The 68728-nt window shown below is 35.0% G+C and overlaps 6 protein-coding genes across 8 annotated transcripts in view; 3 read left to right on the forward strand and 3 right to left on the reverse strand.

The window, feature by feature from the left end:
* LOC100259825 (uncharacterized) overlaps positions 1-839 on the forward strand; it is a 10387-nt gene extending 9548 nt beyond the window's left edge. Inside the window, exon 10 of the mRNA XM_010650922.3 lies at positions 494-839. The gene's annotated coding sequence lies outside the window, so the exon portion shown is untranslated. The remainder of the gene's footprint in view (positions 1-493) is intronic.
* Positions 840-965: 126 nt separating this feature from the next.
* Positions 966-7986, reverse strand: LOC100265011 (calreticulin-3). Of its 2 annotated transcripts, XM_059736380.1 has the most exons (15): positions 7854-7986; positions 6512-6619; positions 5378-5570; positions 4481-4739; positions 4231-4287; positions 4080-4127; positions 3137-3223; positions 2984-3041; positions 2836-2903; positions 2627-2719; positions 2488-2544; positions 2301-2402; positions 1841-1873; positions 1245-1293; positions 966-1214 (listed from the first exon to the last, which is right to left on the reverse strand). In XM_059736380.1, exons 1-14 carry the CDS (start codon positions 7978-7980, stop codon positions 1282-1284), a joined length of 1302 nt encoding a protein of 433 aa, XP_059592363.1. In that variant the 5' UTR covers positions 7981-7986; the 3' UTR covers positions 966-1214; positions 1245-1281. The 2 variants fall into 2 exon arrangements, with proteins under 2 accessions (XP_059592363.1, XP_002276433.2); XM_002276397.4 differs by having other exon boundaries at positions 966-1293.
* A 5584-nt stretch (positions 7987-13570) lies between these two features.
* LOC100854213 (acyl carrier protein 2, mitochondrial) lies at positions 13571-22359 on the reverse strand. Its single transcript, XM_003631834.4, has 2 exons — positions 22047-22359; positions 13571-14028 (listed from the first exon to the last, which is right to left on the reverse strand). Exons 1-2 carry the CDS (start codon positions 22251-22253, stop codon positions 13852-13854), a joined length of 384 nt encoding a protein of 127 aa, XP_003631882.1. The 5' UTR covers positions 22254-22359; the 3' UTR covers positions 13571-13851.
* A 2119-nt stretch (positions 22360-24478) lies between these two features.
* LOC100242725 (uncharacterized) lies at positions 24479-29104 on the forward strand. Of its 2 annotated transcripts, none has more exons than XM_010650920.2 (4): positions 24479-24759; positions 26119-26556; positions 26653-26782; positions 28488-29104. In XM_010650920.2, the coding sequence occupies exons 2-4, from the start codon at positions 26131-26133 to the stop codon at positions 28706-28708; spliced, it is 777 nt and encodes a 258-aa protein (XP_010649222.1). In that variant the 5' UTR covers positions 24479-24759; positions 26119-26130; the 3' UTR covers positions 28709-29104. The 2 variants fall into 2 exon arrangements, with proteins under 2 accessions (XP_010649222.1, XP_002276349.2); XM_002276313.5 differs by having other exon boundaries at positions 26131-26556.
* Positions 29105-34995: 5891 nt separating this feature from the next.
* On the forward strand, positions 34996-47005 carry LOC100247868 (uncharacterized). Its single transcript, XM_002276237.5, has 11 exons — positions 34996-35322; positions 35424-35513; positions 35638-35736; positions 35965-36113; positions 37180-37218; positions 37460-37552; positions 37792-37890; positions 40386-40466; positions 43028-43111; positions 46110-46175; positions 46711-47005. Exons 1-11 carry the CDS (start codon positions 35253-35255, stop codon positions 46795-46797), a joined length of 957 nt encoding a protein of 318 aa, XP_002276273.1. The 5' UTR covers positions 34996-35252; the 3' UTR covers positions 46798-47005.
* A 1364-nt stretch (positions 47006-48369) lies between these two features.
* LOC100265078 (peptide chain release factor PrfB1, chloroplastic) lies at positions 48370-60333 on the reverse strand. Its single transcript, XM_002276001.5, has 7 exons — positions 60085-60333; positions 59327-59401; positions 58096-58316; positions 50959-51162; positions 49748-49963; positions 49013-49199; positions 48370-48833 (listed from the first exon to the last, which is right to left on the reverse strand). The coding sequence occupies exons 1-7, from the start codon at positions 60245-60247 to the stop codon at positions 48535-48537; spliced, it is 1365 nt and encodes a 454-aa protein (XP_002276037.1). The 5' UTR covers positions 60248-60333; the 3' UTR covers positions 48370-48534.
* Between the last annotated feature and the right edge of the window lie 8395 nt (positions 60334-68728).

The following is a 68728-nucleotide window of genomic DNA, read 5'->3' on the forward strand; positions in this document are numbered from 1 at the left end:
ACGGATTATAGGAGTGTTTGATAATGTTTCTATTTAAAACATTTTTAGTGGAAGTATTTTTTAAAGAATCACTTATCAAATGTTTTTTTTAAGAAAAACTATAAATGGTTTTTTTTTTAACTTCCTAAAAGTTTTTTCTAAATTCAGGCAAATGCATTCATGTTAGAAGTGCTTTCCAAAAGCACTACAAGTTAAAAAATCACTTGTATTATTTCTTGAAGAAATATATCAATGGTTTTCCTAAAAACACTTCTAGAGAATATGATTTCACTAAAAACATTATTAAAAGAACTCATGTTGCTTTGAAAAATATTACAAGTGATTTTTCATTTGTTTAAAAAATATTTTTTGAATTTTATCCAATATCTGATTTTTCTCCAAAAACATTTTTTTATGCTAAAAGCATTTAAAAATGAACTCTTATAGTTATGAGTAGGAACTTGTAATCGTCTTTTCAACACAAACATTTATTATCTGATAACGGAATGAACAGGTCATTTTTCATGGACGATGGAACCAAGCGCCATCAGCACTTTCAAATGCGACTGTGAGACTATTGGGGCCACGAGACAGACCTAAATTCAAACTGTTGGGAATGGTTATAGGACTCTTTAAGATTCCTTTCACCGAACGTGGAGTGGAGTGGGGGCTCATGGGAGAATGTAGCTTTAAAGGAATACTTTCATTAGACTAATAACAGAGTTGAGGTAGACTGGAGTGGCCCGTCGGGATATTCTGTTACTATATTTATTAATTTCATATTTCACTCCTTCACTTTCTTGGACCAGAGGTTTCATTTAGAGGTGGTTAAGACCACCAAACTGATCAACTTGAAATTCTGTGTGTGTTTCTTTTTTCTGTTTTTTGATATTTATTATTAGTTCAGTTTGGTAAAAATTGAAATTATGAGCTTGGTTTGTCGGTAAAGAAAATTTTAATCCATTTGATTCAGACTACATAAACCATTGTACTTAACTTGGATAATTTTTGTTTCTTGTTTTGGATAAGTATATTGGGGAAATAACATTATTTGTAGAGCAGTAGTTACATAGAAAGTTAAATGCATAGAACAACAGATTGACATCCAAGAAATACTTCCAGGAATGATATAATGATACCAACAATGGTGTCAAAACATACTGCCAACTGGTAAAATGATGCTGATTTGGCATCGTTATTCTGACCTTGAGGCTGGAAGGGGAAGATTGTGGGGGAGAGAGTACCGCAAACGTTCATCGAGGGGCAGCAAATCTCAAAAAGGCTCGTGTTTGGGCATGATCATCAGAGTTCATCCTGCAAACCCAAATAAGATTTATGTTAAAAAGTGTACAAGCTTGATGTTACAATTCTGCTATTTCTTTGAGCAATAGGTTCTGTGTTGTGTTCTTTGAAATGAAAGAGGCCAGCTAGGATTTGAGAATCATTCGGGATGGGACGAAATGCAGATGGGGATGAATACCCCAGGAGATGAAATGTTAGAAAAGTGTTTCGTTTTATAAAGATTTAAAATAATCTGGGACATGTTTGGAATGCGACTAAGTTTGAATTGTGTTTTAGAATGAGAATAGAAATCACAAGTTCATTTTTATGGAAACCTAATTCCACTCTTGTCAAGATTTTTATTCCACTCTTCCATATGGAATATATTTTCATTAAGGATCTACAAAGAGTTGAGAATTAGTTTCATGAAGAGCCGGGAATCATTTTGGGAGAGACTTGTGTTATAACATAAGGTGTGATTCAGACATTGTATAATTCAAGGGCATTTTCACAAAAGGGACTATATTCCTACTGCTAGGGTTTTAGACAGAAATGAGTAAAAGCAGAGATGCATGCTTACATGGTAATCATCCAAGTAATCGCGGCGATGATGCTGCAAAAAGAAAAAGAACGACACATGCATCAATAAAATAAAACAAAATCAATGCATATTATATAAATAATAGTCTATCCAAACTACCAAAATAGCATCAGAATCATTATGACACACGTATTGGTTATTGCATAATTTAACCTAATTAACTGGTAACGCACTACCCAATAAGCTCAATGATACAAAGAGAGGTCAACCAATCCAAAAACATTTTTGATGAACAAACATAAAATCCAATAAACCTAGGTTTAGTAACTAGGTGGTGAAAGAAGTAAAGAAAGCTTTCTAGAACAAATATAGAGAACACAATCCAATCTAGCCCTCGTTGAGTCTTAATAGAAGGTAATCAGAGAATTGAATTAGCAAAACAGACAAAGCTAATAACTATGATGAATAGGTAATAAAATCAAGCATATGAGATACAAACCCTTCTATATCTGTCTCTGTATCGCTCCCTATCTCGATAACGTCGATCATGGCCCCGCTCCCTTCTCCTTCTTTCACCTTCCTCTCTTGCTCTTTGAGCTTCCTGCAAAAAGAGGGCAGACTTGTTTAGAAATCTTTAGCTCAGACAAGTTAAACCAAACTCAAGAAAATGTAGTCTGGCTGATAACCTCTTCCTCTCGTGCTTTTCTCACTTTTTCTGCTTCCTCAAATGCCTCTTTTTCAGACTGAAATTCAAAACAAAAAATTAAGTTAGGCACAGCTATGAGCTTGTAATCTGCCTGCAAAGGTTGGGGTTCAGGGGCACACCTCCCTATGGGCAAATACTTCCTCCACAACTTGTTTTGCATACTCTGGATCATCACAAATCAAAATGTTGTCATAAATTGCACCAGCCTTCACCTGCACTCCACCACACAATCAGGTTATATACCCATCTGGCAAATAACTAAATATGAAATGCTTGCAATATAAAACCAGACATTTCCAAACTCATCAAACTAATACGTTTGCCATACCTGCCACACTTCAATGCCCACATATTTAATTGGCTTTAGTACATAAAGATCAGGGTCATCTTCAAATTCTGGAGAGGAGAAAAACCCACTTATAAGCAAGCTGTTCCAGATCAACAGTCCAAATTTATTTTGCAAATCATTTCCATACCGGGATTGTCGATCCATTGATTCTTCCACTTCCCCTTGTAGTTAGGATTCTTAATTTTCTATTGCATTAAGAAATACATCATGGATGAGAAATTGCAACAAGAAACTAAGCTTCAAGCTTCATTTGTTAGTTATTAAAAGTTCGTTGGCCTACCTTCCGCCTCCATGGTCCTTTGAATGCTGGATTTGGTATTTTTGGTGGTTTCCATAAACCATCCTCTTCTTCATCCCAATTATCAGGCTAATCAGCAATAACAATGGGGTGTCATTTTGTAAGCACTTTTTCATTTTCTATGATTAGCATCAAATGGCAAACTAAGAGAATTATGAAACAGTCTTAATTTCCACTGCCCATTGCTAAAAAAATTTGCATGTGGCCATGTGCTTGTCAAAGGGAGAAAAAAATTAAAGAAGAGCAAGAAGCAAAAACACCAAAAAAGAAAAGGAAAACAAAAAGAAATTAATGAACTAGCCACTTTGGGTTTTTACCTAGTGCACCCATTCATACCTGAGACTGGAAAGGAAATGAAGCGAGATTAAAAGAAAGGAATTTCTCAAAAACCAAGGGTTTATTTGACAACATTTTCAAAATCAACTTTTGAGAAAAGTTCTTAAAAAACAATTCTTCTAAGTTGTTTTGGATGACAAAATTCTATTTATTTCAGTCTATTCTCTGTGAAAACACAATGCTCTTATGCAGAATGCAAAAGTTCCCCACCATTCTCCATGTTTTCAATTGTTTCTCATAACATTCTATAAAAACGTCCAAAATCACCTTAAATTTGTTCTAAAAAATCAGCATATTTTGAGAACAACTTCTCAAAACACTATTTTCATTCCAAAATTTGTTAAATGTGTTTTTAAGTTTGAAAACTGTTTTTTTGTTTTAAATTTGAGAAACTGTTATCTGTCCTAAACAATGGAAAACTGTTTCTAGGACCAGTTTCCAAGCAAGCCCTAAGTAGCCTCTTTCTAGCACAAGCAACTCCAGCTAAAGGAAGGACATTTATTGGGTCTAATATCAACAAGGCAGAAGGCATCTAAATTATGTGGCCTTGTCTGCAGAGCATATATATCTTGATAAGCAATCCACTAACCTCTTTAGCTTTTGGATCAGGAATTTCAGCTGGAATTGAATCGTAACCCTGTAATGGCCACCATAAATATATGTGAGCACGTCATTTATGGGCAACAATTAAGAAACATTATGGAAATCATTAGGATAGAAAAAGAATAGAAATATGATACCTCAGGTTTGACATCATTAGGATCTTCAATATATTCTCTGTCATCCCAGTCTGCAGGCTGTCAATGATGGTACACATCAGTACTAAAAGAATGACTTGAACAAAATTTTAAGGGGAAAATTTAGTCCAAAAGATGCAAATTTCAAATGGAGGATTGAGACAAAACATCAAGCAAGGTATCAAGATTCACTTTCAAGTAAATAAATAACTTTAGCTAGGTTATATTGAGATGCTAACTTCAAGAATGAAACCTTTTTTGCCTTGGTGTCTTTAATCTTTCGAGGGGGGAGGATATCCCAATCAGAATACATGCTTCCGGATTCTCTCTCTCGATTGTCAATCAGGACGCTATACGATGCATCAGGCCTAAGAATGAATGTGTAGAAATGTGTTAACTTATCCGTTTCACATTGCAGATCCTTCTTGATAGGGTAATTCTGGCCCTGGTAGGAGACTATAACATGGAGCTTCTTTGTTTGTGTACCACATAGATCTGGTCCAAACATTACACTACAAAGAATGAAAATTGGCAGTTAGCAGGATCTTTAATAATACCCAAACAAGGAACTTGTGAAGAAAGATAAAAGAATAAAGCAAGTAGATAGAAGGGCATAGTCCTGAATTTTAGAAATGGTTTGATGATTATCGTGTATGATTGCTCAACAAAGATTCTTTTTCACCATTGCAGCATGTCAAAACACAAAAGCCGTATTCTAGGTTGAGCCATGAGATACTATATCCCCAGAACATACCAAAATCTTGCTATATGCAAATTTTATGCATCATATTACATAGTAAGTAATTTTCTTCTTAGTGGAGGGTGTGAAATGGTGAAATCATCTTTGCTCTATGCCCAAATTTTGTGCATCATATAACACTCATTTTCTTCTTAGTGAAGGGTTTGAAATTGCTAAGTCATCCATAATCATATGACCAAGAAGGGGTTTCACAAGCTAAGCATGCAACTTAACCTACATCAGGCATGAGTGATGGCAATCCCAAAATAACCTAGTAAAAAACTCCAAATTGGCAGCTAAAAATGGTATTAACAGATTTTTAAACGTTAAGTCTGAAATGAATACAAATAAATGGAGGATAAACAGTAGTGGCACAAATCATATAAAAATACTGGGAAGTAAGGAAACGACCTGTAAGGAGTGTCACCCCCAAATTTCTTCTGATTGACAAATCCAGAAAGAAGTTTTATGTAACCACCACCACATTCAATTTCCTGTTCAAACCTTATAGAATACTGGAGTACCAATGTTCTGTTCTTGTTGCTGAACTCTGGAATCTTAGCAGATATGGCGAAGTGCCTTGCATCTGTAGATGTCTGGATACCTACAAGATTCCACACAAAATCAAATACCTGCTATTCAAACTACCCTCCACATTGAAAATTGCCAATCTCCAAGTGAATATCCCAATTGTATTAGACTGATTTATCAAAAATTTTGCTTAAACTTCAGGGGGGAAAAGAAAAAAAAAAAGATACTTTGATATTTAGAATTTACTTGGTCTAATTTCTCTAAATTTCAAAACTTAGAGATAGATCTTTTAAAGATGACAATATATCTAAAGAGATAGATTTCTCAAAGAATTTCCCAAATTACAAATGTTCAGGGAAAAATGACTGAAATATCTGTCCAACTTTCCCTTTAATTTAATCCAGACAACACACTAGATCAAATTTTGTGTAAACTGGTCATGACTCTCAGGACGATGATTTACAAGTTACCACTTCTATACATTAGAGTAATATTCAATAATGAACCTTATCAATAGACTAAGTAGTATTCAGCTTTTAACATAGATGAGATAAATAATGACGATTAAGCCACAACCTCAACATGCATTATTAATATTTCAGAATCTACAGAACAAATCCATGGAAAAATCAACTATCATCAGCAAGGTTTTTTATTCTAATCCTAAATTTTATATTGGAAAGCTTTGAGATAGAATAAACTGAGTTCTATTAAAATTATATCATGTCTATCACTTGTTAGTCAAGAAACAAAAAACAACCTTTTGAAAAGGTATATTTGGGGGAAAATTTGAGATGGCTTAGAACCCCTTATATTACAAGAGTAATAATAGTCAAATGCTTAGAAAATTCAATTATTTCAAAAGCCGGCAACCCGAGTAGGTAAATCGACTCAATTAAGTCAACTCACAAGTATATATAAAACAAAATGTCTCCACTATTAGTGAGCTCATGAATTCATCCAATATACATAATAGAAAACAAAATATCATCTGAAATTGAATGCCAAGGTTACCTTTATCATCTGGATCTCCAGCCCACTTGCCAGCCGTGTGCTTAAATGATCCTGCCTTCCCTTCACTTTTCTTCCAATCTGATTTAACCCACCGACTCTGCCACCCATCTTTTTCCAAACCATAATAATCAAAATTGTTAGTCAAGGAAAAAAAAAATCAAATTCTAATCAAGAAAGAACACAAAATAATCGCTCAGAAAGTAGCATAAAGTCACCAATTTAAGTCAATGGTCACCATTGACCAAAAAAAACGAGCTTCATTTCACCAATAGATGAACCAAAAAGTCACCCCGAAATTCGTTTGTTGCTTAGAATATGAACTATGAAGGAAGAGAAAAGAAAATGACATTTTAATAACATTTTGACTATCACAACTTTTTTGACTAACCTACATAGACAAATCCACTTTTAAAACCCGGAAAAAAAAAAGAGATTCAAAATTTTCTTTCCTTTTCAGCAACCAAACCTTAGAAAAGCAACAAGCAGACATCAAACATATCTTATAAAGCAGCTTTTCATCCATGAATCCATGAAAAAACCAAAGAAGAAAAACAGGTGGCGGATCAAATGAAGAAAAAGAAAAAGATAAATGTTCGGTTCTCAGATTTTCCACTACTTGAAAAACCTTCACTAACTAAAGCCATAAAAACACATTTTTTGAATATTAAACACACGCCAACACCTGCTTGATTCTCGAGAAAACACCGTAAAACAAACAACTCGTAAACGGAAAGAAAGCGTATAAGCTGTCAGTTGAGTAACTTCCTTCTATGTTCAAAATTTTCTAGGATTTTCTTAGCAACCAAGCAGACTAAACAAAAAACAAACACCTATAAAATAAATCTCGTAAACTAGCTTCTCGTTCATCTAGCCCACAGCTCGCGAACGAAAAAAATAGCTTAAATCTATAATTTTCCACCACTCGAGATCCTAATAAACAACTTAACAACAGAGAGAAAGTGTACTACGTGTCAGCTCAGTCAACGAAAGAGACCGAATCAGAAAACATGGATATCAAACAAATCTCTCGCACTAGCTCCTCTGTTTTATTTATTTTTTTAACCCCGAAGAGAAAAGGAAAAAAAAAAAAGCCGACCGGAAACGAAGGAATGAAAAGAAGCGAACAGAAACGACCGAATCTCCGATTTTCCACAAATAGCAACCCTTTAACCCTGTTTGGATCCCGAGAAAACACCGGAGGAGAAACAAGGTTCGTAGCTAACGGCGAGAAAAAAGAGCATGGAGTGTCAGTTGACTGACTGTCCTCCACCATAAAACAAAAACATTCCAAAATCTTCCATATTTTCTCAGCAACCAAACCGAATCAAAGAGAAAAGCTCACCTTCGAATCTCTCTTCAAAAATGACCTCAGATAGTGAGAAAGTGAGGAGAAAGGAAAGGAGCAGTGGCAGTAGCAAAAGCTTCTTGAGCATATCACTAAACCCACTACTATTGCTAAGGAACCCCATTTGGTGGAGAATGCTTTGATTTTAGATTTTTGGTTACTTATAGAATTCTGGAAATTCAAACGCCCTCCGTTTTTTCTCTAATTACGGAAAATACCATTGGGGAGACCACGTTGCAACGCCCAATGGCGGAGTTTCCTTTTGATGTTGTGGGGCCCTTTGTGGTCATTTTCCCTGTCTTTCTTCTTTCACCCTTCCTTGAAATTTCCTTTGTTAAAAGAAAAAGTTTAGATTTTTAAAATTAAAAAGTATTTTGAAAAGAAGAAAGGAAAGGAAAATTTTTTTTATATATATATATATTTTCTACAGCTTTTCCCTAAATTAGGCTTATCAAATTATTTATATATTTATAATATCAAGTGAATAAAAGAAAACACTTTATTAATTAAAATATAACTTTCAAACAAATTTTTTATTTTACTTATTCTAATTTTTTTTTTATTAACTCAATAAAACATATTTTTTTTAGAACAAAAATTGTTTTCCAAAATAGTTTATAAAAATAGCAACCAAACAAGGTCTAAGGGTTTGTTTGGTTCTTGTTTTTAAGAACTGTTTTTTGTTCTTGAAAACAAAAAACACAAAAAAGTTATTTGGGGAAGGGAGTGTGTTTTTATTTTTTGTGTTTTTTGTATTCTCGAAAACCATTTTTTTATAATAATAAAAAGATGTTTTCATTGTTTTTCCACTGTTTAAATAATATATTATTTTTTGTGTTTTTTCTTCCTTCTTTTTATATTTTCTTAGATGCTTTGTGTTTCCATAAAGGTGAGTTCCACCCAACCATCACACCCCCACTCGCAAACTCTTTCTTTCTCCTTAAATTATTGAAATTAATATACTAACACATGGTTACAAAGTCATCAATTGTTTAAGAAAATTATAACTATTGTAAAAATTTTAAAATGGAATAATTTTTTTAAATTTAAATGAATTACGCATATGAAAATTATTTATATTATACGCATATGAAAATTATTTATATATTTATAATATCAAATTAATGGAAGAAAACACTTTATTAATTAAAAAAATAACTTTCAAACATGTTTTTTGTTTTATTTATTCTAAAAAAACTTTCTTATTAACTCAATCAAACATGTTTTTTTTTAAAAAAAACAAAATCTGTTTTCCAAAATTCAATTCCCAAACACAACTTTTTTTTAAAAAACACAAAAAAATTGTAATCAAAAACTGTTTTTCAGAACAGTTTTCAAAACACAACAACCAAACAAGCCCTAAATTATAAAGTGTTTTTGTTGAATACATTTTGTTAGTTAAATCTAAGATTGGTCATATCCATCAATTCCTTTTATACTTGAATATCGTGGGTGTTTAAATGAATGCACTATAAAACTAAGATATGTGTCTTTCTTGATAATAATTACTTTAAAAAGAGTTAATAATCTACTAGGTTTTTAAGTGGCATCAGAGTTGAGTTCATTAAACCTTTGGGTTATCATAGGAGGTTGGCCGGGTGCATTTAAAAATAAAAACATGAAATATATTCTTTACCGAGTCATCATGTTGACTTGGAGAAAAAGTTGATGGTAAATGGTTTACTAATGGTATGATAAAGGAAATGCCCTAACCCAACGGCTGGGCGATTGGTATTGTAGTAATTTTGTGGAAAGAGAAGGGCATTTTATAGGTGGGGATTTAGGAAGACTTCGAGTCTTCCCGTCGTGTGTTGACTTGTCAAAGTCTTCTCCCGGAGAAGACGAGGAAGAAGACAGCAAATGGGCGAGGAATTTTCATGATCAGTCTCTTGACTTCACCCATTTGAATTAACATACAAGGCGTTTGTTAGTGGTAAATTGGTAATTTAGTTAAAAATAAAGGGGTTATTTTGATAGTGTTTTTGCTAGTTTGAGAACGACTTTAAAATAGGTTAAAAATAAAAAATATTTATATATTCTTTTAATAAAAATTTGGGACCGGTTTAATGAGAATAGAAAAACTGTAGTTCAAAAAAAAAAAAAAAACATGTTTGAATTGTTTTTCAAAATATCATAAAACAGTTCTTAAAACTTATTTTTTAATTTTTAAAAACAGTTATTAAATAGGGTATCATTGTTTAATAATTTTTTATTTTTTAAATCACATTAAAATTTGAAGAATTGCTTTTTTCAAAACACCATTTAAAAAAAAATAAAATCTGAAGAATCTTCAAATTTCTAAACAATTACTCTCTTTAAAAGTGTTTCTAGCAAAAATGCTACTATATGCTAAATAGTAATTTTAGAGAACACTTTTAGCATAAGAAAACATTTTTAAAGAAAAATAAGAAGTGTAACCAAATTTTAAAAACACTTTTAAAAAGTTAAAAAATCACTTGAATCATTTCTTAGAGAAGCGCTTGATAAGAGATTCTCTTAAAAACAATTCTAGAAAAAATATTTTTATCAGAAGCACTTCAAATAAAAATATTGTCAAACACGCTTTAACAAAAGCTTACAAATAAAAGCACTTTAAATTAAAATCACTCCCAAAGAAGTTCTTAGTAAGTAGTTATTCCAAAAATCAAGTTAAGATGTCGGTTACACCAACCTAAGGTAAATCACCTTAGAGGAAAAGGTGAATAAGGTGATGGTCACTTTTAAAATTTTAAATTTAGAGAATATAAATGATAATGTAAATAATAATATAACAAAAATCAATATAAGAACAAATTATGAATAAATAAATAAAAAGTATGAAAAAGAGAAATGTAAACTCAAGATTTATAGTTCAACATAACTTGACATACATCCACTCTTTTGAAACTCCTAATAGAGTGAGAGTTCCATTAATCAACGATACAAATGACAATAGGGCAGGTTTGAGATGGGTCATCCTCATTCCAACCCCATCTCATTTATTTATATCTATTACATCCTTATTAAAAAAAAAAATTAAGACCAGATAGGTAAAGAAAATTCTCATACTTGCCTCGTCTTGCCCCACCCTGTTTATTTTATTTCAATTTTTTTGTACTTTTAAAATTTTAAATTGTATTAAAAATAAATATCATTTATAAATTAATAAATGTTTATAATTTTTTTAAAAGTAATATTTTATATATGTTAAAAAAATGAAAAGTGAAAAAAAAATAATTAAAATATATTTATTTAATATTATATATAATCGGGGAAGGGGAGAGAAGATATAAAGGCAAATCTACACTCGCCTCAAACCCATCTAGATTTTAAAAAATTCCCCAAACCTACCTCAAACCTCAAACCTATTTAGATTTATTCCAAATTTGTCCAATTAGGAGGGTACTTGAAAAAACCGGTCCATTACTATCCTTAATAAAGGCTTTGAACTCGAGCTTCCAAGATTTACAATTGGATTATGGTTCTAATTAACCCTCTTAGACTTATAACTCCAAACAACCTCTTGGATTAAGGTACCAAGTGCCTTTTACAATCACCTCAAGAGAACAACTCTTGAAACCCCTAAGTGTTACACTACACTTGGAAACCCTCATGTGTTACCTTACACTTAAGCCTACCTCACAAGGTATGCAAGAAAAAAATTGATAAGAATGTAATTTTTAGTTTACAATTTGACACAATATAATATAAAGAAACGGGTGGTGTTTATTTTTTGACTAAATAGAAAAATTCAAAATATTTGACTTTTTCTATTAAATTAAAATTAACATGTTGATATCAACCAATATAGGTAAAGTGAACTTGTTATCAATAAGTTCAATTTAATTATATTGGTTAATATCAACATGTTATTTTTAGCTAAATAAAAAAAAAAACCAAATATTTTGATTTTTTATATTCAGCCAAAAATCCAACATCCCCTAAAGTTTGATGACACATTAAGATGAAATGAAAATAAAAAAGCAAGTGCACTCAAAACACTCTTCCAAGGCTTAACAATATTCAAAAATGATTTAAAACTCTTTCATTATCAATACCAAAGAGTTTGAAGCCTTTAAATAAGAGTTAAAACTCCAAACTAGCCGTTAGACATAGTTTGGGTTCCACCAATCAATTGGCTACTAGTGGTTAAGGTTATCGTTGCCTAACAAGCTCAACCGATTCAGCTTTTGTCTTAACTAGTCAAGGCTTAGCCTAAATAAGTTGAAATACGATTCTACCAGTTTTCAATATTTTTGCTTCCCTCAATTGGTTTAGCCTAACTAGCTCAACTAGTCACACTAAAAACACATTTTTAAAATTGAATTAAGGCAAGGAAACCTTGGCTAATATCTCTTCAATCTTTGAAAAACCTTTAAAAAGATTTTAACCACATTAAACTTAGGTTTTCCCTCAATTCAATTTTTCATCCAATTCATAAAAGAATTGAAAACAATTTAATACATGGATAAATTTAAGTGCTTAGGTAAAAGTGAAATTCATGATCCTAATACATCAATAACCTTACAAAAAGATTATAGAGAAATGATCTTGATTGATATTCTCTTTGAAATTTTCTCTCTCTTGATTGTCCTTGGGTATGATTTATCTTTATGATTGTCACTTATTCATTTCATATAAATACATTTAAAATAAACTATTAGTTTCAAAACTTTGTTTTATTATCATCAAAACCAAGATTAACCAAATCTTGATTTCACAAATCACTTTTTTGGTTGTATAGCCCTTTATTAAAAAGCCATCAAAGAAACTTTTTAGTTTATATCCAGATGCTAAAGCCCTGTTTGGATTAATCTTTAAGAAGAAAAAAAGTCCTTTTAAAACTTTTAGTAAGAGTTTGTAGGCTTCTTTGGCTAATGAGGTTCAAAGAGATTATGACTTAAAAAAGAGATAAATATGGAAGTCATAAAAATATTGCTTCATGTAGAATTCCATTTTGGTTTATGCAAAAAGAATTTCATATATAATAAAACTTGTGGGATACCAATATTACCCATAAAAATTGTGAAGTTTACCTACTTCCAACTAAAACAAAAAACTGAAAGTTATATCAAACAAACCTTCCTTAATTCTCCTTAAAAATGTTTCTAATGGAGGCACTACTAAGTCGATAAAAATGTTTCAACCAAAATCATTTGCAAATGTTTTAACCAAGTTAAGTGTAACTATAACAAAGGATAGCGCCTTTTAGTAATGAATAAAAGATTTCAAGTTTGAACCAATATTTAAGTAGGAAATGATGGAAGAGACTAGAAATTGAATTAAAATTTTACTATAAGGTGAATTCCCATCATCGACAAGAAGAGGAATAAATAAGGTTTCATTTCAATATATTTTTTATTTTTTAAAAATAATTTTTTTTTTATATATTTTTTTTCATTTGCAATATTTGTTTTTCACCTTCTATATACATAAAAATAACAAAAACCCTAAAATTAAATGCAAAATCTTAAACCTAATCCCCTTCTAACCCTAGCCCTAATCTCTTGATCTCTAAAATCAGATTAGGGTTTTGAGAGGATTAGCTTGAAGAATTGGACATTAGGTTGAAATTTTGTTGCTGGAAAGAAAGGTGGAATAGAATTAGGTTAAAACTCGCATGCAAACACTTCTCATTTGAAAAAATGGCCTGCCCAAAAGCCACCATAAAAGGCGAATCTTCATGAAGCAAAAGCACATTGTATAAAATCATAACTCCCTAAGCCTAAAGGATATTTTCTTATAAGCAATGACCTACATGATGTTTTATTGAAATAGAATCTCACTAAAGCAATCAAACCAGTAATCTCAACCAGATGTTTAGCACATTAGGCCATCAAGTTTCCAGCAATTGCAAAAGTAGTACCATAGATGATGGAAAATATTCGAAACCATCTTCTACAGACAGAAAATTTGGGAAAAGCAAATGGGATAGTTTTCCGCATGTAACTTACTTCTCAGTCATTGTAGGAAAGGGGAGAGAAAATAAAGAGAACGATGGGTTCATATTCTTCCTTTATTTGGCCTGAGGGTGAGAAGAGATGAAGTCAACAGCGACGTTGATGGTGTTGATCTTGTCTGCTTCATTGTCAGGGATCTCAAACCCAAACTCTTCTTCAAGTGCCATCACAACCTCCACAGCGTCTAGGCTATCTAACCCAAGATCAGTCTGGAAATTAGCGGTTGGTGTAACCTGGAGACAAGAAAAAGCAGATATCAGGTAGGCTCAAGAAACAAATGGTGGTACTAGCTATTGACGCCCTTGAAAACAGAAACAGCTACAGTGGGAAACCATTCTACAAAATAAAACAAAACAAACAAGACAGCATTCTCTACTTTGTTATCAGCAATTGAACATCTTCCTGGTCCTTTGTTTTTACTTCTCAACCCAGTGGATATGCTAGAAAAAACCTCTCTCCATCAGTTGCTTTTGAATTCTTTATTTGGTCACAACTCAATTGCTTTGAGCAATTCCCTGGTATAATTTTATGTAAACTCTAATAATACCAAACATATCAAAGCACTGATTTCATCACCACAAACACCATTACACAGAGCATATTTGGTTTTTGGTTTTGAGATCAAAAGGGCATTAAGCCAGAGTAGCTGTCAATTCTCTGCTCTTTGGTTTTCAGATCTAAAAATGGATTGTTTCCATCCACTGAATTGACCTCAGAAACTGTCCCAGAATAGTTGTAACAAATGATAAACACACTTAAATTTTTCCAGTTTTACAGATTCTAATCCCAAATAGCAATCCTCAGATTTACTATAGCCACTGCTTCATTCATGGAATAGGGGTTGTGGGGGGTAACAGTGCGATTCCATTAAGCACACTAACTCTAGAGGGAAACCAAAACATATACTTTTTTGTTTGCATACAAATATGCATGAACAGATGAATGAAAAATCTTAAACATGGGATGGATTTTGTTAGTACAGATTTCAATTGAAAAAAAAAAAAATCAAAACGTTTTGAGGAATTTGAAGATCCTTTCGCTTCATCAATTTCAACCTACAACAACAAACACCAACAAATATTCAAGTTAAGAATGAAAAAAATATTAAAACTATGTTTAGTTCCCAGAAAATTTGAAGGAAAATGGAAGGAAAAGTAAATAGAAAGAAAAAGGTAAGAAAAATAAAAAATAGATTTAAAGTCAATAGATTATTTTTATATGTTGTTTCGAACTCATTTCACTTATTTTATCTCTTTTTTCTTTCATCATAAACGAAGTATATTATATTAATATAAATAAAGATTAAATAATTTGAAAATTCATAAATTTCTAACTAATTTTAATTATATTTGATTTTCTTTGATATTTCCATTGGTACAACCAAGCATGAAAAAATCATTTTCCTTAACATTTTTTTCCTTTCCTTAGTATATTCTGAGAACTAAAATATAACCTAAGAAAAAGTGAAGGAAAAATGACAAATAGATTTTAAATCCATAAATTATTTTTAATATAATACTTCAAACTTATTTCACTTATTTTAATTCTTCTATATAAAGATTAAAAAAAGTTGAAAATAGATATTTTTTTAATTAATTTTAATTATATTTGAATTTTCTTTCGTATTTTCCGTGGTAAAACCAACCATAAGAAAATCATTTTCCTTAACATCTTCTTCTTTCCTCCGTGCTTTTGAGGAATCGAGCATAGCTTAAGTGAAGGAAGGTCTTCACCTTAATGGCTCTCTACCCATGCATTAGCTTGTTCAAGCTTAGGCGACTGATGAAAGAGGGAGCAAAAGGTTTCCAGCTAGGGCACTAAAGAGTAAACCTTAGGACATAAACTTGAAAATGAAAATAAATGCTAGGGAGCCATTCATAGGTAGTTAGATAAATGATGCCAACAACACAAAAGCTAACAGCTAACATCCACCCCAATACATAATCAAAACATATCCTTCTATTATACAATTGAGAAACTGAAAAACAAACCAAGTACAACTCCATAAATCAATATCTGAAACAGATGCCAAAGTCCTGACCAAAGCCTTAAAAGTTAAATCTGAGCAAGCAGTTACAAGGACACTCAAAAAAAGCAGCTATGTCATTCTTGATTGATTGATGTTTTACATAAAAATAATGTGCTATAGCTAATTGTGCAAGCAGGTACAATTAATTCATTGATTTGTTTCTTGGTTTTCCTCCCTTAAACCTTGAAGGCCTTCTTACTCTTCCTCAATTGGGTTTTATTTTAATCTACTTCTTGTTTCTTATTTCTTATCCAAATAAATAAAATAAATGAATAAGATCCACCAAAGAAATTTAAGCTACTCCAACTTGAATTAAATCCACTTAAACTATAAAATCCTATTTCATTCCATAACTGGTGAGAGAGGTTGGGCTAGCTGTATATTCAAGAAACAAAACTTAAATGAGATAAAAACAAGGAAGAGAATCCTGCAATTAGAACTTAAAATAAAAATGGAAGGGGCAAAACAAAGGAATCTGCAGTTATTGGACATCCCCACATGTAAATGCACAGATCAATGATAAACATGAAAAAGCAGGGAGAAATAATATTCATAGAAGGACTTCAGGCCAATTAGCTTGGTAGGAGGCTTATATAAGCTTCTAGCTAAGGTCCTTTGCTATTCGCCTCAAGAAGGTGGTGGGTAACATAGTGTTGGATTTTCAGCATGGCAGGGAGACAAATTTTGGAAGTTGTTGTTTTGATTGCAAATGAAGCCATTGATTCTAGAGTTAAAGCCAACTTGAGAGGGGTCATTTGTAAGTTGGCTATTGAAAAGGCCTATGACCATGTAAATTGGAACTTTATTCTTCTAGTATTGGAAAAGATAAGTTTTGGCTCCAAATGGACCAATTGGATTAGATGGTGCATCTCTATAGTCCGTTTCTTAGTCTAGGTCAACATGTCCCCTTCAAGCTTCTTTCAAAGTTCTAGGGGTTTAAGGCAAGACAACCCTTTGTCTCCTTATTTATTCATCTTGGCAATGGAGGTTCTTTCTCTTATTCTTATGAAGGCAAAGGAGAGAGGGTTTATCAATGGATTTCTAGTAAGGGGAAGAGATGGAAAGGGGGTAGAGATTTCCTACTTCTTGTTTGCGAACGATACCCTCATTTTTTGTGATGCTAGGAAGGAAAACCTTGAGTACTTGGGCTAGATTCTTATGTGGTTTGAGGTTTTTTTTTTTTTTTTTGATGAATAAAGAGAAATATATTAAAAGAAAAGAGGCACTTCAAGGAAGCACCCCAGAGTATACAGGAGGTATACAAAAGGGAGAAAAAAAACCCCCTAACCAGGGCCTAACCAATCAACAAAATCTACAACGGAAGGAGAACCAAAACCAAAAAACCCTCTGGGCCACGCCCACAGATTACAAAGGAAAAACGATTTACACCCATGAATCGAATGCTCTTCATTTTCAAACACCCTACTGTTTTTTTCCTTCCAAACAATCCAAAAAAGGCACAAGGGAGCTGAAAACCACACTTTCTTCCTTTCCTTTCCCACACAAGGCCCAAACCGCCCCAATAACGCCTCTTTAACTAAAGAGGGGAGCACCCACGAAACCCCAAAGAGGGAAAAAAGTAAGCTCCATAAACTTTTGGCCAACCCACAATACAGGAGGATGTGATCAATAGACTCTTCCTCTGCCAGACACAAATAACATCTATTAGCCAAAGAAAACCCTCTTTTCTAAATACGATCCAAGGTTAAGGCCTTTTTCCACATAGCCTCCCAAGCAAAAAAACTCACCCTCGGAGGCACTAAAGAATTCCAAATAACTCTTGTAGGAAAATCTCCTAGTCTTTCTGACTCCAACGCCTTGTAAAGAGACTTAACGGAAAATCTTCCGTCCTTTGCCTTAGTCCAAATTACTTGATCTTCCACATCACTACAAACCCTCCTCCTTTGCAACCTTAAGAGAAGACGCTCCACATCGAACACTTCCCAATCATTAAGCCGCCTAAAGAACCTAAGAGCCCACACTCACCCTCCAAAATGGCTCCACACATCCGCCACCCAAGCCTCCTTATCCAAGGATATAGCAAATAAAGAGGGAAAAGAAGTACACAAAGGATCATCTCCACACCACTTGTCCTTCCAAAATCTAACCCTTCTACCATTTCCCACAGAATAAACCAAATTGTCGCCTAACACATCCCAACCTCTCCTAATCGCTTTCCACAAACCAACCCCAAAATTGTCTCTCACAACACGGGACCTCCAACCACCCTCTTCTTTCCCATACTTTGCACATATAACTTGCCTCCATAAAGCTTCCCTTTCCACCGCAAAACGCCAACTCCACTTACAAAGGAGTGCCTTATTTAGCAACGCCAAGTTCCTCACACCCAATCCACTCTTTCGTTTATCTAAGCAAACAATAGACCATTCCACTAAATGGGGCATCCTTTCCAGGGCCCCACCACCCCAAAGAAAATCCCTTTGGATCCGCTCCAATCTCAAGCTCACGCTTCTCGGCATATGAAACAGGGACATACAGTAGATAGGCATGCTGGACAGAGTGCTCCGGATCAAGGTCATTCTGCCCCCCTTGGAGATATACTGCCTTTTCCAAAATGAAAGCCTCTTCCTCAACCTTTCCTCAACCCTGTCCCAAGTTGCCACCTCCTTGAAACGAGCACCCAAAGGAAGACCCAAATAAGAAGAAGGGAGCTGGCTAACCTTGCAACCAAACTCAAGGGCCAACTCCTCTACATTCTCCACTCTTCCCACCACGATGATCTCACTTTTGTCCAAGTTCACCTTCAACCCTGACATGGCTTCGAACCACATAAGAAGCCAACTCAAGTAGGACACCTGATCAATGGAAGGCTCACAAAATACTAAAGTGTCATCCACGAACAGCAAATGAGTGATCTCCACCCCCACACCTCCTCTACCACTAAGCTGCCACCCCGGCAAAAACCCCCCTCCTTCGCTCTCTTCAACAAACAACTAAGAGCCTCCATGACAATCACAAATAGGTGGTTTGCAGTTATGTTAGGCTTAAAGATCAATTTGGAGAAAAGTGAGCTCATCCCTATTGGGAAAGTCTCAAACTTAGAGGATCTTGTTGGGCCTTTAGGTTGTAAGGTGGGTGCTCTCCCAACCATCTATTTAGGACTTCCGTTGGGAGCCCCTTTCAAGTGCTCTAGGGTTTGGGATGGGGTGGAAGAAATATTTTGAAAAAGATTAGCGTTGTGGAAGAGATAGCATCTTTCAAAAGGTGGAATGTTGACTTTGGTGAAGAGCACTTTGTCTAGTCTGTTGATTTACTTCATGTTTCTTTTTGTCATCCCAAAGAGAGCGACTGTTAGATTGGAAAAGATTCAAAGAGACCTTTTATGGGGAGGAGGAGCTTTGGAACAAAAGCCGCACTTGGTCTTGGTGAAATGGTTTATTGTTCGATTGGACAAACAGAAAGAGGGATTGGGTATTAGAGCTTTATCCATCCTCAATGAGGCTCTCCTAGGCAAGTGGTCTTGGAGATTTGTAAGTGAAAGAGACATTCTCTCGAAACGGGTAATTGTGGGCAAGTATGGGCTCGATGAGGGGGGTTAGTGCACGGAAGTAGTGAGAGAAGGGCATGGTGTGGGGGTGTGGAAGGCTATTAGAGGCAGATGGAAGATGTTCAAGATTAGAATTGGGTTTAAGGTAGGGTTTGAAAACAAGGTGAAGTTCTAGAAGGACAAATGGTGTGGAAATTTGACCTTGAGGGAGTCCTTTCCAAATCCATATTCTATAGCTTCCTCAAAAGATACTTGAGTTAGTGATCTTTGGGAGGATGGTGGCTGGAGTCCTAGGTTTACTAGGCACTACATGCTTGGAAACTAGAGGAGGTGCAAGCCTTCTTCGGGAGGTTGTCAGCACACCCCATCTCCATTGAGACTGATGATGTCATGGTTTGGTTGCCTACAAATGATGGTGCTTTTCTTGTTAAGTTTTTCTATTCTTCTTTGACCAATAGGAGAATAGAGTCATTCCCTTGTAGTATAGCTTAGAATATTTGGGTGTCCCCGAAAATTAGCTTCTTTGCTTGGGAAGCAACTTGGGCCAAGATTTTGACTTTGGATCAGCTCAAAAAAAGGGGATGGAGGATTCCTAATAGATGTTACTTGTGCAAGGAATAAGAAGAAACAAGTGACCATATACTCTTTCATTATTCAAAAGCTCCTCTGCTGTGACAATTGATTTTTGAACTCTTTGGTATCCAATGGGTGTTGAACTATTTCATTAGAGAGGTCCTTATAAGCTGGCACGGGTCCTTTGTTGGTAAAAAGAGGAAGAAGGCTTGGAAGGTTGCTCTGTTGTGTTTATTTTGGGCCTTATGGTGAGAAAGGAATAAGAGGGTTTTTGACAACTTTGAAAACACGGATCAATCAATTAAAAATTCTTTCTTGTATCTATTTTGGGATTGAGTTAAACTATATAGTAAGGGTGGTTGTTTATCGTTGTTAGACTTTGTGGATTGTGTAGGCTCTCGATAGGGTGTGGTAGCGTGTTTTTGTGTCTTCGCTCCTTTTTGTCTTTTGTATACAACGTGTATACTTTCTTTCTTTTAATACAATTCTTGTTTACCTATCACCAAAATAAATAAATAAAAATGGAAGGAGAACCTAAAGCCATTGACACAACACTTGACTAGATAGTGTAAGCCAATATGCAGACTACAAAAGTTTGGATCCTTCAAAAGTTTCAACAATACTCCCAACATTAAAACTACCCCAGTTCTCATGGTCTAGTGAAAATTACTCTGATTCTTACAATGTAATTAGTATCAACATGAGTATTGTAACAGTTTCCAGTTAGGTTCTAAGTAAACAAAAAAACTTTAGCTCAAAATAGTAGGGTTTGTTTGGAAACATTTTCAAAAATAGTTCTCATAAAATAGTTTTAAGAAAGAAATTCTGTTTGAGAACTTAAATATGAAAAACATTTTTTTTTCTAGTTATTCTGCATTTCCATGAAGATATTATACACTTATATACAATGTAAAAGTTCTCAAAGTATACTCCATATTTTCAATTGTTACAAAAATACTATAAAAAAAAAAAAAAAAAAAAAAAACCTGAAACACCTCAGAACAAATTCTTTAAAAGCTGTTTTTTTTTTCTCAAAAGTTTATCAAACATGTTTTCTAAATTAGAAAACTGTTTTCAATAACAGTTCCCAACTAGGGCCTTAAGTCCTTTTACTCTTTTGGGATTCCATCAAAACTCTCTTGAAGAATGTAAATTTATGTCTCTTGCATGGTGATTAGGATACAAACTCATTACTAATTGAGTTTAATCTACGAGTCATTCAGATTCTAGAATTCAGGCTTTTTATAACTTAAATTTTTACCTAAAAAAATGTAAGCAACTATTCATTTTATCAAATATCCTCATGAGGAGCTTCATATTATGTACAAAAACTCAGACCCCACTAGTCAGTTTTCCAGAACATAACTACTAATACTCCATTTGGTTTCTCGAAAATGTGGGAAAATAGAAGAAAAAACAAAATGCTGAATCTTTGATGATGACCATCACTATATGTGATCAATCATAGATTTATATTATCAAGGACCCAAGAAAGCAAAAACCTAGACTCATCCATCAATTAGTTGACTGAGTAAAAGGAGGTGCCTAAAATTTGTGCAAATCATTATCCAAACATTAATGATTTCCAAACAGAAACCCTAAGTTGTCACACCCCAATGCTGTATCATTTCAACCAATTTCCAAACAGAAACCCTAATTTCACCTTCCAAAACACAATTAGACAAAGCCCCATTCCGATGCTGGCAAAACAGATGAGACGCAGAAAAGTCTAAAACTATTTCCATTCTTTTCCAGGATTTTTTCAACTTCACATTTTTTAAATAAAAAATATATATTTTCTTTTCTTCCCCCCCAAAATTTCAATCAATACTCCGGTTGGTTACAGGGTAAACAAGCAGAATGGTAAAGAAATCAAATCCTAAAATCTAAACTCAAATGAGCCTAAACCAGTCATTTACTTTAATCCAGGCATTCCTCTATATTTCGGGAAACTCTTTTCTTTTTAAGTTATCATCAACGAAAAAGAAATCTTCGCACAGAAACAACAGAACTCACTAGCTTTTAAAATCCAAGCTAAAACAAATCATAAAAAAATATCATTTTTGTTTTTATTCCTGAGTTTTCTCACTATCCAAACATACAGCAAACAAAACAATATCTCGCAAATGAAACTTTTATACCTTAGAAGGATCCACTTTCTGGAAGTTCTTGACGACGGAGATTACTCGATCCGTGACCTCAGATTTATCGAGGAAAGTTCCTCTGATCTCCTCGGAGAAATGGCGTCGTATCAAATTGAAAGATAGTTGGAAAGGAACATTAGGGTTTTGCGGCAGGCGTCGAGCTTCCACTCTCAGGTACTTCAGAAGAGCGTTCCTCGCCGCCATTGAGAGTGTTTGATGAGGGAGGGAGAAAGTGCGAGAAAGTGTGGGAAAGTGCGAGAATGTGAGAGAACAGCTGCCTCGGATGAAATTGAAGTATCATCGGCGATCTCGAGGTTTTGTGTAAATTTGGATGTATTATATTTTCATCCCTTGTTTTTTCTCTAACTACAAAATCCTCCCCAAAATTTTTTAATAAACCTAAATTAATTTTTTTTAAATATTTTATAATATTATCACATTAAATTTTTAAAAATTGTTTTTTCACACAAAAAGGTTTCTATACATTTAATAGTGAATATGGGAACAAAATTTCAGAAATAATTTTAATATATTCATTTCAAAATATTTTAAAAATTAAATTATTTGTATTTTTTAAAATAATGAAAAAATAACTTTTAGAAGAATATAAGGGTTTGTTTGATAATTATTTTCGAAAATAAATCCGAAAAATAGTTTTTACAAATAGTTCTCTATATTTTGTAGAATAAAGGTCTGTTTGAAACTTAAAATATTTTAAACATGTTTTTAATATTTTTAAACATGTTTTAAAAATAATTTTTATATTTATTGTTTTTAATTTTAATCATTTTACATGTTTATATAATTATTTTTAAAAAACAATCATTAAAAAAAAAGTCAAAATATATAAAACAACTAAAAGATGTTGTGAAAACAAAAAAAAAAAAAATGGTTTTTGGTTGTCAAAAGTATTTTCTTGTTTTTTGTTCTGAAAAACTGTTCTCGAAAACACTTACCAAATAAACCCTAAATGCCCTATTTTTTTTAAAAACAAACATGTATCGATTAAAATAAGAATCGTTTTGAAATTTTTTGGTAAAAGTATTTCAAATATAGCATTTTTCAAAAAAAATATTTTAAATTATTAAGAAATGTTTCTAATCCCATAAAAGTTTGTTCATATTTAATTAATAATATAATTTGTTGTTTCATTTTGTAGAACCTCGGGCACTATCAACTCTCCTAAAAACAATTGTAGTTACAAAAATAACCTAGCCTATTCCCCTAAAAGCAATTGTTATTATGAAAATACCTTATTCTTATGGTGCATTTACCCATGTGTCCATGACATTCAAACATAAACAGAATTGATGAATGTGACCACCCTTTAATTGATGAATTGATGAACAACATTTGTTTTTAAGAAAATTGGTAATATATATTGTCAAGGGGAGATTGTTGACAAATTAAAGGGTGGTCACATTCATCAATTCTGTTTATGTTTGAATGTCATGGACACATGGGTAAATGCACTATAAGAATAAGGTATTTTCATAATAACAATTGCTTTTAAGGGAATAGGCTAGGTTATTTTTGTAATTACAATTGTTTTTAGGAGAGTTGATAGTGCCCGAGGTTCTACAAAATGAAATAACAAATTATATTATTAATTAAATATGAACAAACTTTTATGGGATTAGAAACATTTCTTAATAATTTAAAATATTTTTTTTGGAAAATGCTATATTTGAAATACTTTTACCAAAAAATTTCAAAACGATTCTTATTTTAATCGATACATGTTTGTTTTTTTAAAAAATAGGACATTTAGGGTTTATTTGGTAAGTGTTTTCGAGAACAATTTTTCAGAACAAAAAACAAGAAAATACTTTTGACAACCAAAAACCATTTTTTTTTGTTGTTTTTACAACATCTTTTAGTTGTTTTATATATTTTGACTTTTTTTTTAATGATTGTTTTTTAAAAATAATTATATAAACATGTAAAATGATTAAAATTAAAAACAATAAATATAAAAATTATTTTTAAAACATATTTAAAAATATTAAAAACATGTTTAAAATATTTTAAGTTTCAAACATACCTTTATTCTACAAAATATAGAGAACTATTTGTAAAAACTATTTTTCGGATTTATTTTCGAAAATAATTATCAAACAAACCCTTATATTCTTCTAAAAGTTATTTTTTCATTATTTTAAAAAATACAAATAATTTAATTTTTAAAATATTTTGAAATGAATATATTAAAATTATTTCTGAAATTTTGTTCCCATATTCACTATTAAATGTATAGAAACCTTTTTGTGTGAAAAAACAATTTTTAAAAATTTAATGTGATAATATTATAAAATATTTAAAAAAAATTAATTTAGGTTTATTAAAAAATTTTGGGGAGGATTTTGTAGTTAGAGAAAAAACAAGGGATGAAAATATAATACATCCAAATTTACACAAAACCTCAAGAGATACTTCAATTTCATCCGAGGCAGCTGTTCTCTCACATTCTCGCACTTTCTCCCTCCCTCATCAAACACTCTCAATGGCGGCGAGGAACGCTCTTCTGAAGTACCTGAGAGTGTAAGCTCGACGCCTGCCGCAAAACCCTAATGTTCCTTTCCAACTATCTTTCAATTTGATACGACGCCATTTCTCCGAGGAGATCAGAGGAACTTTCCTCGATAAATCTGAGGTCACGGATCGAGTAATCTCCGTCGTCAAGAACTTCCAGAAAGTGGATCCTTCTAAGGTATAAAAGTTTCATTTGCGAGATATTGTTTTGTTTGCTGTATGTTTGGATAGTGAGAAAACTCAGGAATAAAAACAAAAATGATATTTTTTTATGATTTGTTTTAGCTTGGATTTTGAAAGCTAGTGAGTTCTGTTGTTTCTGTGCGAAGATTTCTTTTTCGTTGATGATAACTTAAAAAGAAAAGAGTTTCCCGAAATATAGAGGAATGCCTGGATTAAAGTAAATGACTGGTTTAGGCTCATTTGAGTTTAGATTTTAGGATTTGATTTCTTTACCATTCTGCTTGTTTACCCTGTAACCAACCGGAGTATTGATTGAAATTTTGGGGGGGGAAGAAAAGAAAATATATATTTTTTATTTAAAAAATGTGAAGTTGAAAAAATCCTGGAAAAGAATGGAAATAGTTTTAGACTTTTCTGCGTCTCATCTGTTTTGCCAGCATCGGAATGGGGCTTTGTCTAATTGTGTTTTGGAAGGTGAAATTAGGGTTTCTGTTTGGAAATTGGTTGAAATGATACAGCATTGGGGTGTGGCAACTTAGGGTTTCTGTTTGGAAATCATTAATGTTTGGATAATGATTTGCACAAATTTTAGGCACCTCCTTTTACTCAGTCAACTAATTGATGGATGAGTCTAGGTTTTTGCTTTCTTGGGTCCTTGATAATATAAATCTATGATTGATCACATATAGTGATGGTCATCATCTAAGATTCAGCATTTTGTTTTTTCTTCTATTTTCCCACATTTTTGAGAAACCAAATGGAGTATTAGTAGTTATGTTCTGGAAAACTGACTAGTGGGGTCTGAGTTTTTGTACATAATATGAAGCTCCTCATGAGGATATTTGATAAAATGAATAGTTGCTTACATTTTTTTAGGTAAAAATTTAAGTTATAAAAAGCCTGAATTCTAGAATCTGAATGACTCGTAGATTAAACTCAATTAGTAATGAGTTTGTATCCTAATCACCATGCAAGAGACATAAATTTACATTCTTCAAGAGAGTTTTGATGGAATCCCAAAAGAGTAAAAGGACTTAAGGCCCTCTTTGGGAACTGTTATTGAAAACAGTTTTCTAATTTAGAAAACATGTTTGATAAACTTTTGAGAAAAAAAAAAAACAGCTTTTAAAGAATTTGTTCTGAGGTGTTTCAGTTTTTTTTTTTTTTTTTTTTATAGTATTTTTGCAACAATTGAAAATATGGAGTATACTTTGAGAACTTTTACATTGTATATAAGTGTATAATATCTTCATGGAAATGGAGAATAACTAGAAAAAAAAATGTTTTTCATATTTAAGTTCTCAAACAGAATTTTGTTTGAGCCCCTTTTGCTCTCCCTCACTCCCCGAATCAGAGTTTTTGCCAGATGTTGATCCACCGCCATCGCCAAATCCTTACAAACGCCCTTCACCTCCGCCACTTCTCCCAATCTGCTGCCGCCGCGGTTCTCCAGGACCCCCTTGAACCACCACCGCTTACGTACCTGGAAGGCTTCCCTAGACCCGATCCCAAATTCGCAGAAATCATACGCGCCATCCCTCGCACCATCTCCGGCAAGAACATCTCTGCCAAGGAGCGGAAAGTCGGCCGCGTCCCCAGCATTGTGTTCGAGCAAGAAGACGGTCAACACGGCGGCAACAAGCGACTCATTTCTGTGCGGACCAACCAGATTCGGAAGCTCGTCAACCACCTGGGCCGGTCTTTCTTTTTGTCGCGTTTGTTTGATCTCGAAGTCGGACCCGATTTTGAGTCCAATGAGGTCATCGAGAAAGTTCGGGTTTTGCCTCGAAAGGTACGGTTTTCAGATGTTCTGTTTGGTTTTTTGAAACTTGTTGATCGGAAATTGGGCCTCATTATTTGGAATTTCTGTTTCCTGCGATATTTTCAGCTTCATCTGCATGCAGGCACGGATGCAGTGCTTAATGTGACCTTTATAAGGGCCCCTTCTCACGCATTATTGAAGGTTGATGTTCCTCTTGTTTTTAGGGGAGAAGATGTGTCTCCTGGATTGAAAAAAGGTAACGCATTTTGACACGTATCAAGTGTTTGTAGTTTTGACCGCTCGAGATTTGATTCTAATAAAAACACAAGTAAGTCAACTTTGGTTAATTATATGTCATGCTTGGTGAATACAGAATAGCTGTAGCAATTCAACACTGTGAGGTTGTGAAACAACAATACAAATGGGGGTGTTTAGTCTTGATGTATAAAGGGAGATAGAGTTGTGGGTTTCCTCAAGATTAATTTTCTTTGGACATACTGTCAAATATTTAAAATGAAGTTGGAGTTGAAGTTGGTTCTTTGTGTAGAGTAGATGGAGTCATGCTAATGAAGACTTTGAATCTTAACCCACTATTTTGGCATATACAAGCCATATCCACCCAAAGCATGAAAATTTTCTAATTGTAGCTAAATCCTCTTTTGCATTTGTCTCCATGTTCTACCACCTTTGGCTTGGTTTACTGGAACATGATTGAACCTTCTCAACTGTCACCCCATTATGTATGAGGAGTTGGAGACTTGAAGTTACTTCTAGAATTCCACTTCTGCTCCTAACTACTTGGTTTGGCTAATAGGTCACTTTTGAGCATAGGTTTTACTAGGGCTGATGCAAAAAATGAAATCCTCAGATGCCAAAGATGTTGGAAGCTTAGTTCAAGGGAAGAACTATCTATCTTAGGTATTGGGTGAGTTGTTGTGATTTTACCTAGGCAGGATGTTTAGTGGTGACATTATTGGTGGGACTCTAGGTGTATGGGAGAGCCTACTAGCTTTGCCATGAGGCTAGTTGTGGCCTTACTTGGATATATGTTATGTGGTAAGGTTCATCCATTAAGTTACATTGAGCCTTAAAATAATCCCAATGTGGTTCTTCATCACAGATTCTTTTTCTTCACCATTACAACTTCTCATCAGCCAGAATGAGATGATGTGAATGAGGTATGCATAAAAGGTTTGAAGGAAAGATGAAAAGATTTGGGTATATGGGAAACACATATTGAAACAATGATGTACAAAGTAATGACCAAGCAATTTTATTTCTTCAATAAGGTTCAATTCAGTCAACAACCTTAGAGCTGTTAGAGATGATGATGGGAAACTGGTCCTGGTGAACTAGGAGAATTGATCGAATTGGTGTTTAGACTTAATAAATTCAGTCCCATCTTTTTTATTATTGGACTATGGTGCATGGCACGTCCCATGCATGTGAAATGAAAGAAGTGATACTTGAAAAGAAGCCCTTGTAAACACAGTAGTTATTAGTAGGAATTCACACCTTACAATTTATCTTTGTCAAGACTGCTCTTGCCAAGAGGAGAGTTCTTTGTCGGTATCCTTCATTCTATTTAGTTCAGAGGTAATGCCCCTGAATTTGTCCAGAATTTAGGTTGAATGTTTGCTACTCTTAAACAAATATTTTTGTGTTTTGGAGCCTGCCAGTGTGGCCCAATTGGTTAGGGTGAATGCTAGGATGTGTGGTGGAGGCGCATGGCCCCTGGTTTAAATCCTGTTGTTGGTTTAATTCCCTGATTTACTTGGTGCTGGTTGTTGCGAGTGTGGTCAGTGCCCTAAGGTTTGGGTACTCATGTAGAGTGCTAACGGCTTGTCCATGGAAGGTTCCTTGATCATCAAAATATAAATATATATATTTGTGTTTTGGTTGTTTTGATTGATTATTGTTGATCTAACTATGGAGTACATGTTTGCTTTATGCTTTGACAGGGGCATATTTGAATACCATAAAAAGGACTGTTAAGTACCTTTGTCCAGCAGATATCATCCCTCCATATATTGATGTAGATCTAAGCGAGTTGGATGCGGGGCAGAAGATAGTCATGGGGGACCTCAAAGTTCATCCAGCTTTGAAGCTTCTTCGGTCAAAAGATGAACCAGTTTGTAAGATTATGGGAACAAGGGTTTCTGACCAAAGGAAATCTAAATAAGCACTTAACGCCAGATTTTGTTGAGCAATTCTTAACAAAAGGCCACTTGATTGATGCATCATTGAGCTAAAGTATATTCTTTTGAGTTAGTAAGTTAATTTCTTGATTTAGAAATTACCCATTGATAGGATCATGGAATGGTAATGTGGCCTATGGTGTTTTCCTTCTTTTTTTGTTTCTATTTTCGGGGATAGTGGTGAGGTTGCAGCAGAGAGCAAGGGATGCCATTTGAGCTGTTTTTGATGATCAAGGGTAGTGACCCTGAAAGAGTCATCTGTCCTTCAATGTAGACTCTTGCGTGAATGGATTTTGGGATCATGCATGTGTTTTATGTAGCCTTGATTATGTGCTCTCAATCATCTAATGAATAATACCTTATTTCTTCTTTCATGATCATCCCTTATGTACCCACAAGTTTCAAGTTCTTCAAAATCAAAGAACAAAACAATAGTGGTCAAAAGCAAATTTATTTAAATACAATCCTTTGTATAATCCTTGGATTCGATCTCCTGAATTGATTTTGATTCAGGTTGCGACCACGTGTAGTTGAGGGTTAATTAGGTGCAAGTTTTGTCTTGGCTTGAAGAAACAGAGAAATGAGGCTTGTTTGCTTGATGCTTTGATTACTTGTAAAGATAATTACAACTTAAATATGATTTTTTTTTTAGATATGATCTTTTTACTTTATTTGATAATTGCTTTTATTTATTTTTTGTTTAATTTGACGACTTCAACCTAATCTAAAATAAAAATAAAATAAAATTGGGAAATTTTATTATTATTATTTTTTGTGTGTATGTGTGGGTGTAAAGATACAAGTTTCTTTTTCTTTTTCCAAAAGAAAAAAAAAATGTAAATTTGAAATTAAAATTTTGTTCATTAAAATTGGTTTAAGAAAATAAATCATAATTAATTACTTGAAATTCAAACGATGCTTGTTAAAGAAAATAAAATATTATCCCTATCAGATAATTACATAATAATACTGTAAAACTTAGTGAAAAAATAAACAAGAAATTATTGTCTTTAAAAAGCACTAAATAAAATATAATTTCTTGATGATTGAGTTCTTACCAATAAAATTTGAGGTACATAAAATGATGTCCAACTATAGAAAATATTGAAAAAAATAATCAAGGAATTAAATAATTATTAGCACATTTGCAAATGTTGATTTTCTATAATTTTAACTTTATTAAATTATTGACTTTTTGGTAATTTTAGGAAAAAAGAAAAAGAATTTCTCTTTGAGATATGAAAAAAATGATATCCAACTATAGAAAATATTGAAAAAAATGACAATGAAGTTAAACAATTATTAGCACATTTGCAAACTATTGATATATATTAATATTAATTTTTTATAATTATTAAATTATTAATTTTTCCAATATAAAGAATTTCCAACTCATTTCACTTACTTTTTATTTATTTATATAAATATTAAATAATTTTAAAATACATAAATTTTTAAATAATTTTTTGTTTTCTTTTAAATTTTATAAAGTGGAATGTGAGAAAACCATTTCCCTTAACATTTTTTTTTCTCTTCTTAATGTTGTTTGATAACCAAATATAGCTTGAGAAAATAATTTTTGCCATTACTCTTCTCCTTTAGTTAATACCGGACCAAACATGGCAACAAGTTCCAGTCATCAAATATGTGCAATTAAAATAAAATAGAATAAACTTGGTATATGGTATGTATTAATGATATTATTATTATTATTTTTTTTATTTTGACTTTAATAAACCTAACAAAAATTGTGAGAATATATTCCTCATTATGCACTTAAATTTTGTTCATTTCCTTCTTCTTTTTGTTCAAAGTTGGAAACTATCTACTCTCTCTTCTCTAAAAACAGCAATTTTTTCGATTAGGAAAATGAAAGCTAATTGGAAATTAGGGTTTTGCGGCAGGCGTCGAGCTTCCACTCTCAGGTACTTCAGAAGAGCGTTCCTCGCCGCCATTGAGAGTGTTTGATGAGGGAGGGAGAAAGTGCGAGAAAGTGTGGGAAAGTGCGAGAATGTGAGAGAACAGCTGCCTCGGATGAAATTGAAGTATCATCGGCGATCTCTTGAGGTTTTGTGTAAATTTGGATGTATTATATTTTCATCCCTTGTTTTTTCTCTAACTACAAAATCCTCCCCAAAATTTTTTAATAAACCTAAATTAATTTTTTTTAAATATTTTATAATATTATCACATTAAATTTTTAAAAATTGTTTTTTCACACAAAAAGGTTTCTATACATTTAATAGTGAATATGGGAACAAAATTTCAGAAATAATTTTAATATATTCATTTCAAAATATTTTAAAAATTAAATTATTTGTATTTTTTAAAATAATGAAAAAATAACTTTTAGAAGAATATAAGGGTTTGTTTGATAATTATTTTCGAAAATAAATCCGAAAAATAGTTTTTACAAATAGTTCTCTATATTTTGTAGAATAAAGGTCTGTTTGAAACTTAAAATATTTTAAACATGTTTTTAATATTTTTAAATATGTTTTAAAAATAATTTTTATATTTATTGTTTTTAATTTTAATCATTTTACATGTTTATATAATTATTTTTAAAAAACAATCATTAAAAAAAAAGTCAAAATATATAAAACAACTAAAAGATGTTGTGAAAACAAAAAAAAAAAAGGTTTTTGGTTGTCAAAAGTATTTTCTTGTTTTTTGTTCTGAAAAACTGTTCTCGAAAACACTTACCAAATAAACCCTAAATGTCCTATTTTTTAAAAAAACAAACATGTATCGATTAAAATAAGAATCGTTTTGAAATTTTTTGGTAAAAGTATTTCAAATATAGCATTTTTCAAAAAAAATATTTTAAATTATTAAGAAATGTTTCTAATCCCATAAAAGTTTGTTCATATTTAATTAATAATATAATTTGTTGTTTCATTTTGTAGAACCTCGGACACTATCAACTCTCCTAAAAACAATTGTAGTTACAAAAATAACCTAGCCTATTCCCCTAAAAGCAATTGTTATTATGAAAATACTTTATTCTTATAGTGCATTTACCCATGTGTCCATGACATTCAAACATAAACAGAATTGATGAACGTGACCACCCTTTAATTTGTCAACAATCTCCCATTGACAATATATATTACCAATTTTCTTAAAAACAAATGTTGTCATGAAAGGCTTATATTTTATTCTTAGGGAGAATTGTGTTTTGGCCCTAATTGGGCCAAAAATTAACATTTAGTCCATATATCATGCATATTTAAGCTCAAAACCCAAACAAAGTATGAAAATTAAGATGAAGGCTATTGTATTTCATTAATCCCTAAAATACCCTTAATCGTTACATAGGCACAAATGAATGTGAATTTCATTTTTTTTTGTGTTTTTTCCCCTTTTTTTTCCCCTATTAAGTATTCCTCATTTTTAACTTTTTTTTTTCTTTTTCTTCTAATCTATATTTCTATGTTATATCAAATAAAAAGCAATAATGTTTTTTTGTTTTTCATTTTTAAATATATTGAATCTTTTTACTCTTATTATAAGTGTTAGAAATTTGAGGCTAATCCAACTTATGGTAATCACCCTAGAGGGAGGACGAATAGGGTGATGGTCTCTTTTCGCAAATTTAAACAAGTGAATGCAAGAGACAATTATATGCAAGTATATAATAATCGATATATAGACAATTGCATATAAATTAAAGAGTAGGGAAGAGAGAATGCAAACACAAGAGTTTATAGTGGTTCGGCGCAACCCGACCTACATCCACTCTCCTCTAACTTCAATCCCGAGCTTGAGGTTCCACTAATCCAAGGCTTTCAAACCAAGTCTTCAAGCAATACAATTGGATTATGGTTCCAATTCACCCTCTTGGACTTTTGGCTCCAAGCACCCTTTACGCTTCTCAAGAGATATCCCACTCTTGAACAACCCCTCAAGTGATACCCCACACTTGAGAAACTTCCTCTCAAAGATTTACAAATGAATGATCTCTCAAAAATCCTAGTACAAGAACTTTAAACTCAAATAATACAAGAAAAATTAGGATTGAATGATGCACTAAAGATATGCAAGTTTTGAAATAATGGTGCGCTCAAAAATACTATTCCAAGGCTCAAATATAATCAAGAAATATTTGGGAAGGTTAAGCTCTTGAAATAATGAAGATTGAAACCTTTTTATAGAAGAAAAAAGTCAAACTAGCCGTTGGGGGTTCGACCGGTCGAGCTAGGGGTTCGACCGGTCGAGTTAGGGGTCGACCGGTTGACTAGCTGTTAGCATTTAATGCTTGGTAGGTGACCGTTGGGCCTCAACCGAACCTCAACCAGACCTCGACTAGACCTCAACCAGTTGAGGTTCAACCTTGACAGGAAAAAGAAGGTCACTGGGAGAGAGAGAAACTTTTTGGCCTCCCTCGACCGGTCCTCGACCGGACAAGCACAACTGGTCGACCGGTTGAACCGGTTGAGCCATTTTTTGGGTCAACACCCAACCTTTTTCAACTTAAAACCTTTTAACACAAGTTTGAAAAACATTTAATACAAGATTTTAGTTGAAAACATGAAATCATCCAATTCTTAAGATAATTAAAACAATATTACTCTTAGATGATTTTGGTACATAAATAAATAATGAAATGCATGAAAGTCCTAGTGCACCAACAACCTTACAAAGAGATCTTATGAAGCTTTGGTCTTGAAAAACTCTTCTCTTTGAGGTGGGCTTCTTTTTCATGATTTCTCATTGGCTTGATTTGTCTTTGTGATTGCCACTTTGGAAATCGTCTTGCCTAATCACACTTGAAATATGATCATTAGTTTTAAACCTTATTTTATTATCATCAAAATCAAGATTAACCAAACCTTGGTTTCACAATAAGCAATGATAAAATTTTAGGATTTTTCATCCAAATATTTTTTATCTTTTTGTATTATCTTTTAGTTTAATTTTCATTTTTTATTTTAAATTTATATTACCTTTACATTTATATTTTTCTCTTATTTTTAATTATTTTTTATATTTTTACATTAACCATATTTTAAAAATTTTAAAAATTGACTATCACTTCACTTTATTATATATATATATATATCCTTTTAGATTTTTAATGTTTTCATTTTAAAATTTTTAAAAAGATAAATTTATTAAAAAAAATATAACTAAGATATGAAGTTCTAATATTATATTAATAATTTTTCTTATCTAGATAGACTAATGCAAAGTATTTTAACTCACAACAAGAAAATTGTCAATACAATTTTTTAGTTAAACTTTAGAAATTAAATTTCAAATAAAATATATTATATAAAATTTTATCTAAAAATTATTGAAAGTGGTATTTAAATTTTTTTATTGACTTTCAAACTTATCTAATTTTTTACTTGAAAGGTAATGAACATGTTTTAAAAAAAAAATTACTTTTTCATTTTTTAAATAAATGAGTATAAATATATTAAAAGAATTAAAGATAATTTTAGTAAAAAATTTGATAAAATGATTATAATTTAAATATAGATTCATTTGGATAAAATTTCACAAAAAAAAAAAAAAAAAAGTGGAAAGAAAGAACATTGCTAGAACTACAAAAACAAAATATGCAATTACAAAGTTTTGATGAAGAAATTTAAAAATAAAATTCGAAACAATTATTGAGTGAGAGAATTTGAGTTCTTTGAGTGGAAAAAAATGGGAAAGTTTTTCAAAATCACTTGAAATCCTTAACAAAAAGTAGTCTTGTACACCCTTGTACAATTAGTAAATTTGTCTTTATACGGTTAATGTAATACCCTTGTACAATAACTCAAATTTCATACATCATTTCATGAATATCTGACAATAGGTCGGTTAACCATGTTTGCATAGGTTTGGTTTAAAAAAAGAAAGAAAAATTGTTGTATAATTTTGTTTTACAATCATCATAAGTAAGGTATCTATTCAAATTACCATATACAATTTAGATACATGAGATGAATGTATGCTTAATCAATGTATGTAAGGAATGTCATTTATCATCGGTTAGGGGAAATAAACAAACAAGTTTTTCAGAATCACTTAAAATCTTTCACAAATAATAGTCTTGTACACCCTTATACAATTAGTTTACTACTATTTTATATCCTTAAAAGGTAATATATAGAAATTTGAAGAATATATTGGTTTTTTAATATCTTATATCATTTCCATCAATTATGAAATTTATATGGACCAAATGTCAATTTTTAGGCTCAACTGGACCCAAAACACAATTCTCCCTTATTCTTATAGATGATTCACCCAAGTGCTATGACATTCCAATACGAGAAGAATTGATGGACATGATCAACCTCCAATCTGCCAATACATTTGTCTCACTAGCTATTCAATAAATCTTTATAAAAAGATGTTATTTGATTGTCAAACGTGTTTTTTTTGTTTTTTGTTATAGAGAATATAAAATTGTTATAAAAACCAGTTTCTAAGCAAATATTTATTTTTAGAATTTAATTTCCAAACTAAAATTCATTGTTAACTACATATACATCCCCACCTTTCAGTTGACATCTAGTAACTGAAAAAATGCTCATCATTTCCATATTATTTCTTGCTTTCACCGCCACCCTCCTCTTCAGATTCGCCACTGCAGATGGTATTCATTCCAAACCCACTTCCCTGAATCTCCTTCTCTGTCTCTACACTCGATAATCTCATCTGGGTGTCTCTAATTTTCTCTTATTTTTTATTCTTCAGGCGATTTCACACTGCTCTCCAAGAGGCACCCCAAGCGCCAAGAAATCGAGGACAAGGTCGTTTGGATCACTGGTGCCAGCCGCGGAATCGGTATTTTCTGTTGTTTCTTTCGATATCCTGAAAATTCAGCTGTTTTTTGTGCTGGTATTTAATGAATTTGTGGATGATTTTTCTCGAAACAGCCAGTCTTGAAATTGTTATTTAATTGTTTCAGGGGAGGTTCTTGCCAAGCAACTTGCGGGTTTGGGGGCGAAATTGATTCTTTCAGCGCGAAATGAGGTCGAATTGGAGCGAGTTAAGCAGCAGCTCAGAGGTATAGTGTTAAACAAGAAGTGGTTTTTTTTTTTGGCTCTTTTGAATTGATGCTGTCTTGAAACAACATGGTTGTGTATGTTAGGGTTTAATAAGTTGTTTTCTTGATATGTTTGATTGACTATTGCTTGAAAAAACATGGGTTGTATGTATATTGTTCAACAAGGAGTTGTTTCTTTAGCTGTTTTGGTCGATTTGTCTGTTGAAGCCACATGGGTGTGTATTGTAGGGAAGCATGCACCTGGGGAGGTGGAGATTTTGCCTCTGGATTTGGCAGGTGGTGAGGATTCTCTCAGGGAGGCTGTGGAGAAAGCGGAATCATTCTTTTCAGGGGCTGGTGTTGATTATATGATTCATAATGCGGCTTACGAGCGCCCTGTAAGTGAAGGAATTGTTTGAAAATCAGACTGATTGAGATGTGTATGTACATCTATAAGCATCAGATTCACAAATTCACACATGCACATATATAAGACAAAGCTCCCTTTTAATCAAGGAAAAAAAATAATGCATAACACTTTGACAAGCAAAAAGAATATCAGCTAACTTTATTTTCTATCCTGGAATTGTAGAATCTCTAGAAAACACCAGGCAGCGTCTTCAATAACAATGTTAAATGTCATTGTGATGATCTTCAAACATTTGGATGATTCTGTGTTTTTACTGGCATTTGGGTGCTAAAGACTTTCAGACTGGCATATTGTCTTCTAAACAATAAAGGACATGGAGGTTTATGATGCAAGGGGCAGTTTCTAGATATCAGAGTGTTGATAGGACATCAATAGTTATGTTTCCCTCAGTTCCCTTGCTCTTCCTGCAAGTTTGCCAGATCACCAGCTTGATATTCACCTCATTATTGATGGTTCTGTCAGCCTACTTGTCAAAGAACCCTAAAACAAACTTATAAAGGAGAGGGAAAGATTTCAGCTAGCTGTGAGGAGTAACCTCCCAGTCATCATTTAGCATCCTCTTGCCGATCCTCTTGAAAAGATCCTATATCAAGATCCACTCAAATGAAGGAGCTTTAAATCTATTCTCAACCAAACAAATGCCTGATGCTTCTTCAAATTCTAGGTCATCTTGCCTCCAAAACCAAAAGCCTTAGTGCCCCATAAGTAAAGGTCATCCAACAGGACGCAAAACACCTAACATAACCCAACCAACCATATACAAAACTGGTAATGAATGATAGGGTAGCTTCTTTCCAGTTCAAGTGAGAGTGTAATACTAAAAGGCTTGAATCTAAAGAACTAGGGTGTGGATTGATTGGTTGGTAAAATGCATTGAAAACTGTAATAATTGCTACTAATTGAAAGTTGGAAATTTCAGTATTTGAATAATACAACATGATAGAACTTGCAATGTTGTGGCACTACTGCTGACTTAATCAAGCTGCATTTTGAGTTAACCATCTATTGTTGGTTTCCTTTCTTTTTCTGGGCAGAAAGCATCAGCTGTGGATGTAACTGAGGAAAGCCTTAAGGTATCACATAAGGGAAATCCTTTTGTAGCACTGATGGTTAGACCTAGTCTGACTTTGTGACAATTATAGGCTGCCACAAGCTAGTGGGCCATGTGTTGTCTGTTTATAGTCACAAGTCAGGTCTAGCCACTAGGATATACTTATGCAAGTGCTTCAAAGATTGTTTAGTTTGTTTCTCTTGAGCTGCTCTCACCATCCTGCAAAAGCGGTCACATTTTTTTTTTCTATGTTTTGCAAGTAGGCTACTCTCAATGTGAATGTTATTGGAACGATCTCTCTTACACAGTTGCTCGCACCTTTCATGCTGAAGCGAGGGAGGGGTCATTTTGTTGTGGTATGTTCGGGCATTTATAATTATTTATTGACACGAAAATGTAATTTGCTTTGGGTTCACTAATGTCATTATAGAAATATTTTGGATAGCTCCAATGGACCTTGATCATTTCTTGAATCTTTTCCTGTTTTACTAAACTATTAAATTCAATTATGTTACTGATCCAAAAGAAGTTTGTTTTTTTTGGTTGGCTATTCTCTAACATGAGTTTGGGATTTGCGATTAAATTTTATTTGCAGATGAGCAGTGCTGCAGGAAAGACACCTGCACCGGGACAGGCTGTGTACTCTGCTTCTAAATATGCTCTAAATGGATACTTCCACACCTTGCGTTCTGAGGTATTTTATAACTTCTTTCTTGAGGGGAAAATCAAGACATGCGCATTGGCCATAAACTAATTACATTGTAGCAAAGATTGACTCACTGCTTCATTATGTAGGAAAAACACCCCCCTGGTGAGAAACACATAGATCTTTTCTATTAATTAAAAAGATCAAGAAGGACGAGACATCCTTATGTAGGAATACTTTCCAAATGCCATCATTTGAAAATAAAAGGGATAGGTTTCCAGGCTAGTGAGTTCCCTGAACCAACCAATCTATCTCGACTTTGTTAGATGGGACTCATTAGAAAAAAATTGTCAAGATTTGGTAAAGATAGATTTTCACCCACAGTTGCTTCAACCTGCTGACAATGAAGTTATCTGTACCACTGTGAATCGTTAAGCATTAATATAATTTAGCAAGATTGCACATAGAAACAGAGGACTACAAATTGCTTCATTTGTAAATTCATTTTGTCATTGCAATTTGTTATATGTAATAACTTGTCCTATAGACATCTTGGTTTGCTTGTACCAAATCTGTTTATGATAGTTTTCTTTCCCTGGAAGGATGCTAGAATAGTTATTTCTACAAGAAATTTAGTAAGAATCACTTAAAACAACAAAGTCCAGAGCCAAATAGTTTTGCCAAGGTAGAAAATGTATTGATACTTTTGAAAATCAAGAGATTGGAAGTTAATGATGCTCCTTTGAAAGGGTGAGAATGGAAAAAGGTTGTAACACCTGATTGTATCCTTGTGGAGGTTTGAAAGTGTTTGGGGATGATGGGGTTATACTAACTCATTTAAAAAAATTATAAAAATTAGGAAAAAATGGCAGGTGAAGGGAGGAAAAACACTGCCATAGCTATACATTAGAATAAAGGAGACCTCCAAGTTGCAGAAAGTACCTTGGAACCAAACTTCTAAGCCATACTATGTAACCATGGTAGAGATTGTTGAACAATGATTTGGAGATGAAATGTGTGTATCATAAAACCAGTCTGGTTTTATGCTGGGGACACTTTATGAAAGCTGCTTACATAGGCAGTTAATGGAAAGGTCTAGAGAGAAGGAAGACCTTTAGGTAATCTTTATTGACTAAAAAAAAATGCATATCACCAGTTCCTTAGTAAGTGTGGTGGGTTTAAGAAAACAGAAAAGTAGCCATGTAGATATATTTTATTAAGGTCATGTGTGATGGAGCAGTAACTAGTTCAGAAGAATTGGCGTCAATACTAGTCACTTGCCCACAACAGGTCCTAGCCTTTTAGTATTGGTAACAGATAAACTAATTTTGCGTATTCAGGACAAGGTCCAATTGTGCTGCTTGCTAATAAAATAATTTTAGTTGGCAGGACCAGAGAAATTACTAATTCTGAATTAAAATTTAAAACTATGGAGGGAAACTTTAGGATAATTAAGACATATGCAACTTTAGTAAAACTAGGGGAATAGGAGAGGGAGTATTTCAAGTAGTGCTCAGAAAACACCCAGAAGTGATTGATTTCATTATCTAAAGTCTATCATTCATCCTGGAGATTGAATAGAACCTTTCATATAGGATTAGAACAGAATGGTTGTAGCTGAGAAATGCTTTTCGAGTGTTGATTGATCCTCAAACACCCATTAAGTTAGAAGGAAAATTTTCCAAGACAGCCATAAGACTTGCTATGGGCAAGAATTTTGAGCTGTTAAAAACAAATATAAAAAAATCAGTATCCTGACATAAGGATGCCAAGATGGATGAGTGATAAAACAAGAAAAATAGAATAAGAAATGAATGCATTTGTGGGAGATGAGCATCAAATGGAGTTTTAGATGATTTCGTCATATGCAACAAAAGCCAATGAACATGTCGGCAAGGAATAATTTGATTCAAGAAGAAGGTGTTCAAAGGATGAGAAATAAATCAAATACAAGTACTGTAATTTTCCACCTTACTGAATGAAAAATAAAATAAAATATATATCGTGGAGCTCAAAGGATGTTCCTTGATCATGGATTGAAATGGTATATGACAAGGGCACAATTATAAGGTATGCCTCTTGCCAAAACTGATGGGGTAGGCTTATTTTAGATTGAAATTAGAATGCGAAGCAGAGGGTTTTAATTTTGAAATGGTCTTTGTAATGGAAAATGATTGGTAAAATTTATCTTCAAATTGTATTTCTCATTGGATGGCTGTTAGATGTGAACTCACATCAACCATGTAGAAGCATTCTTTATTTTCCCATTTTTATTTGTCTCTTGATGTGCTACCCTTGCAAAATTAGGGAAGAAATGCATTTTTCTGAATGGCCAATTTTGAAATGTACCTTGTTTTGGATCCTAAGGATCCAAATCATAAATTTTAAAGGCTGCAACTCTATAGGTTTTGTGGTTTCAGTTATTCAAAGTATGTAATTAATTTAAAGTTCATGGATTTCCTCCTGTTTGATCCTGGTATGTTCTAATCCAGAAAAAGTTTCTTCTCTTGCTTATGGTGTAAGTCCACCTATTTTGATCACAGCTCTGTCAAAAAGGAATTAAGGTGACTGTTGTCTGTCCTGGACCAATAGAGACATCAAATGGTTCTAAAGCAAGCACTGAGGTAAAGCTTAGTGTTTTTTTTTATTTATTTAAATTATTGTTTTTTAATTTTTTCTAATTATTATTATTATTATTATTATTATATTTGACATATATTTAAATGAAAAGGATGGATATCACGAATTGGATTTTCTTTACCTTTTTTCTCCCTTCGTGAAATATCAAGTGCTAGATAGTCAAATCTGCTAACTTTCCATCAGACATTTAGTAACTTCCAGCTAAGCAATAATTTTTTGTTGCTATCTATTGAATTATTTTTGAGGTTAATAATTATTTTATTTGAGCCTTGTTTTTCAGTAGAACTTCATGAACATGTCCCCATCCATAACTCTGTTTTCCTTAGCTTTAAGTTGTAAGAGCGCTAATGGGATGAAATTCATTGCCTTGCGTCTTAATGACTAAATTAAAGATGTATCCTAAAGTTCTAAAAATATCTGCTTTAATTATGATCCAATTATGGACTGCACATCTAGGCAATTTTACCTTTTTCTAAACCTCATATTATTGATGCCATGTGCTTTTCCTTTTGAATTACTGTTGTGTTAGATCATTTATTTTGTTATAGTTCATTAGGGTTATACAGTACACTTATACCCTGTCTTTGTTGTCATGGCTGCCAGAGCATTACCAAACTAGTAAAGGGCTTCTAAGGAGTTTTGCACAATTTTTTTCCTCTATATAGAGTCAGAATGTGACTAAAAATTGGAGTGCGGGTTGAGATATCAAGTTGAGAACTTTGAAATCTCTATTCTTCTCTCCTCCATAAACATGGGTCACTGCAGAACCACATAAACCTACTGTGATGTTTCCATTTGCTCCATTTCTTACTGCTTTTCTGGTTAGATGTTGTGGTTTGGTCTCATGCTAAAAATCAGACACATGTTAAGTGAAAAACTGACCATATAAAACTATGCTTAACTAAAGGACTTTATGTAATCATAAAATCATGAATATGCCCACATCATATATTCATTTTTAAACAGGGCTTCATTAAACAGCAAAAAAGAAGTACCAAGGTTAAAATCCCTTACAAAAGAATGTGATGGAGCTTGGCCAGCATTGTCACATCCTGATTTGCTGATCGAGACTCAAGAGGGATAAATATGCCCTTATCATTTCTTGGACTCCAATGATTAGCAAAGTAAAGGGCCACCTCTATTGAGCATGGATAATACATGTGTGTGTGTATCTTATATGTCTATTGACCCCTTCAGAAATCAAATCTGTTAGTGAATGAAAATGACATTTGATAAAGCTCAAATTGGTTGTATCGACAATAGTTGATTGATTGTAGTGAACTTTGATTGAGATTAGTAGAAGAGAGAGGATTGGAAGACAAAAACAAACCTTAGACAGCTATTCTCATACATGCTAATTTTGTTTTCTATTTTATTTTTTTATATCTTTGGGGAATCCTGCTTATTTTTTATTTTCATCACTTTGCAGGGTACGCTTGTCCAACTATTAATTTTTGTTTTGATTTTCATCATTTTATAGCGTTCTTCTGTCCACTGAATAATTTTCGGCTATCATGTTTTTTAATAGTAGTATAGATTATGTCCTCTATCTGTTATTAAAAATATAATATTCACATTTTCGAGCTGATGAACTACAGAACTAGACAGATAAGAAAATAAGTCAATGTGGTTCTATGTGACCATGACATTAGGACTTAGCACTAATGTTTATTAGATGCTCCAAAATTTAGTGGTTGAATCTGTGCTGTTTGAACTTTTATCAAATGACAGTGTATTTATGGTAAGAAAAACAAATTGTGGAAGGAGCCTTATTACTTTCTTAGGTTTAGTTACTCCACACAAGAAAGAGGCTGAGCCAAGGAAGTGGAGCTTAATAATGTAGACACGTCATGGAACTCCAAAACCCTGTAGGCCAAATATACAAATTAATGCAAATTTCTTATATTATTGTATAATTATTAGGTGTCACAAACTCAGACAATTCAATGAATGACGAATCTTAGAAGGCATCCTAGTTCCAAAATGCCGATTACTTGTTCCCCTTGGAAAACAAATAAGTGGCCCTATGCTTTACCAATGCTGTAACAATTTATGATAATCTTTTGGGCATCTACCTCAAAAACATCATTTGACCGAAAAAGGAGTATATTGAGTTTTCCTATTTATTTGTTTATTGATGATAGGCAAGCACTCAAATTTATTTTAACTCTTCTATATTATTGAGGTCTATGCACTCTGCCCTATTTTGTATCTGATCATTGATTTTCTAATCATGTGTAGGAGATGGATATCATTTTGACTCCAATCTCGACTTAAATTTTTGCTAATGCTTTGTTTTATTGCCAAGAAAATTGAGGAAAACAGAAGGAAAACATGTTTTAGCCATGATGTCAAATGTGTCATTTGGTGATTTTGATATTAATATTAATATTTTTATCTTTTTCTTCTTCAGTTGAAAACTCTTTGATTACATTCTGAGATATTTACTTAATTGTTGAGAAGGCTTTTGAGAAGTGACCATGGTATCTACTGGAGGATTTAAGTTTCTCTTTCTCACCTTGATTTCATTTGATTCTTTTGACAGAGGCGTGTGTCATCAGAGAGGTGTGCAGAGCTGACTATTATTGCTGCAACCCATGGTCTAAAAGAAGTTTGGATATCGTGTCAGGTATTTCTATTGAATCTAAAAACTTCCTTTTGTGGATTAATTTACACAAGTGGATAAAAAATCTTTCTAAAATAACAAAAAATGGTAGGCTATAAACCTGGATGGTCGCAGCTATGATGATCAGTGAGGATAACGTGGTAGAATAACGCTTAAACTGTTAGGATTTAGGCCTACAATGTATATCATGCTCTAACATTGTAGTCCATACCGCATGTGGAGAGACAGACGAATTTGTGATCATTGCATATGGGAAAACAAACAAATAAATAAATCATAAATTGGTGATCACAAATAAATAGATAGATAAAGCAAAGCTTTGATACTATCTTAAGCTACAAACTTTCCTAAGAGTTTAAACTATTAGAATTTGGGTTCACTATGTATATCGTATTCTAACATCCTTTTTTTTTTAAAAAAATAAATAAATTTAGAAACAAACAATTTAATGATATGAATTTTTAAGTACAAGCAAAGGATGAACAACTTCTTCCAAAGATACTAAAGATGATGTAACAACTTGCTCTCGACCATCTAGATATTGTCCATTCTGGGCTAAGGGCCCTTGTGGCTTTAAAATGCCTTTATAAGGTTAAGAGAAGATTTTTTTTTTTTGATAGGTAAATAGGAGAATATATTAAAGGCGCTTGCAAAAAGGCGTAAAAAAGTACAACATAGAGTATATAGATAAGGCCATAAGGCAAGCGAAGAAAGGAAAAAAGAAAACAAACCATAAACCACCCTAATAGCAAACCATCTCAGAAAAGCTAAAAAAACCCTAATAGGAGGTCTAACAACAGGAAAGGATCCCCCAAGAAGCACCCACAGGATAACCCCCGGTCATGGAAGCCCCCTTGAGCCCACCTGCAATTGACCGTGCACTCTAATTTTCGAATATATTAAGAGGAGTTGCAGACATGTCCTTGTTGTGTCCCACAGGATTACAAGGTTAAACAAACTCCCAAACTAGGGTTTGATATCATTTGTAACTATCCACTCTCAATCGTGTAAATATTATTCGCTCAGGGCTAATAAGCCCTCATGACTTTAAAACACGTCTACAAAGTTAAGAGAAGTTCATACATACAAAGTGTTAGGAACTTTTTCCCCTATTCAATGTGGGATATCACAATCACCTCTCCTCCTTCTCATCCTCTTAAAAAGTAGACAAAACGTGTTCGTTATGTCCCACAAGATTATGAGGCAAAACAAATGGATTGAGGGGTCAAACAAACTTCCACATCAAGTTCAAGGATCGACTCTGATACATTTGTAATGACTTGCTCTCAACTATGTAAATATTGTTCGCTCTAAACCCAAAGAGCACTCATGACTTTGAAATGCTTTAACAAGGTTAAGAGGGGCTTATGCATATAAAATGTTATGGACTTTTTCCTCTATACAATGTGGATATTATCCGTTTTAAGTTCAAATGGCCCTTATGACTTTAAAATGCATATAAAAGGTTAAGAGGAGTCTATACATATATAACACTAAGAATTTTTTTCCTTATCTAATGTGGGATATCACAATTACCTCTCATACAAACGCAACGTCCTCATTATGTTCCATAGTATTGCAGTGTCAAACAGACAGACACCCCTTAAAGGGTCAAACAAACAAAGACCCACATTGGGGTCGGGGATTGACTTTGATACCATTTGTAATAGCTCGCTCCCAACCATGTAGATATTGTCTGCTTTAACTCTCATGACTTCAAAATGCGTCTACAAGGTTAAAAGGAGTTCATACATATACAATACTATGAACTTTTTCCCTTATCTGATGTGAGATATTACAATCACAATAACCCCCCCAATCATGCAGATACAACATCCTCGTTGTATCCAATAGGATTGTTGGGTCAAACAGACAAACACTCCTCGCAAGGCCAAACAAACTCTTATACTAAGGTCAGAGATCAGCTTTGATATCATTTGTAATAACTCGCTTTTAACTGTGTAGATATTATCTATTATGAACTTAGAGAGCTTTTACGACTTTAAAATGAGTTTACAAGGAGTTCATACATACATATATCGTTAGCAAAATTTTTCCTTATCTGATGTGGGATATTATAGATGATAAAAAAGAAGGAAAAAATATTTGAAAAGGACATCATTAGCTAAACATGAGGACCAAGAAAAGAAACAACCCAAGTTACTAGCTACCTCTAAAGTTTGATGAAGCCACTTGTTGTACTTCCAAGAACCTCTCCCCAACTTAGACACCCATGATGTCACAATAGTAGAATTTCCTTCTGCCCATAATTTGGAAGATTCAAAGCCCTCTTCTTCTGATTTAGCTCGGTTGGACGGTCGGAAGACCCCTTCTGAACACAGAAACCTCCTCAGTCCGATTGCAACCCCTTTCCTCAATCCCCAGCACCCCTTCCCTTCCCCCTAAAAGAGAATGGAGAGCTATTGTAGTTAACCGAATACTCTAGCTTTTGGATTTCCCTCTCAAAATGGGATGAAGACGAGGTTTTTTCTTTCTCCCCGACACCCTCACCCCATGTCCTTTCCTTGATTCCATTTTCCGAAAGAGTGAGCAGATATCCTTCTCAAAGCCTGCAGCAACTGGCATCCCCAAACAGTTACTGAAACCGACCAAACCACTGGAGCATTCCATGGAGCTTCTACTGTGGCATTCTTCTTATAGCTCCAGCAAGTGGCCCTACATGTCGGTCCCTCTTCCTAATCCCTAATCAGTAGTATAACTTGATGTAAACTAAACTTTATATAGTCACAGGTTTCATGATTACCTTTCCGTAGTTTTGAGTTTCAGTTTTATATTTGAATCATAAAAATCATAAAAACATTTTTCTGATAGATGCTCACTTTATTTCTGCTGTACCACAGAAGGCTCAATGTTTTAGCTACTTCATTAGCTTCTTTCTGGAGAGTTTTTATGATTGACATGAATACGTTTCTCTCATGGTTTTTCCATTCTCAACTATTGCATATCATAACTAGCATCATCATTTTTTATACATTTGCAGCCTGTACTAGCGGTTATGTACTTGGTGCAGTACATGCCAACCATTGGCTTCTGGCTCATGGACAAGGTATTATCGATGCCCACACTATCAGCTATGCTAGATAAAAAGCATGACTATTGTACGATAATCTTATCATGATATCTCATTGGTTTATTTATTGCATTGGGTAGATTAAGCCTTTTATAACATTCAATATCACCGTCATTTGGGTGAATTATCCCTAAGCTTAAGAGCTGCATTATTGCACCCCAATAATCCCTCCCCCAACCCTTGACTTTGATACTAATTCTTAGATCATTGGTTTATTTATTGCATTGGGTAGATTAAGCCTTTTATAACATTCAATATCACCGTCATTTGGGTGAATTATCCCTAAGCTTAAGAGTGGCATTATTGCACCCCAACAACATCGTTTCCTTCTTTCTTGTAGAAATGCCTTTTTCTAGGGAATTACCGAAAAGAAAAAACATGATGTAATGGGATGATTAGTTCACTTGATCCTTCCATTTCCGTGTGCCATACATCTACTTTGAGCGATGGCAACTGGCCCTTTTCCTCAACTCTTGAGAGATCTAACTTCATTAGTTTAAATGTCATCTAGGTTGGTGCGAATCGAGTTGAAGCAGCTAAACAAAAGGGCAGCACTTACTCACTGGGATTACTCTTTGGGAAAAAGAAGGCAGCATGATTTTTCTTCTTGTAACAATCCTCACAGATTTCTTCCTCCAGTACATGCTAATCCCTTCATAGTTCTGTATAATACTCAAAACAAATTTAATCCCTTCTATAATTTGGTGTAATACTCAGTAATTTTTCCCTAAAACTGCAGCTTGGTTTATCTGAAAATATCTCTCAAGTTGAGGTAATACAGACTATACAGTAATTGTCTTTCTTGATGCTTAGATGTTTCTTTTCCTCCTGGCTTACACAAATACTTTGAATTAGAAGTTGTTTGTGTGTAGATCATTTAGTTACGGAAACACTTTGAATTAGGAGATGTTTGTGTTGGAGAATAATTTGCATTATGGGACTAAATCCTACGAGATTAAGCTTTTAGGCGAGTTGGTAGCTTAGGTATTGGCGGGTTAACTCTCCTCCTAATATATGATTTTGTGTAATTATCTGATATATGTTTGTGTAGGGCGATTTAATTCTCAATCTAATTTAGAGGTGGTAACGGTTTGTGTTGGGCTCGTGCCTTTTTAAAGTAAGAAATATTGAAAATTTACTTAAAATAATCTTTTTATGATACAAATACGAATGGTTTATTATATGGATAACACAATACAATACGAATTTTATAATCCATTTTAATAAATGAGTTAGAATAATTGTATATGAATTGACATGGATAACTCTTGAGCATGATTCTAACTTGTTAAATGTATTTTTACAATTATAATTTATATATCATTTAACCTTTTCAAACCTCTAAATTTCTATATATTTTTAGTTGTTTTTAAGTTTGAATTTTTATCACAATATGTTTATAAGGTAAAAGATAAATTAAGCTTATCAATATTATTATTATTATTATTATTATTATTTTTATAATTTTATATAATTTTTTAATGATATAGAATTTTTAAATATATACCATTATTAAGTAAAAAGGTTAAAAAAGTTTAACTAAATTATGTGGGTTCATCCTTGATATGATTAACATGAAGAAGATGAATCTTTTTAGGGGAAAATATCAAATCTTTTAGTTGTTTTTTACTGTTTTCATTTATTTTTTAAAGGTTATTTTTAAAATATTTATATAAACATGTAGTATGATTAAAATAAAATAATATATCTAAAAATTATTTTTAAAATATTAAAATTAAGTTAAAAACATTTTAACAGACTTTTGTTCTACAAAATATTGTAAAACAATTTTCAAAAACTATTCTTAAAAACTATTTTTTTAAACTGTTTTAAAAAACAATTATCAAATACGCCAAAATATTTTGTTTTTATTTCTATTTCTCCTTTAAGATGATTAAATTTGATAATTTTAATTATTATGTTTAGATGTACTTAGAAATGTCCGAATCAAAATGATTATTTGTTTCCATTTTAAAATTTGATAACAATGAAAATATGAATAGAAAAAAAAAATTAACAATAATACAATTACACTTTAAAGTAATTTTTTTATATTTTATTTTACAAGAATATCAGTTAATAATTTTCTTTTTGGTTAAATAATAAAATTAAGAAGAATAATATTTATATAATAAATAAAAATTAATTATAAAATCTATAAAAATAGAGGTAAAACAGTAATTTTAAGATGTTATATATTATTTCTTATATCAAAAGAATTAAAATACCTTTTCTTCACCAAAAGTTACAACTGCGCTAAACAGACCAAAAACCAACATCCAAGATTCTGTCGATGTATTCGATTACAAGATCTTAGAAGCTAAGAATGCCATCATCAGTTTTGTTTAGACAGAGTCATACTGAATTTGAACTTGAGGTAAGCTTTGATGAAGGGTTCTAACTCACCATCCATGACTGAAGTAATATCTGATGTCTCGTACCCTGTCCGTACATCCTTCACAAGCTTGTAGGGGTGGAATACATAGTTTCTTATCTGCTGCCCCCACTCTGCCTTCACTGCATCTCCCCTTATCTGCTTGATTTCAGACGCTCTTTGTTCTTCTGCTATCACCAGTAGTTTGGCTTTCAACCGGCTTAGAGCCTTTATCTTGTTTGCTAGTTGTGATCTCTCCTCTGCCAATCATCAAACAGACAAAATGCTGTGAGTTCTGGGTAAAACCCGAAATTCAGATTTCACAAAATTCTACTGAATTGGGGTTCCAGGTCCATGCACAATTTTCCCAGGAGAAATCCGGGTGTATTTTCTTTTCTACATTGAAAGAGAATAGAGAAAAGTAGTGAGATGGGAGGACCTGTGCAGCGAACAGTGACTCCGGTGGGGATATGGGTTATTCGGACGGCGGTTTCCACCTTGTTCACATTCTGACCTCCTTTTCCACCCGCCCGGGAAAAACTGATTTCCAGGTCTTCCTCTGGTATTTCAACATCCATCGACTCCTCAGGAAGGAGAGGCATGACTTCAACCCCAGAAAAGCTTGTCTGTGTATGTAATCATGAAGAAAATGCTTACTCTTATCATCAGTTTCTTTCTTTTATCAGTACAAAACCAAGAACAAGAAGTTCCAGGCAGACTGTTCTGTTTGAATTTACTCTGAGAGCCTCTGGAAGCACTTGCAAAAGAGTTATTGCCTAGATAAATAAAAAATGTTCTTGGCTGGTCGTCTATGGCTCTCTTTCTGTGGTGATTGAGATTTGACCATACCCTTGACGAGAACCAAAGGTTGTTTTATAATAACCAGAAGAAAATGCTTGGAAATCAAGGAACTGTTCTTCAGTTTCTTTTCAATTCTATATTAAAAACATGATCAAGGAAAAAAATAGTAAATGGACTGAGGTTCTAGGGGATGACAATTGAGGTGATAGCTCAAAACAGCTCAAAACTTCAGCGATCTTGTCATTTCCCAGTAGGCTTTTGTGCAAAACTTCAGTAATCTCATCATTTCCCAGTAGGGTTTTGATTCCATAGTTTTGATTCTCTTAACAAGGAAAAAAGGAAAGAAAAATTCAACAGAAAGTGGTAGAGTTACCTGACGAAGACCTTTGGCGTTGAAAGGAGACTGTCTCACAATTCGATGTGTTCCTTTCTCTCCAGACAAATATCCATACGCATAACGGCCTTCGAGTTCAATGGTAGCTGACTTAATACCTGCTTCTTCTCCCATGGATTTTTCAACCACTCTCGTCTTATACCGCTGCTTCTCTCCCCATCTCACATACATCCTGAGAAGCATGTCAGCCCAGTCCTGCACTGGAAATAATCAAAGATTTTCACACAAAACAAGGAGATCACTATTGAATGAACTTGGCATTATGTAGGTTGAGGTTTAACAACATCCCAGAAGCGAATCAGCTTATAGAATCATCTCAAAAGATCTTAATCAGAGAAGGATTGGTCATGGATCAATACAGGATTGAGTAGAGGGGGCAGTGTCAAATCGTGGATTCTTGTTCTCAAAGATGCCAGAGCAAGCACCATGAGTCAAGAACATGCACTGACTTAGCAAGCGGATTATAAAACATAGGGTTTCCTTAAAATCTTGGTTTATTTAATCATCAGGGACACCCAGTTGGGTCAAGAGAAATTCAAACCAGTTACTTAGCTGCCTATGAAATGATGGCTAAGGATTATTAACCACCAGACACAATGGCTCCCTCTAACCAAAGATAACATAAAATATCAGTACCCTAATCCAAAGACTCCATTAGTGGGAGGTATTCTTATACAGTTCACTCTGAATTTTATTGGGATCCTGCAGAAAGAAAAGGAGCATAATAATCTCTAAAAGGTGAAAAAAATTGTAGCAAAGATTACTCTGGTTTCTGTCGGAGCAAGCAGAAAAAGGAGAACACTAGACTCTTTGGTAGTGCAATTGTTCTGAAGGCACAAGCCTTTATCTACCGCCTTACCTAAAAAATATACTGAACTTTGAGACTCCCAGTTTTAATACCTCAACCAGTTTGCCATGTTTGAATTCAAAAATCATACTTCCTGTTTTCTATTTTTAAAATCAGAAAACAGGAAGTGTGTCCAACCAGAGACTATGTTTTTTTCTCAAACATCCACTTAGGCATCCATTGGGCAGACTATAGACCACAGCGATATTCTAACTGTGGAAGGTAGATCCTGGCCCCCATCTAAGTGCATGGTCCATGGTAGTGGGGAAGAAAAGTAACATGTACATCATGGTAAGAAAAAGAAACAAGTTCAATATTATTATTTTGTAGTTAAAATATTTACCTGCGCATCAGTGCCTCCGGCACCAGCAGTGATAGAGATAACAGCGCCTTCTTTGTCATAGGGACCAGAGAGTAATTGAGTCAACTCAAACCGATCCAATGCCTTGTTCAATTCTTTAATGATGTTGGCTGCCTCTTCAAGGAGCCCAGTATCTATGGAGTCCATCTCTTCAGTAAGCTTAACTATAGTTTCAGCATCTTCAACCTGCATCAGGGGTAGCATGTAAAATGTAACATATCCAGAAAAAAAACACGAATTCCACTTTCTACGCTCTAAAAGATCTTATATTTGTGTTAAGGGATGGGAGGTTGCTTGAATGGCTCTGGATTCTCTCTGTTTTCTAAGATTGAGAAAGCTGCTTTGAGGGGATTATAGGATACTTTATAGGAAGATGTTGAAGGTATTGGTTGAGAGGAAGACTTTCTTGATTAGGTTGGAAGGCAAGCAAGGAGGCGAATGGTGCTCGATAACAGAGATAAGTAGAGGCTCTGTTTTTGCATTAGGTTTTGAAAAGGAAGCAGTTGAGTGGTTGGTTGATTATTTGACGAAAGCCTTAGCTTTGAAGAGTCATATGGGTTTCAACAAAAAATTCAGAGGAAAATGCAGGGTGCATCTGATGGAAGTTGGCTTCAACAACCATGGAAGGTTCATTAGGATCTCGGAGTATGTTACCAACAGAAAGCCTTCTGTTCTAATCATTCCTGAGGGCGACAAGGGCAGAGGTTGGGAGAATATAAAACATGCGTTATCTTCTTTGTTGGTGGCCCATTATCCGAATGTATTAGAAAAAGGAAGGAATATAAGAGGGGAAAGCTGGCCTCACAATTATGAGGGATCGATGCACAGATCATATGCGAAGGTAGTCAGTGATGAAGGACCAAGAGGAGGTGGTCTAGTTCCAATTGGGAGATGGGCGCGTGTTGTGGTGTGTGAAAGCAAGTCTGACAGGGAGAATTGGGCTGAGGTTGGAAGATCAGTGGCGAGAAGCTTAGGGAAGAAAGGCGTTGTAACGGTTGTACCCATTTCAGCTAGAAATGGAGTATTCTTCGTTGAAACAATTGAGGAAGCCATATTTCTCCATGATTTGAGGAAGATAAAGGTTGGGGAAAGGAACATCATCCAGTTGCGAAGATGGTCGCCGAAGGAGAACGCGGAAATAGACGGGAAGTTTAGAGAAGGCTGGATCGAGTTACGGGGGCTGCCATTTCACCTATGGTCGGAGGTACACCTGAAGAAGATTGTGGAGCAATGGGGGACAGTAAATGAAATCGATTGGCGCACGTTGAAGCTATTCGATCTCAGCAGGGCGAGGTTAAAGATCGCAATGAGGGATAAGGCAATCCTTCCAGCTTTGTTAGAAGTGTCTGATGGGGATTGGGTGTTTACGGTCGTTGTCGTAGTGGTCGGAGACGAAGAAGGAAGGAGAGGTGGCGAAAAAGGTGAGTCGACTCGGGTGGCTGGCGCTTCTCATTCGGGGACAGATGGAGGAAAACGAGGGGAGAGTGGAAGATCAACGGCGGGAGGGAGATGTTGTGTCGGGGAAGACAACAGACAAAGGAAGGAGGGAGAAAAGGGTAAGGCTATGATTACCTCAGCCGGCAAGTGTGACAAGGGCTACCAACTCCCATCACAGTCTTGTTTGAAAACAGATGGGATGGACGGGATCGAAGCAACAGGAGGAGAGTGGGCCGGAGAAGACGAAGCTATTACCGATGTGGGCTGTCGGGCCTGTGAGAGGAAGGCCCAGTCGCTGGCAAGGCCTGGGCTAAGTGCAGTTATAACGGGCTGCAAGCTTAAAGGCCCAATGGGGTTGGGCCTAAGTCCAGAAGGGCTCACTCCATTTGAGACTGGGACGTCGTTACGCAAGGAAGAAGACTCTTCTTCTGCAATCGAAAAAGGGAAACCAGACCCCGGACCCCTCGAGGTCCAGTCGAGCAGGCTAGCGAAGAAGAAGGTGCTGCACAGTTCAAGGAAGATGTGGTCAACCTTCTTTCCCCCAAGCTCAGAGCAACGACGGGGAATCCGGTGTAGCAGCGAGCCCATTTCGCGCGGAAAGACCAAGGTGGATAGCGAAGGGGACTCAAGGGCAGAAGATTCAGGTGCCGAATCTCAGGCGAAAAGAGGTTTAAGTGCAAGCTCTCTTTTTTCTCCTCGATTTCCAAGGCCCCGCAAGAAGAATTTAGGGGAAAGGGCTTCGGCGCCGAGAAAGGAAGAGATTTCGAACAATGCTTCATCTGACGAAGATATGGAAGGATTTTTGGGTCGAGTGGAGTCTGATCCTCGAGGCTCAGCAGTCATGGGTATGCCTTCTTCGCCAGTAACCAGAGGTAAAGGGCCTAACTTGTTGGGGAATTGTGGTTCGATGGTTGCGGAATCTCTGGAGGTAACGCCTTCTCTTTTTCAGTCTACCCAGCAATATATTCCCTCTTCTAGTGGCCTCACTAATTCCCTCTTGAACCCTTCCGTCTCCATTCTGAGTCCTTCTACTCCCTTGCTTCTCGTTTCAGCTTCTCAATCCTTGGCTCCTATGGAAAACCGAGTAAATTCCGAATTTTTTTTCAAAAAAGCCAACGATGCTTTTAAGGGTCAAATTACTGTTGATATCCCTAATTCAGAAATGGAGGTGATCCAGCCTGCTTGTCCCAACCAGATGTGTGAGAGTGTCAACCCTCTCTCAGCTTCCAGTAAGGCTGCAGTTAACCTGGGTGGCATTGCGGGCTCTCCTAAGGGAGAGTTCCAAATAGAAGGACTATCCCCCAGGAAAATGGCAAAAGTATGTGAGGTTTTAAAGTCTCTGGATATCAAGGTGTATTCCAGGAGGAAGAGCAGATGCTCTACAGGATTGTGAGACCAATTGGATTTGGTTCGGGATCAGGGTCAGAGTGTTTCACATGAAGATAATCAGTTGGAATACTAGGGGTTTGGGTTCTAAGAAAAAGAGAAGGGTGGTCAAGAATTTTCTGAGTTCAGAAAAGCCGGATGTAGTGATGATTCAAGAAACTAAAAAGGAGGAGTGTGACAGAAGGCTTGTGGGTAGTGTTTGGTCAGCCAGAAATAAGGAATGGGCAGCCCTTCTGGCGAGTGGGGCTTCGGGTGGGATTTTGATCATTTGGGACTCTAAAAAGTTGCGTAGGGAGGAGGTAGTGTTAGGCTCTTTTTCGGTCTCAATCAAGTTCGCGATGGACGGATGCGAATCTTTGTGGCTATCTGCAGTTTATGGTCCAAACAACTCAGTTCTTAGGAAGGATTTTTGGGTGGAGCTTTCAGACATTGCTGGGCTCTCTCATCCGCGTTGGTGTGTGGGCGGCGACTTTAATGTTATAAGGAGAAGTTCAGAAAAATTGGGAGGTCTAGATTAACCCCATGCATGAAGGATTTTGATGAATTCATAAGAGATTGCGAATTGATAGATTCACCTTTAAGGAGCGCATCATATACTTGGTCAAACATGCAAGAGAATCCAGTATGCAAGAGATTAGATCGCTTCTTGTACTCAAATGAGTGGGAACAAGTATTTCCTCAAAGTCTTCAAGGAGTACTGCCAAGATGGACTTCAGATCATTGGCCGATTGTTTTGGAAACTAATCCATTCAAGTGGGGACCAACGCCTTTCAGGTTTGAGAATATGTGGTTGCAACATTCTAGTTTTAAGGAGAATTTTGGAAGATGGTGGAGTGAGTTTTAAGGAAATGGGTGGGAAGGGCACAAGTTCATGAGGAAATTACAGTTCGTTAAAGCCAAATTGAAAAAGTGGAATAAGACTTCTTTTGGAGAGCTAAGTAAAAAGAAAAAAGATATATTAGCTGTTTTAGCTAACTTTGATTCCTTGGAGCAAGAAGGGGGACTATCCCATGAACTTTTAGTCCAAAGAGCTTTAAGTAAAGGGGAGCTAGAGGAGTTGATTTTGAGAGAAGAAATACATTGGAGACAAAAAGCTAGGGTGAAATGGGTAAAAGAAGGGGATTGCAACTCAAAATTTTTTCATAAAGTGGCCAATGGCAGGCGAAATAGGAAATTTATCAAGGAGTTGGAGAATGAAAGTGACCTAATGTTGAATAATCCAGAGAATATAAAAGAGGAGATCTTAAGGTATTTCGAAAAGCTTTACGCGAGTCCTTCTGGAGAATCGTGGAGAGTGGAAGGCTTAGATTGGTCCCCTATTGATGGTGAGAGTGTGTCCAGGTTGGAATCCCCCTTTACTGAAGAAGAGATTTATAAGACCATTTTTCAGATGGATAGGGATAAGGCTCCTGGGCCAGATGGCTTTACCATTGCAGTGTTTCAAGATTGTTAGGATGTGATAAAGGAGGATCTAGTGAGAGTGTTTGCAGAATTCCATAGGAGCGGAATTATCAATCAGAGTACCAACGCTTCCTTTATAGTCTTGTTACCCAAAAAAAGCATGTCAAGGAGAATCTCAGACTTTAGACCCATTAGCTTGATCACTAGTCTTTACAAGATAATAGCCAAAGTGTTAGCAGGGCGTCTAAGAGGGGTACTTCACGAGACCATTCATTCCACTCAAGGAGCCTTCGTGCAAGGGAGACAAATTTTGGATGCAGTTCTCATAGCCAACGAGATAGTGGATGAAAAAAGAAGAACATGGGAGGAAGGAGTTGTATTCAAAATTGACTTTGAAAAGGCCTATGATCATGTAAGTTGGGATTTTTTGGATCATGTGTTGGAGATGAAAGGGTTTAGTCTTAAATGGAGGAAATGGATGAGAGGTTGCTTGTCCTCGGTTTCTTATGCAGTCCTAGTGAACGGTAATGCGAAAGGGTGGGTTAAGGCATCTAGAGGTTTAAGACAAGACGACCCTTTATCACCTTTTTTGTTCACTATAGTGGCAGATGTATTGAGTAGGATGTTATTGAAAGCTGAGGAGAGAAACGTCTTGGAGGGCTTCAGGGTGGGCAGGAACAGAACAAGGGTATCCCATTTACAATTTGCAGATGATACCATTTTCTTTTCCAGTACTCGAGAAGAGGATATGATGACGCTTAAGAGTGTTCTGCTAGTGTTTGGACATATTTCCGGTTTAAAAGTTAATCTTGACAAAAGCAACATCTTTGGCATTAATCTTGAACAGAATCACCTTTCTAGACTGGCCGAGATGCTTGACTGCAAGGCTTCTGGGTGGCCTATACTATATCTAGGTCTTCCTCTAGGAGGGAATCCTAAGGCAAGTGGCTTTTGGAATCCTGTGATTGAGAGGATATCAAGGAGATTAGATGGGTGGCAGAAGGCGTATTTATCTTTTGGAGGTAGGATAACACTCATTCAATCTTGTCTAACCCATATGCCATGTTACTTTCTCTCCCTGTTTAAGATTCCCGCCTCAGTGGCAGCAAAAATTGAGAGAATGCAAAGAGAATTTTTATGGTCAGGCGTAGGGGAAGGAAAAAGAGACCATTTGGTTAATTGTGACATTGTGTGCAAGCCGAAGTCGAGAGAGGGTTTGGGTTTTGGAAAGATTTCTATGAGGAATGTCGCTCTTTTAGGGAAGTGGTTGTGGAGGTATCCTAGGGAGGGTTCAGCTCTATGGCATCAGGTTATCTTAAGCATTTATGGATCACACTCCAATGGCTGGGATGTCAACAATAATGTTAGATGGTCTCATCGTTGTCCTTGGAAGGCCATTGCACTTGTCTTCCAAGAGTTTTCCAAGTTTACTCGGTTTGTGGTAGGGGACGGGGATAGAATTCGGTTCTGGGATGACTTGTGGTGGGGGGATCAACCTTTGGGAACCCAATATCCAAGATTACTTAGCGTAGTCACGGATAAAAATGCTCCTATTTCATCAATTCTCGGGTATTCCCGTCCTTTCTCTTGGAATTTCAATTTTCGCCGAAATCTTACTGATTCTGAGATAGAAGATTTAGAAAGCCTCATGCGGTCTCTTGATCGTCTACACATATCTCCTTCGGTTCCAGATAAGAGATCCTGGTCCATATCTCCTTCAGGTCTTTTCACAATCAAATCTTTCTTTCTGGCCTTATCCCAATATTCCGAGTCGCCTCCAGTGTTCCCTACTAAGTTTGTCTGGAATTCTCAAGTCCCTTTCAAAGTCAAGTCCTTTGTCTGGTTGGTGGCGCACAAGAAGCTTAATACTAATGACTTGCTACAATTGAGAAGACCCCACAAAGCACTTAGTCCCAACATATGTAAGTTGTGCATGAAGCATGGAGAAACAGTAGATCACCTTTTCCTCCATTGCTTGTTGACCAAGGGGTTGTGGCACAGATTATTTCAGTTAGCAAAGATGGATTGGGTTTCCCCAAGGAGCATCTCTGACATGTTTTTTTACTAATTTTAATGGTTTCGGTTCTTCTAAGAGAGGGGTTGTGTTATGGCAAGACGCGTGCATCGCGTTAATGTGGGTGGTGTGGCAGGAAAGAAATGCAAGGATTTTTTAGGATAAAGCAAGGAATTCAGGGTTTCTTTGGGATTCTATTCGTTTTTTGGCTTCTCTATGGGCTTTTTGTTCTAAGGTTTTTAAAGGGATACCTCTTAACATGTTACAACTTGATTGGTTAGCGGTGTGTAAATAGACCGTTTGCTTATTCTCTCGTTGTATTTCTTATATTTGATTCTTGTAGTCTTGTTTTTCTTTGGTGGGAGGATTTCTCATCCTTCTAATTGTACCTTCTTTTTATCATATATTCCGTTGTCGTTTCCTATCAAAAAAAAAAATTTGTGTTAAGGAAAAAATAAAAATAAAAGATCTTAAAAGTCTAACTGCACCAATAGGCTCTAAAAACCATGTGAGGATCATCATATGCTTTTACAGAGCAGGAGTGGCAATTTTTCTCAACCCCATCTGACTTGAAAAATGGGGAAGAATATTCCTGTCGTTAAACTTGTAACCACCCTGCTCAGTGTGGCTTGGACCCTGGTTTATACCCAGTTGCTAAAATAAATCCTTTTAATAGTGAGTCCTCTTTTAAGCCTTTATACGATGATTGGTTCCATAGATAACTTACACACCTAGAATAATGAACTTCAATCAATTGAAAATCTAGTATTTGAAATTATACAAGAAGTGTAATTCACATAATAAAAGAAAAACCAGAAAATGCAAAGAGGGAAAAATGGAGGAAGAGAAAACCAGAAAACAAAAAGGAACGGGAGTCTGACCTGCGTTTTGAAATCTGTAAGCAGTTTTATTTTGTCTTTGACATCAGTTAGCGCCAGAAGGGTTTCTTGAGCTTTAGCACGGTCATCCCAGAAGGAGCTATCTGCTGCTTTCATCTCCAGAGCTGCAAGTTCTTCTTCTAATTGCTGTAAACCAGCAGAGGCTCTAATCTCTTCAGCACGTTCTGAAATAGCTTCTACGTCTCTTCTTAAGGTATAAAAGTCTGTCAGCAATACCAGAACCATCACAAATTGTAACCAATTGGTTGATCATACATTTGATTAGAAAGCTACTTCAGACACCCTGCAACCTCAATTCCAGTGGCTTTACATCACATTGACACTCCAAGTTTTGAGAATTGGTTATATCATATATGTTTGAGATGCCTACTGAACAGTTATAGAAGCAAGAGGAATGTTGAATAAAAAAAGTTTCTGAGCTCACTCTGAGTTACTGCAGACCCTCATGGACATGAGAGAAGTACTGCCTCAAACATGCTAGATTAAGTCATGGGTTAATACTAATGCAGTCATAATCAGATTCAGACATTCAAATCCAACCAACATTTTAAATCTCTGACATGATGCATAACAGAAGAGTTTGTCCTCTGTATGTTTCAGGCACAACATCTAGGTAATCTTCCCCACAATTCAATTACAAATCTCATAATTTCAGAAGCACTGCTCAGAATCTATGGCAGTGAACTATCATGGTTCCTTCAGGAGAGGCAATGAACAACTGTAAAATCAACAGGAGCCTTGTTTATTTTTGTCAGTCTGTTGATATTTGACTGTCAGTTATCTCAAGAACCTTATGAATGTACTGACACAAATTATGAATTAATCTCAGTTTCAGAATGATGAACCTCTTTTCCCCTAATCTTCCACCATTTTCTGCTAAGGTTGCATTTTTCTACTCATGGTTGGACCTGATTTGGAATTCCAATTCTGTGGAAGTTAAACTCTTGCTTTTATTGTTAAGTTATTTATATGAATTTGAGACTCGGGAATTTAGGTTCAATCTTTTTTTTTATCAGAAACAAACATTTTTCCTACCATGAACAGGTGAATACAAAGAAGGATGAGAAATTCTTCCCCCAAACACGTCTGAAAAACTATCCACTCTAGATATCAGTGGAAATGCACAACTAAAAGTGGTTACACCATCCAATAATCTCTATTTTTACTATCAACTTAGCAAAAATTGCCTTGAATCCAATTACTTACAACACACCTTGCATTGCCCATTCGCTGCTGGTTTCTGTTGTAACCTCCATATCTAGTTGGCTCTCAGGCGATGCAAATAAAACTGTCAAATCCAATAAATCAAAAAACACAATGAGAAACTTAAATCAACTGCTTACACTTTGATAAATTCACTTCAAGACATGAATAATCTTCATGTAGATCACATTCCTGCACAGACAGTGCTCATGAATTGAACCCCTCCGTTCATATTATCTTTTTTTAAGAGTACATGAAAACAGAGGAGAAACTGAATTTGAATAATTAAAGAATTAAAAAAATTAAAAAAAAACCATGAAAAAAAGAAGAAGAAACCCACTAAAATTCAAGACAAATTACACAACCCCACAAATCTCCTGCTTAAAATCTTAACGAAATTACAGTCGAATTACACACACACACACACAATGGGTCACTCCAAAAATTACCAAACAAAAACAAGCACACAAAAACACCAAATAAACTCCTAGAAGAAGTAAAGAAAATCCAAAAATCTCCAGGGAAAAATATTCAAGAAAAAGCAACCCCACTCCTGGAGAAAATACACCCAGTTAACATATCCACACATGGATTATTACAACGATTACCAAACAATATATGAAACAACAAAAAAACCCATTAAAACTCCATGTGAATTAAACAAAATCCAGAAATTTCCTGCAAGAGGGGAATCAAAGAAAAGCATATCCGGTTGAAAAACATGCATAGAAACAGATAAAAGGTCGGAAATTTTGAAAAAATACTCACCATGGGGAGAAAACCGTGAAGGGGCGGAGAGAAAATGGTGATGAGAGAGGGAAGAAGAGAGTGGGAGATGCAGTGGTGGGTGCCTATGGGGCTTGTGGGAAGTGTCGGGTGCTGCGCACCAAATGGGTCTCAGGCTGTTTTGGAGGATTTGCATTGCAATCATGGTGGCTCTGTGGAGAGTGAAGACTGAATAGCCTTCTTCTCGTCTTTGTAGACTTTGTATGGATAATAATATAGGAGAGGAGGCGGGTGCCCGTCTGGTGTACTCAAAACGACGTCGTTTAAATGCCTTCACTATTTTTACAATTTCCTTGAAAATTTAAAAATAATTTAAACCGTATTTATAGAAATTAAATTTGTGAATAGAAAATGTGTTGCATTGTCATTTTTTTATTATTTATAAACAAAGGGTAAATCCAAAATGGCAAAACGACATTTTTCCACATCATAAATAAATATTATGGATAAATCCTTAACTCTCAAGTTATTTCTATACATATATTTTGATCTCATTATTTTATACTTTGTCACAATCCAAGTTTTACCATAGATTTAAATAATTCAAGATAGCATGTCTAGAATGATGTGGAATTGGTACCATAATATTTTTCACAAACAAAAACATTTTTTTAGACCCAAAAAAAAAAAAAAAACAATACCAATCAAATTCCCAACAGAGAAGTGTTTGAAAAACTTTTTAAAATGTTTTAATGATGATTCTTGTATGTGTTTCTCATGGAAGCACCATTAAGAGAAGTGCTTTTAAATTGAATTACTCCCAAACGGGCCCTAAGGTGCATACACTCCAACTAGCCCATGAAATATTTAACAACATACATGTGAGTATGAAAACAAAGAATCCAAAGCTCTGCTCCTGCATTTTCCAATGCCTTATTCAAAAGGGATGCCCAGATCACTGGCATTTCAACACTCACGCCATCTGTTTTTCAGTACACAGAGGAAAGTTCTCACAAGATTTTAAGTTCTTATATCATTTTCTTTGTCTTTCTCAACAACCAAACAGAACAGAACATTAGATAATGATGCCAACTAGATAAAGATGAGTTCAGCTTCTCAATTGCCAACTAGACACAATCACTTGCCTTGGACTACTTTGAAGGTTTTCCTATCAACTGTAATTGTCTCCAACATCTTCCCATTGTTGATGAAGAACTTCACCAGACTCTCCTGATCATTGTGTTTGAACCTCCATAGTGTAACATTCTTCAAGTCGTGTCGCCAACACTTCCTAAGCCAGCCCCTGCAGCAGCAGTCTGCATTGTCTTCCACTGCTCTCTCTGCATATTGGAACTGCAAAATTCAAATGGAAGAGATATCAAATGTGCTAATAAGCAAAGAAAAGTCATTCAAATGGAGGAGAGGGTGGCCGATGGTGAATAGGTGTAACCTCTGCTAACCCTGTGAGGGATCAGCAAGTCACATTTTGATTCATTACACTTGGACTAGACAGCTTTGATTCAGGTCTTTCCAGAGTCAACTAAGGAGCTTCTTCTGGGGCTGGAAGATGCAAGGATTGGATTAGTGGAGCAGGAAGGTTCAGTGGATGGTCCCCCTTCACTTATTTTGGTGCATTTGGAGGGAGGGTAATGACTGAATCTTTAATAAGGGAGAGACGTTGGATCAAAAGCTGAAGGAAACCCTCATTGTGTGCCTCCTGGAGTGGTCTAGGGTCCCTCTAGGGTTGGCTAATAGTGCAGTATTGAACTTTATAGATAGCCTTCATTGTGGATAAAAGGTTACAAATTTGATGCTTTTTTTGGTGCCTCTTGTATACCCCGGTGTACATAGGGTGCCAAATGATGATAACAATGATATAATAATTAAGATATGGGTTTTGTGATTGCAAAAAGTTTCGTGCTTAGACACAATGTGGGTTTCCCCCTCAGACTAAGGTTGAATTTAAAATTCTCATACTATAGCAACTCAAAAGATTAGAAGCCAGGGAACTTTGTTACCTCTATCAACATCTGCAGATGGTCATTAGCAATCACCAAGGTATTGGGATGAGGACAAAGCTGAAGCAACCTATCCACCAATTTTGTATATTTTACTGGCTGCCAATTCGGCACTACAGAACAGCCATCCCTCCAGTTTTTAAAACTTGCAACCAAGTAACCTATTTCTACCCTCAGATGCTTGAGATCATATAATGGAGGAAGCCAGCTCCCATCCAGCTCTTCAAGAAAACGCCGATGCTTAATAAATCAAAAACACAAAAAGGTTCTTATGAGTGTACACAAAAGCACCAAAGTGAAAGGAACATTAAAAATTATCAGACGTTTGAAGAAGTGATACCTTTGAAATGGAGCAAACCAGAGTTAGAACTTCACAGTGATTAAAAAGTGCGAGAAAATTCCTTGATGCAATAGAAGACTTAGCAGTTGTAACAATTGGCTGCCATGAAACCCTAGCATGCAGCAGATCCGAGCATCTCAAAGTAGCCAATGGAGTTGAGGGCGGGGTCCAACCACAGTATGTGAATGAAAGAAGATTTGGAGCATCAAGCTCCGCATCTACTATACTGAGACATCGAAGCAACTCAAAGCTTTTAAGCCGTTGAAGAGAAATTTTAATCTTTTGCAAAGTTTCACAGCCGTCTAGAGACAACATTTCAAGAAGAGTGAATTTAGGAACATGGCATTCAAACCACTTATCTGTAATACTTGGACCACCTACTTTTAAAGTTTTGAGAAATTCACAAGCACACAAATTGATCTCACAGGGCTTAGTCACTGAACTACGTCTAGAGGGCATAAAAAAAAATGATTGAAGATTCTGTGCATTAACCTTAATCCTTTCTAGGTCTTTACAACAATCAAGCTCCAAAGATAAAAGTTTAGCAGTTGAAACCATGATGCTTTTGAGCCCATCACAGTCTTTTAGCCTGAAATCCTCCATTAATGGGCAGTTCAATATCAAATCTTGGACCCCCAAATTGCAGCCTTCTAACTTCAAAACTTTAATCGATTTGGCAGCCAAGACTCTGTGCGGCAAATTGTAGTATTTAAGTCCATTCTGGAGGTGGATATCCAGATCTAACTCTTGGACATTGCTTTCTAGGGCAAAGTCAATTGACCTGTTGATCCGAGGATCCGATTTGACATAACAAAAGGCAACTCAAAGCCTTAATCTTTTTAGACTGATGTTTGATCTACGATGTTGGAGAGAGTTGTCTACAAAATTCAAGAACTCATCTATTTTACTTTGGTCTCGCAGATCAATGGAAGGTGTGCCAATCAGGAACGAATACTAATCAAAATCGATAACTGGAAAGGTACTCCATATGGAATTGAATCTCTTTGACAAGACACTTGTTTGAGTTACCTCTACCGTAGACAGGAATGACATCACATGATGAATAATGTCCTCTGGCAAGCTGGATATTCGGTCGATAACCATTTCAGTTCCAGCATTGACTGCATTTCGATCCATTGATACAATATCCCTATGTTTAATGTTAGAATCAGACTTGTGATTTGAACTCTATGGATGGATGAATGGCCCAAACCCAACAAAAACCTAGAAAAAACACACTAGTGGAGGCACCAGTGTGACTTTCCAATGATCAAGTAAATAATGTGAAAGAAGAAAAAAGGGAAAGAGAAATGATTGCTAGGGACTAATAACCCTTGAGATAACCATGGATAGGCTCTTAGTCCCTTTAGTTGTTGGTTAGGCTAACTTACTCATGTCAGATTCGTTGAGCATCCATTGCTAACCAATCTCAAGCAGGATAGGTGGTCCCTTCTAGCTACTCAAAGAGCTTATACCCTGATCCTAACCTGTCACAGACTCATGCTTTGCAAGTGATCTTTTTATATTGCATCAAACCCTAATTCAAGGGAACACATGTCAGGCACTGCCTGATTGTCCCTTCATTTAATATGTACAGAAAGTAACATTTATATTGTCCTTAGCTAACCAACCTTGGGCAGGGCAAATCAAGCCCTTGGGTTTAACCCAACTAATGCTCAAAAACGACACATTGGCGGAGGCACCGATGTTCATGTTCAAATCAATAATAGGAAAGGGAGAATAAAGAAAAAAAAGGAAAGAGGAGACATGATTTCTTGGTCGATAGCTAAAATCTTCTCCCAAGTTGCTACCGAAGCCAAAAAACAAGCCCTTAAAGGGGGCATACGAACCCCACACCTCTTTTGCAGGGAAAAAGAAAAAGATCCCTTGAGTACATCAAATTGTAAAAAGACTTTACCTCCACAAGAGACTATCCTCACTTTCACCTATAAAATTTTCAGAATGAATACTCTGCATGAACCTATCCTTCACCTCTAGCTAAACTCTTGAAAAGACCTTCTAAAACAGAAGCTCCAATAATGACCCTGACATCTCCTAATCACCCAAAGATGTCATTATTGAAAAATTTTCAATAACAAGGCTAAAACTAGAAGGAAATGCTTCTGTCAAGAAACTATCCCGACCCACCTATCCAACCAAAACTCGGTCCTCTCACTTTCTAACCAAAATGATGGTTCAAAGTTTGAATACATCCCACCCACTCTAATGGCTTCCCCAGCCTAACACCATGTGTTCCTTCACCTCTTGAGTGCCCTAACTGCCTTCCACCTATCCACATTTTCCTTTAATGACCTCACTCCATATGTTTTTTCTCTCATTAGCAAATCCCCATGACCACTTACCAAGCAGGGCTATGTTTAGGGTGGAAAACTTTTTGATGTCCAGATTTCCTACCTTTTTATCTGAGAACACTGCTGTCTAGTTGATCAGATGAATCTTTCTCCCCTGTAGTTAATTCCACATAGAAATCCATTTAAATCCTTTTCAATTTAACTTTTACTTTTCTAGAAATGAAAAATAAGGATATCAAGTAAATTGATAGACTTGAAAAAGTGCTTTTAATAAGTTCGTCTTCCCCTTTTTAACAAGTATTGTTTGTTCCAAGAAATTAACCTCCTCTTAAAGTGCCCCTTGATCGAATCCTATACTGCACCATAATTGAAAGATGCTCCCAGAGGCATGCCTAAATAGGTAGAAGGGAGGCATCCAACCATCCAAAAGATGAAGCCAATTTATTTATCTCCCCCACCTCTTCCATTGAAATCAATTCTCTCCTGTAAAGTGATTTTTAAGCCTGATTCTAGCTAGGTCACTCGGCATCCCAAATGTCTGGATTGATCATCCTGATGCAACCCTTGGAACCTTGGAAAAAATTTGTGGGGTCCGTTCACTAAAATTGAAAATCTCATTGTAGAAATGCTGAACTTTATCCATCCCATTCATTTTTACCAAAACCACATTTGCTTTGCTTTATTACTGACAAAAGGAACTTCCAATTTACATGATCATAGGCTTTCTTGATGTCTAATTTGCACACTGATCCCAATTAAGAGTTCTAAAGTCGATGGCCTTACTAGCTATAAGAGAAGCATCCAAAAATCATCGGCCCTCCAAAAATGCATATTATCAGAATTTCATACCACCCTCCCTATTACCTCTTGAGCCTGTTCAGAAAAACCTTCTTGAGCTTGTCCTCATTGACTAAAATGCAAAGAAAGTAACATTTATATTGTCCTTCACTAACCAACCTCAGGCAGAGCAAATGGACCTTTGGTGCTTGACGTTCTTGTTGCCCTTATCCAAACCCATCACAAACTCATGCTGCTCATGCAAGCGTCCCATGTTTCCTTGAACCTAAGCTCAAGGGAACCCATGTTGGACAAGGCCACGTTATTCCTTCATTTAATATGTAAGAAAAGGAACATTTATCCTAGTGCTTTTGGCCAACAAATTCATTGTGAGAGCCTAATTGGAGAATTTTATATTACTCAAACAAATAGAAACATGGTATCCAATGCCACAATTGAAATTTTACTTCACCATCCCATGAGATACAGAAAGCAAAATTTGTTATTATAGATGTTCCAAAACAGGATTAATCCATTTGGGTAAGCAGAATATTAGAAAAAAAATTGTAATATGGGAGCTCAAGAGAATTTAGAGAATGGTTGAACAAATCAAGACATTACCATTTTCCATATGTAATCTATGAGAGATAGTCAAAATTTATCATAGAAAGGACAAATTTTATAGCTTTGCATGCTCCAAAGACAAATTTGTATCTACACCCTGAACCACAATCCCTCGCTCCATAGGCTATCTCCTACTCTTCCTCATATCTCTATCTATCACATATAGTCTTCACAAACTCATATCCATCTCATAATGTTTTCCCCTCATGACCTATTATATTTATAGGGACATTTGTAATGGCATCTTTATTCTATGACCAAATATAATATTACAATGACATATCAACATAGGTAATATTTTACATAAAAAAAATATATATACCAATTAGGGATTTGAGATGCTTTCCAACAATAAAAGGAAAGAGAAAAAAAACAATGAAAGAAATTGTATTAGCGAGAAAAAAGAAAAACGGAGTAAGATTGAAATCTTACCAACTTAGAAGTAGAAGTACCAGATGGTATATATGTTGAGATCACTTAGTGTGCATCCTCATTGAAAATTTTAATTATTTTCTCACCATACAGATCCAACTGTCCCCAGCAAAAGAAACCCATTTCAGCACATGATAAGAACTCTGCAGTCTGTTTCACAGATACAATGTTGATTAATGTCTAACATACTATTTCCAATAACAAATGGGGCAAATTAAACTTTAGAGTTTATACCTACCTTTAAAGCTAACAAAAGCCCAAGGTCATTCAGACAAAAGAAAGATGCTGAAAATAGCTTGGATATCCATTCCTTAGCAGATTCCTTTGTAGATTCTCAGAGATTCAAGCTTTCTAGAGAATTTTAATGCTGTAAAGTACATTTGGCCCTCTATTTACTTAAGGTAAATAGTTTACTAGAAAAGAAATAAAACATAAAAGCTTCAGAAAGAAGCCATTCATTGATGAAATGTAAAAACCTTACCTTCAAAATCGTTAATTGATGTGCTGAAGTCTCAAATAAGGCACATGAGATATTCATGTCTTCATAAGATGGCAACTTGGAAGTTGAGAATGGTACAAATCCAGCCAATATTACAGTATCACTAACGCATGTGTACCTTCACCAAGAAGACACGGATAAAAATTTCGGCAATAGAAGGAAATGAACTAACCAAATTGGTTATTGTAATTGCCAAGCAAACAAGATATAAATATAATGAGAGAGAAAATCACCAAAATCAGTAGTTTTATTGGAATACAAGTTGGTTGGGGCCCAGAAGGGTAATTTCAATTGAAGAAACAACTTCTAAAAAGGAGTAGTCGAGCTGAAAAAAGACAAGATGGATAGAACAAATAGATAAAACTGAAATCAAACATTAAAATTTGAGAATCCAAGCTTGACCCATTCTAAGATGGCCACTGGACGTCTTTGTGTGGGTAAGCTTCTTGGATGCTCTACATTAACAATGGTCCATGACCCAAGTCCCAACTAAATTCTAAGCTTTGCAAAATAGTGATATCATTGGTTTAATGTGAAAAGAATTCAAATTTATAATTGACTTTAAATAAATTTACATATAGGTTTCAATGTGATGGATTAAAATGTTTTACAGTGCCATTCAAACATCATTCTAACATACAGTGTTACATAGTGTACAGTTATTTAAGTTATTTACTTTTCCTTTTCCTTTTCTTTCCTTATTGTATTATGGGTCCCACTAACATGTATATATATACCCAAGTCGAATGTGTATTCTTTACAGTTTTTCAATAACAATAATTAGGGATTCTCCTTTTTCTCTTTTTTCACATGGTATCAGAGCCAAGGGAGAAAAAAACCCTAATTATTTCCGGTTTATCCGTGAATCCATTTTGGGAAATCTTTCAGTGACCGTGTTTCATTCCGGTCACCCTTCCCATCTTCTAAATCTTTCTGATCAATCGTATCGCCATTAGAAAACCCTCACCGCTGGCGACTTTTCCGGCGACGTCCTTTTCCGACACCAACCATACCATCAGGTGCGCAAGGAGGAGATCTTCAAGTTTTCTCAAAGTACCGGAGGGAGAATCTCAGCCACGCGCCGGCCACGCACGTTTCTTCTCCGGCGGCCTGAATCTCACACGCCGGCCACGCGCCTCCACCTCCAACCTCGCCTGACACCGTTTAGCCACCCTCCATCTGTGCTTGTGTCATCCGAGCCCTGAAAGTGCATTTTTTGGGGTTTTTTGTCTCCACCGGCCTTCTAAACAGCCTTTCCGGCAACCTCCGATGACTTTCTCTCCACCCCGAGCCCTGCACATGTCTTAGGAAGTGTTCTTCTACCCTTCCAGTAGTGCCACATTTGTTTTTCTTTACTATTTGGTCTCTCACAGCCGCGAATCCTCGGTTTTTCTTCTTTCAGCCGCGATTTGAAGCCGCATTAGGGCTCTCTTCGATCCAAACATATTTCGTTCTCCAGATAAGTAGATATGGCTACTAAAAGTTCCACTTTTCCTCTATCATATCTGGATCTCCTATGATTACTTCGGAGAAATTGGTTGGCAATGAAAATTATTTGTCCTGGTCTGCCTCTGTGGAGCTTTGGTTTATAGGTCAAGGTTATGAGAATCACCTTGTTACGTAGGAGGCGGATATCCCTGAGGTTGACAGAGTACAATGGAGGAAGATAGATGCACAGTTATGT

This window comes from Vitis vinifera, chromosome 4 (genome assembly GCF_030704535.1).
Source record: "Vitis vinifera cultivar Pinot Noir 40024 chromosome 4, ASM3070453v1".
Taxonomy (NCBI): Eukaryota; Viridiplantae; Streptophyta; class Magnoliopsida; order Vitales; family Vitaceae; genus Vitis; species Vitis vinifera.

What these genes read in the sequence shown, in the direction of transcription:
- LOC100265011 (XM_059736380.1), bottom strand. Translation starts at nt 7,980, where the DNA reads ATGGGGTTCCTTAGCAATAGTAGTGGGTTTAGTGATATGCTCAAGAAG. An exon ending in CTAATGATGTCAAACCTGAG is followed by an intron (nt 4,128 to 4,230) that starts GTATCATATTTC and finishes TGGCCATTACAG; the next exon opens with GGTTACGATTCAATTCCAGC. An exon ending in TGGGCATTGAAGTGTGGCAG is followed by an intron (nt 2,720 to 2,835) that starts GTATGGCAAACG and finishes GGTGGAGTGCAG; the next exon opens with GTGAAGGCTGGTGCAATTTA.
- LOC100854213 (XM_003631834.4), bottom strand. Translation starts at nt 22,253, where the DNA reads ATGGCGGCGAGGAACGCTCTTCTGAAGTACCTGAGAGTGGAAGCTCGA. An exon ending in AGAAAGTGGATCCTTCTAAG is followed by an intron (nt 14,029 to 22,046) that starts GTATAAAAGTTT and finishes TCTTGTCTCCAG; the next exon opens with GTTACACCAACCGCTAATTT.
- LOC100242725 (XM_010650920.2), top strand. Translation starts at nt 26,131, where the DNA reads ATGTTGATCCACCGCCATCGCCAAATCCTTACAAACGCCCTTCACCTC. An exon ending in TTCGGGTTTTGCCTCGAAAG is followed by an intron (nt 26,557 to 26,652) that starts GTACGGTTTTCA and finishes CGATATTTTCAG; the next exon opens with CTTCATCTGCATGCAGGCAC. An exon ending in GTCTCCTGGATTGAAAAAAG is followed by an intron (nt 26,783 to 28,487) that starts GTAACGCATTTT and finishes ATGCTTTGACAG; the next exon opens with GGGCATATTTGAATACCATA.
- LOC100247868 (XM_002276237.5), top strand. Translation starts at nt 35,253, where the DNA reads ATGCTCATCATTTCCATATTATTTCTTGCTTTCACCGCCACCCTCCTC. An exon ending in GTTCTAAAGCAAGCACTGAG is followed by an intron (nt 40,467 to 43,027) that starts GTAAAGCTTAGT and finishes TTCTTTTGACAG; the next exon opens with AGGCGTGTGTCATCAGAGAG. An exon ending in AAGTTTGGATATCGTGTCAG is followed by an intron (nt 43,112 to 46,109) that starts GTATTTCTATTG and finishes ATACATTTGCAG; the next exon opens with CCTGTACTAGCGGTTATGTA.
- LOC100265078 (XM_002276001.5), bottom strand. Translation starts at nt 60,247, where the DNA reads ATGATTGCAATGCAAATCCTCCAAAACAGCCTGAGACCCATTTGGTGC. An exon ending in TTCACGGTTTTCTCCCCATG is followed by an intron (nt 59,402 to 60,084) that starts GTGAGTATTTTT and finishes TGGATTTGACAG; the next exon opens with TTTTATTTGCATCGCCTGAG. An exon ending in AGTCACTGTTCGCTGCACAG is followed by an intron (nt 48,834 to 49,012) that starts GTCCTCCCATCT and finishes GATGATTGGCAG; the next exon opens with AGGAGAGATCACAACTAGCA.